At 45.6% G+C, this 72089-nt stretch overlaps 1 protein-coding gene and 1 long non-coding RNA gene across 4 annotated transcripts; both read right to left on the bottom strand.

Annotated features, from left to right (window-relative positions):
* Positions 1-22365: 22365 nt before the first annotated feature.
* Positions 22366-27485, bottom strand: LOC138917950 (uncharacterized). Its single transcript, XR_011426645.1, has 6 exons — positions 27443-27485; positions 25126-25342; positions 24561-24739; positions 23435-23765; positions 22827-23052; positions 22366-22643 (listed from the first exon to the last, which is right to left on the bottom strand). It is a non-coding gene; the product is annotated as an uncharacterized lncRNA (long non-coding RNA).
* A 103-nt stretch (positions 27486-27588) lies between these two features.
* On the bottom strand, positions 27589-35586 carry FAM110C (family with sequence similarity 110 member C). Of its 3 annotated transcripts, none has more exons than XR_002800361.2 (2): positions 34414-35586; positions 27589-30421 (listed from the first exon to the last, which is right to left on the bottom strand). XR_002800361.2 is itself a non-coding variant. In XM_070236838.1 (2 exons), exon 1 carries the CDS (start codon positions 35444-35446, stop codon positions 34496-34498), a length of 951 nt encoding a protein of 316 aa, XP_070092939.1. In that variant the 5' UTR covers positions 35447-35586; the 3' UTR covers positions 27589-30421; positions 34469-34495. The 3 variants fall into 3 exon arrangements, 2 of the variants coding, with proteins under 2 accessions (XP_070092939.1, XP_023475407.1); XM_070236838.1 differs by having other exon boundaries at positions 34469-35586; XM_023619639.2 differs by lacking the exon at positions 27589-30421 and adding an exon at positions 31408-32327 and having other exon boundaries at positions 34469-35586.
* Between the last annotated feature and the right edge of the window lie 36503 nt (positions 35587-72089).

Raw genomic sequence — 72089 nt, 5'->3', positions numbered from 1 at the left:
AGGTCACAGCTCCTGTGGGACGCCCACTCCACAGATTTCTCTCTGAGTTAGAGTCCTGGCGATGGAGCTGGCTCTGGCCCAGGGGACGCTCCAGCGTTTCACTCACCTGGGGTTCTGCATCATCCCCAGTCGTCCCTGACTCTCTGTTCTTACACCTTTGCCAGCAGTGGCTTTATCAATAATCCTCTGTCAGCACTCTGAATCATACTTTAGCACCATTTTCCTAATTTTACAAGTGAGAAAGCTGAGGCAGGACAAATTTAAGAAACTCCTCAGAGGTCACTCAGGTGGAGTGTGCCCAGACACAAGTGCGAATTTGTCTTAGTCGAAAGCCAGTGCTTGTGCCTCCACACAGAGGCTTCTATGCTGGAGGAGGTCCTGGGCCGCATCGGTTCAGATAAGAAATCCTAAAAATGCACAGGAAGGAGTGATAGCTGGAGGCCGCTGTCTGGGGTGGGTGGGAACCTGCACTGGTTTGTGGTGGTCGTAGCTCTGAGTCTTCCTCCAGGCACTCTCTGATCTGTTTTTCAATCTCCTGATGGCTGGGCGTGGCCACCGACTTTCTTTGGCAGCGGAAGCGAGGAAGAAATGACATGTGAGTATTCCAGGAGAAACCCCCAGGAGCCACGGTGTGAGTCATCGTTCTCTTCTTCATTCCACAGCACTTGGGGGGTTGCTGATGGCACTCACTCAGTATGCATCTGAGTTTAGATGACGGAACAGAGCTAGTCGTAGAGGCCCCTCCAGCCCACCCGACCCATGAGGAGCGTGGGATGAGGGAGAAGCTTCTCTGAACCGCTGAGCTTTGGGGCTTGTCTGTGAACACAGCATAGGCGAGCCCACCTGACGGACACAGGCTGAAGCAGGGTGGAAACTGGATCTGGAGGAGATGGGTGAAGAGAAGTCCAGGCAGAGGGAAAAGGTGAGTCTTGTCTCAGAGATGACAGTGCACATGCTGTGTTATTGGGGTGGAAGTGGAACAAATAAGGACTATCACATGAGAGTAATGAGAAACTAGACTGAAAGACAGCTCCAATTTGGATCATGGGGACAAATGTCTGGCTGAGCATTTGGGGCTGTGACGGTTGAGCAAAGCCATTGAAGACCCTAAGAAGAGGTATGAGGGTGTCTAATCCGCCAGTTTTGCATCCAAGGATGGGTGGAGATCTGGGCAGAGGCCCTGTTGTGGGAGACCTCCGAAGGAAAAAACAGCCATTTCTTCCAACAACGCACAGGAGACTCTCCTCCAGCTGTGACCTAGGGGCAGAGCTGCTCTGCTGTCATTCTCTCCTCAGTGTTTTAGGAAAACGTCTGTCACTCTTCACAGACCTGAAATTATTAAGTGGTCCCTGTAATTCCCTCCGTAGGGGGACGAGTCTGATGACTAGGGGATCTGAGGCAACAGCAGCGCATGGGCATGTGTGCTCAGCGGCAAATGATTCATACTCGCTGGAGCTTGTTAAGTATGGATCCTCTGCAACATTGGTTGACATGTAGGGTGTGACCTGCTTGCCTGCTCCCTTTGTGCCCCTCTCGGAACCCTTGGGGGTGACGAGTCAGAGGGATGCCAGCTGAAGCGCAGCAAAGGAAAGATTCACTGAAAACCCACTGCCTTGAGAGGACAGTTTGGCTGGGAGGTGCGAGCACGTGTCCGGGGGGAGGTGTGCACCTTCACTGTGGGGGCTCGGGGAGGTGCCGGGGCAGAAAAGGTCACACTGGAGAATTTCCACTCAGGACCTAGAGGAGGAGCAGAGGTGGCACCAGCCCCTGAAATCAAAGCTGATGTTGGAGAAGACAGAACTGAAGACAGAAAGTAAAGCTGAGCCTCAGGCGACAGCCAGTCTGACACTGGTCAGGGGAACAGACGGACATGGACATTTGCACATTTCTTCACTAGACATATGCCAAAATTCAGAATAAACTGATTCCCAGTAAGAAATGTTAAATAATAATAAAAAGCAGAGGGCTCTACAGCAGGAGCCGAAGCCCGTCTCTCAAGCAGGTTTTGGTTTGAAGGAACGTCTCTGACTTTACCTCATCGTCAGGTGTTTTGTGTACATGAGAAAAGGAAGCAGAAGGGTTTCACAGGCTTAGGTTGTGAAAAGTTTCCGGATCCTCTAAGAAGTCTGGGATTCTACTGCTGGGAAAAGAAGTTTGTTGAGAAAAACTGAGTTGGAGGAGGCTGTCATCGGAGTGAACCAGAACTTGCTTCAAACTCCGCTTACGGCGCATCCTGCAGCGTGCAGACTTGGGAACCATTCGAGAGTGAGCAGATTCCTACCTTCCCGGACTCGACAGAAGGAGAGCAGGCCAGCTTCCTCCCTCAGAACCCCACTGACGTCTACCACACCCAACCTTACATGAGAGACTGCTTACTCGTTTTCAAGAACTTAGCTTTTAAAAATTAACGCTGTCATATTGCTTTGCCTTCAGGAAAAAAGAACTTAGTTGCTTAAGGAATCTAAGAATGATTAAGGCGTGGTTTGGGAAACAAAATTTAATTTTAAGTAACACCAGAGACACAACACTAAGACGAAAGAGAAACATTTTATGTTTTAACTCAAAAGTTTAAATAAAATTATAGAAACTTATTTTCAAAGGAAAGCAAAAGCTGCCGCATATGACGGTTGCTGTAAAATAAAGATGTGCTGCAAACAGGGGCATCTGGGCAGAGCTCCGTTAGAGCTACATTTGTTCCTCTCTGACGGAAGTTAAAACAAGAAACTCACAATACCACCTTTCATTGTGCAGGAGACGGGCAGAAGGAGGCAGGGGTCGTCCGGGCTCAGGCCGAGGGAGCGGCTTTGTGTGTTGCTGTGCGAGGTGAGGCTGCTGCGAGAGAAGAGCCGCGACAACAGCTCCTGTGTGCACCTCGCTTCTGCAGAAAGAATACAAAGTTTCAGATGTTGCATTTTTAACTGATAGTTTATTACAAATTTCTACTTTGAAAAAAAAACAGAAAACTTGCAGTTTTTGAAGCGACAAAGGCAGTTGTGTCCAAAAAGCAGGGAAGAGGAAAAAAAAACAAAACTGTGGGAAGAGTTGAAACACTGGGGGGACTTGCAGCACGTCCCCCATCACTACCAAAAACAGGAGGGAAAACTACGATTACAAAGCGCTATTATGTGTGATTTGCGCCCGGGGAGAAATCGTGGTAGAATCACGAGCTGCTGAAACCCCTCTTAGACCCTCGATGCTGAAGTTGTCCAGTTAGAAGACACCATTTTCCAAGTTTCCATCTTCGGTCTCCCTTGTTTAGTAAAGGCGGTTTCAGAGACTCAGAAGTGCTCAGCTGCATGGTTTCCCAAACCCTGTTTCCGTTTTCTTGAGTTCGGCTGGTTACAAACTGGTTTTGCTGTTGCAGAATGTGTCAGTCACACATCTCTTAGGCAGAGAAGCGCTAGGTGCGAACAGGCACGGGCTTTAGGACTTTCCTTTGCTCCAGCACCACTCTCTGCCCGCCAGTGGGCCCCAGGTTCCCACCGAGGCTCCGCGCCTCGTGCCGTTCCATGCGCCGGGTGTGACGAGAACAAGAGCGCTCTTGCCCTTTCTGACACTTGTGTTCTCTCTAATTCCTCTCGTACGAGTTGTTCTGATTGTGTTTCACAGTGTTGTCCTTCCTCAGGTGCTGGGTGATCACGTCTCTGTGCTCGCCTGCAAATTAACTACCTGGGGCCAGGACCACTTCCAGCAGGGACGCTAGAGGCCAGTGGGAACTTACCTCACAATTGTCGGCTTCCTCCTGCTTCCTCAAGTTGTCTCTTCCTTGTTTTCTAACACAAATATACATTTTGTCTATCTATCTATCTTCTTTTTTCCTCTCATTCTAAGGGCTTGGTCAGGCATCATAGATTCCAGGGTGTATTCAGCCTCCCACTTTAAAGCAGAAGGCCTCGCACCAGCTCTCCATAGTGTACAAACCTAATCTTTCTGAAATGAGGTGTGACAAGCTGCCAAGCGTGGGCCGAGTGTGACACCGCGGGTGTTTGTAGACAAAGTTTTATGGGAACACAGCCACACACGTTGGTTACACGCTCTCAGCAGCTGCTTTCAAGCTACAATGCAAGAGTCAAGTAGCTGTGAGAGAGACCACATGGCTCGAAACACATAAAATATTTGCTATTTAGCACTTTACAGAAAATCTGTGCTGACTCCTGTTCTAAAGGATGAACGTTATCACGTCACCCCTTTGTTCAGGATGCTCCCCAGTACCTTCTGGGCAGAATCAAATTCTTGACCACAGTAGCAGAGTCCTCCACGTTTGGCCCTACTCCACAGCCAGCCTCGTCTATTCCAGCCCCTCTCGTCACGTCCTTCCAGCGACACTGTGGAATAGCAGCTCCCCAGAGGTGCTGTCATCTCTGGCTCATGCTGGGCACTGCGCTCGGCCTCCAAAGAGCTTCCTGTTCTGTGACAGATTCTGTCTTCACTCTTGAAGGTGCAGCCCCTGTGTCCCCACTCAGAGAGGTCTGTCCGCCCCTGTCCCCAGTGTCTCCCGGCGCCGCAGGGCACTCACTGTGCTTCTGTGAGCCTGTGCTTCTGGGTGTCCAGACCTGACGGCATCCGAAGGAGGCGGCATCACAGGTGCGGTCTGTGCACAGACATATCAGGGTCGTGTGGTGACCGGGGGAGTGAGCTGGTGTGTCACAGCATTTCAGCTCCGGGTTTCTGCCTGCCACTCTGAAGCATGTGAAGTCTAAGATCAACATGATGGTTTTCCTTAGAAAGAACATGAATGGCTTACACAGGCTCTTGAACACATGATGTTTCCACCGTTTGTTTCTGTGCTCAGTGGTTGTTCAGATCTGGCTCTGAACCGTGACTCTGCCCGCAGCTGTGGGGTCCTGGAGGAGGGGTGACTCAGTGCCACAGCTGACTCCCCTCACCAGTGACACCCTTCCTCACACTGTTGGCAGCTGCATTTCGTGAAAAACTAACATAAAGCATGAGCTCTCTGGAACCGGGCACACAGTGGGTCCCTGTTAACTGTCAGCTCTGTTGATAAGGTTAGACTGAAGGGAGCTTTCAGAATTAATGACAATATCGCTGGAGCGAAGGCTGCAGAAGAGAAAATGCTGTGGCTGCTCCAGGCAGGAAGGGCCATTTCATGGGCAACTTCAGCAGGAGGCTCCGCCCTGACGAGCCGAGAAGCGCTGCCTGTGGACGCCGAGGTCACTGAAGAGAAACGTGTTCCAGTGGCCTTTAAAGTTACTTCCATCATGATTTCCACAGGCTCTGACACCTGGAAGCTCTGAGGAAAGCGGTCTCTGAGGGGTGGAGAACACTGACTCGCATGCTTGGATCCAGGCTGGAAAGCCGAGCGCCTGCTGTGTGTGGGATTTAAGAGCACCGCCCACCTCCTGAAGTCCCGCAAACTCATCTCTCCAGAGCGACCCAGGCAGCGGTCCTGCCCACCCACGGGGACACAAGAATTTTGCCCACTTAAGCGAGGGTTTTGCCACAATGCAGAATGACATTATTTACCTAAGTGCCACTTTTGAGAATACTGGTTCACATGGTTGATTTTCAGATTTTTCCTCAAATTATCAGGGTCATAGCCAATGTCAGTGGCACCTAAGATGAGAGGGTATTTTTAAAAGAATCTTTTCAAGAGGGAAAAACAGACATTTCAAACTTTAATGTCTCCTGTCACACACCAGTAAATGAGAGATGAACGCCCACCCCCTTGCAGCCCGCATCGCAGCCAGTAACCAAGGCCTCACGCCTGAAGATGACCTCGCCTCGCTTTTAGACCTGGCGCTTGCAGGCTGGCTGTGGACAACAGGCAGCACAGCAACGCCCTTGTCTCTGTGCTCCTGCCACACGGGTGAGGTCAAAGCCTGGAGCTGCATGGATGGCATGGTGCTCGAATGCAGACGGCAATGGTAGACCTGGGTTCTGCGCCACCCCCATTTTTGCATTATCAAATGGATGTAGCACAGCTGCCTCAAATGTGGATATTAGGAGGGTGTCTCTTTCTGGATGAGCACTTTGACACTCATGAGCTTATTTACAATAATTCTTGCATCTGCCAACAACCTTGGTGCAGAGATTAGAAACCTGCTAGTATTTCTTCTGACACTTTGACTCCATGACAATACATTCAAGCATTGTTTCTGAAAAATCACCAATTGCATAGTCAACACCACAAAGAACTTTGGTTTCCTTTGTTTGTGGGCTTTGGAAGATAGTGGGTCTGCCCGCCTGAGGCAGGTGGTTCTGCAGTCACAGCACATGTGGGTCTCAGGCTGATAGAAGCCCAGGCTGCTCACTGCCTGCCCCACTGCCCATTCACACGATGCAGACCCACAGCTGGAGCATCTCCAAGCTCCCGTCCAGGAGCTGGCCCTGTGGAAGCTGCACTGTTGAGGCGGTAAGCAGCTGTGGCTAATCCTTGTAGGTTCCTCTAGGTGGAATTGGTGGTTTGGTCCTACAGCACTGTTTCCATTTGGCATGTTTATTAGCGCAGGGGTGACTGGCCTGCGGGCTGCTGTGCTCGCCCTGTGCACCCCCAGGGAGGACTCGGCTATCACAGACACAGGAAGGCAAATGCCATTCCCATTTGTCTGTGCATTCTTTGACCATCAGCCCAGGTGACCATGAAAAAAAGTCTATTATTAGAATAAAATCTCACGAGATAATGAGGAATTAGAATAATCTTCTTCCTAGTCGAGTTTGCACCAGGCTCTGAACCTGCTGGGCGGACACACTCGTGCTCGCCCTCGAGGATGTGCTGAATCCCAGGAGCTGCTGTTGGTACTGAGAGTCAGGCAGGGCGGCTCAGCCTAGAGCCAGGCTGGAGGTGACACACCGGTGACCCCCCATCTGTGTGTCTGCACCACCTCCCTGTGCTGGCACTGAGAAGGCCTCAAGAAATTAAATAAAAACAAAACAAAAAAAGTGTCTCCACTACTCTTAAAGATACTGTGTTATCTAATTTTTTAACTGAATTAAATGCATAAACTCCCTGTTCATCTGGGCAAGAGGCAGGAAAAATTAGCAAACACTTCAAACAAAAATAAAATATTTTGCCAAGGGAAAAATTTCTTCGATGTGTTACTTTGATTTTTTTTTTATTTTAAAGTAGTGAAATTGAGAAGGCTGTGTCTCTGAATGAGTTCTTTAGGAAAAGTATTTCTCCATCTTGGAAAAAAAAAGTCAATATATCTTCTGCTATAGATAAAAGTTAGTCAACTAATGACAGTAAATGGAAGATTTAGAAGGCCTCATCCTGGGGCTGGCCCCGTGGCCAAGTGGTTAAGTTTGCGCACTCCGCTGCAGGTGGCCCAGTGTTCCGTTGGTTCGAATCCTGGGCGCCGACAGGGCACTGCTCGTCAAACCATGCTGAGGCAGCCTCCCACATGCCAGAACTAGAAGGACCCACAACGAAGAATATGCAACTATGTACCGGGGGGCTTTGGGGAGAAAAAGGAAAAAAAAATAAAATAAAATAAAAATAGAAGGCCTCATCCCATGATATCCGCAGTGAATCACAGACCCAGCACCGCAGGCAGGACCACTGGCCCCGCATCCGGAGAAGCACGTGGACAGTCTCTCGTCCAGTTCACACAACAACATCCAGCCCAGCCTGGGAGGCTCCGCTCTGCAGGATGAGCAGGGAGATGCCAGGTGGTCATGGGGGATGAACGGCGAGTTGCCTCTCTCTGAGGAGCAGGACGGGGGACACAGACGGGCCGGTCCAGGCCGGGGCTCCCTGCCTTCAGGGTCTGAGGGACTCACCTCGCTTGTGGCTACTTTCGGCCCATGGAAGCCTGACCCCGGTAAGCTCCCCCGAGGCTGAGCCAGGTGGCCTTGCGTGTCCTCTCTCGAAAGCTTCATGGTGTCTCCTCTCCATGCACCCCCCCTTAGAAGGGAACGTTTCCCACGGGGAGCACGTGTGCAGCAGACAGGGGCGCCCAGGCTGACAGAGAGGAAAGGCCTCCTCTCTGCTGGGCACATGGTCCCCAAGCAAAGCACGCCACAGAATTCCAACCAGAACCCTCTGGAGGACCCACTCAGGGCTCCTTAGCTCCAGCGCCAGCTCCCAGAGCTCTGCATCCACCCTACCTGAGCCCACAGGTCTCAGCATATGAAGGGCAAAGGCCAAATTTAAGACAGACAGCTGCATCGACTCTGAGGGAAGTGAGCTGTAAGAGTGGATCAGCTGTTGCAAGCGATTGTGTCTGAACTGTGAGAACATTGCTGGTTTCTCTGTTTAGCAGCCTGACCAGAGAGGAGGAGGCTTGGGAATCGAAGGGCCCGGCAGCCGCAGATTCCAGCTCCAGGGCCCTCACACCCCCTCCTCTGCTCCGCGGCTGGTGGGGAGCAACATGGTCCCGCGGGCTCACTGCGGGTGCCTCTCAGCTCCTGGACTCTCAGCCTTGACGTCTCTAGACACTGTCGCTGTGACCTCTTACAGTTGAAAAAGGGACTTTGATATACATGAAGAGTTATAAAAGAAAAAACAATTTCACCAATAGGGTTTTGATAACTATCTTTTCTGTCTTTCCAACCACACAGAGAAATTTTAGATTATACTGTATATAAAATGTTGAATCCTCTCTTTTTTTCACTCAGTATTAGGTCACGAACGTTTTACATGGCATTAAATAGATCAGCAGTTGTACATTGTACGTCAGCAATTTCCATCAACCATTTCCCCTTTATCAGTCTAATAATACTTTCACTGTGTTATTATTCTTATTTATAAGTCATTCAGTCACTTAGGACCTTGTTGAACTCTTGATTACAAGTCATTCTATTTTACCTGAATTGGTCGTAGTTATGTGCTTCTACGTTTACCCCAAACAGAATAAGAAAAAGGCGGAAGCATACGGACTTTGAGGCTAGACGGCGCCGAGATCTCACACAGAGAGCAAGACAAAGCTGTGTCCGCAGTCTTGCTGCACAGCTCTCAGGAGAAACCATGGGGCACGCTCAGCAGAGAGTCTGCATGGTGAGGACGGCCGGGTCCCTTCCTGCCTCTGGGACAGACTGTGGGACGCCCCTGAGATCCCGTTCACAGGGTCTCACATATGCCATGTGAGGATTGTGTCTTGAGCAAATACATACTTGTTGATTAGGAATTATTTCCCATACTCTTTTCTTTGTTTTATATGTTCACAAATATATTTTTTTAAAAGATACAATAATGAAGCAAAAACTGAATTCAAGGGGGATATATTCATTCTCTCTGAAGTTTATATCCCAAAATCCAGATTGTGAAAGCAATGAAATGTTTTAAGGTCCAACACTTGCCATTACAACTCCTACTCATTAGGGTGGGCTAGAGGAGAGATGGAAGATGAAGGCACAGGGCCCCGGGTAGATGCACATTATTTGTTTTCTCTAAAGATTCTTTTCCAGTCCGGCTTTCCTTCTCCCGTGAGGCTGCTCTGTCCTTTCAGCTGAGCTTTGAATCACTCTCATCTGCTTTGCTTCCTGGTCTGAATCCCTGGGACCTGCACTTGGAAGGGGCACCGCCCTGGGCTGGAAAGAGTGCCTGGGCTCAGCGTGCTTCCCGCCGTGTGTCCTCCTCTGTGTCAGGTTGCAAACATTCAGGCCCATGATGGAGCTGAAGGAAAATAAAAAAGATGTGTTTCTAAGAAGTCTTCAACTTTTGAGCAGGTCCCTCCTCCTGTGCAGATGACAGACTGACGATGCAGCCGCAGTCAGTGGGCACGGGCTTCAGATGTGGGAGGGTCTGCAGGCACGGGGGCCCCGTTGAGGGGCTGGGGACCAGTGAGGGGTGGGCTCTCACTCCCAGCCCCTGGACGGGCACTGTACCACGTTTATCTGCTCTCTAAAGCAGGATACTCTTTGAGAAGGATATAAACTACTCAGTCCTATTCCCTGTTTGACAAATGAAATACACTGAAGTCCAGAGTGGCTCATTGATGGGGTCAAAGTCATACAGCCCTCAGTCCCCTTTCATCTACGAAAGTCAAAGGCAGTAAAAACTTGTGGTGACAGAATCTGGATGTAACACTCTTGGCTCCCATCCTCCATCACACAGTCCTCATTTGTTGGGGAGGGGTTAGGACGGGACTGGCTCTTGATTACCTGGGGTGTAATTCAGTTGTAAATAGTGTAATTTTAGTATCTTTACTTTTGAGCTTTTTGTGGTGGTAATGACCAAGAGCAGAGTATTCTCCATGGATCTTGCAATAAGACCCCATATTTCACACAACTGCATTTCTCAGTTGCTACTTATTGCGTTAAGGTGGCGTTTTACTTTAGTAGCAGGGATATTTGAACAGGTAAGAGTTCCAGTTTCAGATCAGAGTCAAAAGTGAAAATGAAAGGAACACTGGCCCAGGTGGAAGGAGGTGTGGGCTGTGTACTCGTCCTTGACTCTGCTGGGTAACCATCAACTCTGGCCTCCCTTGGCCCAGCCACAGGGCACAGACACAAGCAAGAGGCGGCTGCTGGCTCATTCCCCTTCCCTGAACTTTAGTTCCCCGAAGCCCTGACAAACACCATTTTCTCAGTTAGGTGCATTTTTAGTAATAAAATAAGTGTTGTACTACCATTTATTGAGTACTTATTTTATTTTGTTTTTGTTGACATATAACATTGTGTAAGTTTAAGGTGTACAATGTAACGATTTTATATGTGTATGTATTTTGAAATGATTATCTCAATAAGTTTACTTAACATCCATCACCTCACATAGTTATAATTTCTTTCTCTTGTGACAAGAATTTTTAGGATTTACTCTCTTAGCAACTTTCAAATATACAACCCAGTACACTAACTGTAGTCACCATGCTGTACATTACATCTCAGGACTTATCTATCTTACACTGGAAGTTTGTACTTTTGATCACCTTCAGCCATTTCTCCCAGCCCCCACCCCTACCCCGGCAACCGCCAATCTGTTCTCTGTTTCTATGAGTTCAGCTTTGTTAGATTCAACATATAAGTGAGATCATATAGTATTTGTCTTTCTCTAACTTATTTCATTTAGCATAATGATCTCAAGATTCATTCATGTTGTTACAAATGGCAGGATTTCCTTCTTTTCTATAGCTTGATAATATTCTTTTATGTATATATATCACATTTCCTCCATCCATTTGTCTGTTGATGGAGACTTAGGCTGCTTTCATATCTTGACTACTGTGAATAATGCCTCAATGAACACAGGGTGCAGATATCTCTCCTAGGTAGGGATTTCATTTCCTTCAGATAAAAACCAGTAGCGAGATTGCTGAAACTGGCTAGGACTGCTAGTACTATGTTGAATAGGAGTAGTAACAGTGGGCACCTTTGTCTTGTTCCTGATCTTAAAGGAAAACTTCTCAGCTTGATGTTATGATGTTAGCTGTGGGATTGTCATATACAGCCTTTATTATGTTGAGGTATATTCCTTCTATACTCAACTTTTTGAGTTTTTATCATGAACAGATGTTAAATTTCATCATGTGCTCTCTGCATCTATTGAGATGATCGTAGATTTTTATCTTTCATTCTATTAATGTGATGTGTCTCACTTAGTGATTTGTGTGTGTCGAACCATCTTTGCATCCCAAGGATGAATCCCACTGGTTCATGGTGCATGATTATTTTAATGTGCTGTTGAATTTGGTTTGCTAGTATTTTGTCATGAATTTTTGCACCTATATTCATCAGAGATATTTGCACATATTTTTTTTTTCTTGTAGTGTCCTTGTTTGGCTTTGGTATCAAGGTGATGCCCTTCTCCTCAATTTTTTCAAAGTGTTTGAGAAGGATTGGTGTCGATTCTTCTTTAAATGTTTGGGGAAGCTCAACAGTGAAGGCATCTGGTCCTGGGTTTTTCTCTGGTGACGTCTGACTACTGATTCAATCTCCTTACTCATTACTGATCTGTTCAGATTTTCTACATCTTCACAATTCAGTCTCAGTAGGTTGTACGTTTCTAGAAATTTACCAACGTTTTATAGGTTGTCCAATTCGTTGGCATATAGTTGTTCATTGTAGTCTCTTAGATGCTTTGTACTTCTGTGTAATGCCATCAGTTGTAATGGCTCCTCTTTCGGTTATAATTTTGTTTGTTTATATCCTTTCCCTCTTTTTCTTGGTGAATCTAGCTAAAGGTTTGTCAATTTTGTTTATCTTTTCAAAGAACCATCTCTTAGTTTTGTATCGACGCTTTTTAGATGCTAGCACTGTGCTAAGTGTTTTATACTTATGAGAATATTGTATATACTCTCCCTTATAACACTCCTATGTATTTGTATGCCCATTTTTGGCCTGAGGAAGTGGTGTGTTGGAGAGATGAAGCAATTTAGTGACAGCACATAGTTAATCGCAGAGGGGACTTGGGTTTGAATCTGGGTCTGTGTGATTCAAGCGCTCATGTCTATAACCACAGTGTTTTTTTATCACCTGCAGAACCTAGATTCTAATCCAGATTTACCAAACCAGAATCTCTGGTGGCAGGCGCTGGAATATGCATTTTAACAAATTCATGGGTAATTGTGATGTGCACTGAAGTGTGAGAATGCGTGGCTAGTCCTATCTCTGTGCCTGCATGTGTCCATCCGACTTGAGTACCTCCTTCCTCTGCTGGGGGCTCCTTCAAAGACCTATAGGTTCTTCTTGGTGATGCGCCACCTCTCTCCCTCATGGATCACCTGTTAGTGGGACTCACGTTCTCCTGTTTCTTAGGAAATAACCTAAAAATGGTAACTTTGAAGGGATCCCATCATCCAGCAGATCCTGAGAAAAGACAAAGCTTTTGATGCTGTGCATATCCAAGAACGCCTTTATTCTATTCTCACACTGGATTGATGGTTTGGCTGGGTTTAGAAAAGTAGAAATTCTCTCTTAGAAATTGAGGCCAAGTTCTATTTCCTTACTGCACCTAGAATTGCTGTTGAAAACTTCCATGCAGTTCTGACTCTTGATTCTTCATAGGCGACCTTTTATTCTGCCTCAAGGGAAGCTTTTCAGATCTTTATCCCTGATATTCTCGAATTTCACAGTAATGTACTTTACTATGGAACTCCTTTGAAGTTCATTTTGAGGAGCACTCAGTAGATCTTTGTAATCTGTAAATTAATAAACTTCATTTATTGGAAATATTCTTGACTTTAAATTGAGATGTAATTCACATACCATACAATTCAGTTGTATTGCTCAGTTAAAGCGTGTGATTTAGTGGCATTTACTACATTCACAAGTTTGTACAACTGTAAGCACTTTTTAGTTCCAGAACATTTTAATCACCTTATAAAGACTCTGAACCCATTAGCAGTCACTTCCCATTCCTTCCTCCCCCCGTCCATGGCAACCACCTGTACGCTATCTATCTCTACAGATTTGCCTATTCTGGACATTTCTATAAATAGAATCATACACACGTGGGCTTTTGTGTCTGTCTTTTTTCCCTTGGAATAATGTTTTCACGGTTCACCTGTATTATAGCATGGATCAATACTTCATTCCTTTTTATGGCTGAATAATATTCCATTGTATAGATAAAGCACATTTAACTTATCCATTCATCAGTTAATAGATATTTGGGTTGTTTCTACTCCATGGAAGTGAGAGGTACTAATCCCGCAATTCTACCCAGAGATCGGTAAATTAAGGAGTAATAGGGCCACTTGACCTCTTTGAAGTCTGAAAGCCCTTTATTTCCAATTGGCAACCTTCACACATGGCCCCTGAGGCACCATTGCCAATTGCATTTTATTCCTTCATTATTTTACCTGGCTCCCATTAATTACTTGGATCTAGTCTGGGCTTGTTACAGCCCACTTCAAAGTGGGTGATTTGCAACAACCTGAGCATGGCTCTCCCAATTAGAGATACATTCTTTTCCAAAGCTCACAGAACATGCAAAAAGCTACAGGAAAACCTTGGTGCTCAGGGACGAGGAGTGCACAGGCTGGGTGGAGGAAGGACACCTCTTTCACACTGAGTCGGCAGTTTTACTGAGGGTGTGATGACACCTCTCCCAGAGAGTCAGCGAAGAGCCATCTCCCGCTCTGAGCATTTATTTATCTCTCCTTCACCTTCTGCCAATGGAACATGGGGACAACATGGGGACAGGGGTGTGGAGGGAGGAAAGTTAGGAGAAGTTTGCACCCGGTGTTTATTGAACATCTACTCGAGGTGACCCAGCATAAGGTGGTTGTTGCTGAGATGATGAATAATCTTGCAACTGGCCCAGTGGGAGAAAGCAACCCAACCCAGAAGCTGGGACCCTGGAAGATTCTTTCTGAACCAGTCTATTCCACAACCATGCCTCATTTCATGTCTCTGTTCAGAGCACACTTGCCCTCAGTGCATGCATGCACAAGCATGCTCACACACACTTGCACACCTAAACACACTTGCTCACACACACATACACCTTGCTCCTTAACAGGTTTCAGTCAGATCAGTGCTAGCGTCAGTTGAGATAATTGTTGGATCTTGGGCCACTTCACACACTGGCTTCTGATGGAAATAAGTTGTTGCTCTCTGCATGTGCTGGAGGGTCCCATGCTTATCAGCCTTTGGAAAGTCATTCTCTCAAATGCAGCTTTTCTTTCTTGAAAACGACTTCTCATTTATCCTTTTGGACTTGGAAGCAGTACATGATTGCTCTGGGCACCCACAGCCTGGAGAGAGAAGGCCTAGGTCCAAACACTGTTCTGTGGATCTGCAGCCATGTGACCACAGCCCAGCTGCTTCATCTCAGCCAGCTCCCGTTTCCTCACTTGCTACTGGTGATCATAGTCATGGTAGCCTATCACAGAGTTGTGTGAGGCACCATGAAGGATCAAAGAACACTGTGTGCCTCTAGCTCTGGCAGCATCAAATGGCAGCTACTGTCACCTTGTCAGCCAGGACGTCTCCTTGTGCCATTAACTGGGCTGACTGCTCAAGAGCATTGCCTTTGCAATCTCTGCCTCAGAGTTTCCTCCACAAAATATCTTCATGGCAAAGCTTGCGAGTTGTAGCTCAGAAAACAAGACATCGAAGTGCAGTCCAGGGATGAGCAGTCCTATTGCAGTAAATGGGATAGAATGGAGCTCACTGCTCAGGAACACACAAGGGATGGACGTCTGCCAGCCATGAGGGAACTCACTGCTCAGGAAAATACCAAGGATGGATGCCCACCAGCCATGACGGAGCTCACTGCTCAGGAAAACTCAAGGAATGGACTCCCACCAGCCTAGTCCAGAATCAGCTAAATGGACTGAATGTGACAAGAGAGAAAGCTTGTTCCTTGGCAGTCTTTAATGATGATGCAGTATGTTCAGGCCATTTGTATAGCAGGACTGGACTTAACTCAGGCTTGCTCTAACTGTCTGTTTCTCCATAAACGTCTCTCTTCGACAAATCGGAGCTGATTCCTGACCCTGAGAACGCTTTGTATAAACGTATATCCTAGGAGAACTAGAGATCTTTCTCAAATTTCAGTGATGGTTATACTTTTCAGACTTTCCTATTCTGCAAACTGAGATACTTAACTATAATTGTGATCTGAGGAGCACTAAGTGTGGGTAAAAGGCATGATGATGAGGTCTTCTGGATGGTAATCAATTCAGGGATATGAACTGGAGCATCCACATGTCTGAGGAAAACACAAGACTGTCCTCATCTGCATGGAAACACACTTCAGAGCAAAAAGGAGGAGAAACTTAATAACAAAGTAACACTGCTGATGCACACTGGCCCAGTCACAAAGGGGAGAAGTGGTTCACGGAAGCAGTTAATCCCTTGTGCTTTTAACAAAAGGAATAGACAGAAATCTGGAGTGTAGACAACGATGATTAATCATTTCCCAAATACTTGATGACACAAGTCTTGTTTTGAGCTGTCCTTGCATTAAATAAGGATCTTGGCCTTGGGAAAGGTTGTTTCCGAGCTCTTCAGTTGCACTAACCCATCCCTCTAAGCGAGGTTCACACCCCCGTCACAGGGCCCCAGGCTGGAAGCTTCTCCGGGTCACCTTCACTGGGGAGTACACACTGCGGGTGCTTTGGGTGCACACAGCACAGAGAATTAGTCTGACATTTGAAAGGTGCCCAAAATATACCAAATAGACTTCAGTGAGTGAGAAAAGATGAAACTGAAGGAGAACCAGAAATTTTATAAGCTCACGGGAAGACACATTAGGAATTTTTTGAGTAACTTCTGGAAGACCCCACCAAGGTCTGACGTTGGGACATTTTCCTTTCTTTATCTCAAGGCAGGGAAGAGAGAATGCCATATCTTTTGCTAATAGATACAAAATAACACAAGAAATTGGCATTCCTGGGTGGAAAAAATTCAGTAATATTTCTAAATAATTGCTGATGATTTTTTTAAAAAATAACTAGCAACAGCTGTCAAGGAAGTGATTTAGTTTCTTTTTTCACCACTCAGCTTTTTTTTTTTTTTTTGAGGAAGACTGCCCCTGAGCTAACATCCATGCCCATCTTCCTCTACTTTATGCCGGACACCTGCTACAGCTTGGCGCGTGAAGCGGTGCGTAGGTTCCGCACCCAGGATCCGGACTGGCAAATCCAGGCCACCGAAGCAGAACGTGCGAACTTAACCGCAGGCCACCAGGCTGGCCCTTTACGGCTTAGCTTTTTACTTGCATTTTATACATCTTTGTCCAAGTGCTGCTGCTAACAGGGGCATGAAGGAGGAGCTCCAGAGCTCCAGATAAGCATGTTATTAACATGATGGTGTGATTTCAGGAAGGACATTGAAGGGAGGGAGAGGAACTCGGAACACTGTGAACTCTTATTATGAAATTAATTTTAGGGCCTGGCCCAGTGGCCGAGTGGTTAAGTTCGAGTGCTCTGCTTCAGAAGTTTGGGGTTTCGCTGGTTCGGATCCTGGGCGAGGACCTAGCTCACCAGTCCGTGTTGAGGTGGCATCCCACATGCCACAACCAGAAGGACCCACAACTAGAATATACAACTATGTGCTGGGGAGCTTTGGGGGGAAGAAGGAAAATAAATAAGAAAGAAGATTGGCAACAGATGTTAGCTCAGGTGCCAAGCTTTAGAAAAAAAGAAAGAAATTAGTTTTAAAAATCAGAGTGACCCAAGTCTGAGAAAGTTTTTCTTCCTATAAACTATGGCATGTTTTGGATGTTTTGGGGTGTGCCACCCCATGATGAATCTAATCGCTTCCTTGCTCATCTAGTAGCCTGTTTTCTAAGCCTGGTTCTCTCTTTTAGGATCCCTTTCATAAGTGTTTGGAACATAAACTGGACCATGACTCCACAGATTGAAGTTTACCAAATTTAAAATTAACCTAAAAGATTGTTAATGATTTTCTTGTATTAGTATTTACTTTAGAATCTTACATTTATGACAAAATAATATTAACTTGATTATTGTGTGTTGTAGCTGAGTTCTTTGAGTTTGCAGAATTGTGTTTTTGATGCTTCTTCGAATAATGGTAAAATGCGATCTTGAAATAGAAAATGTATTTGAAATAACAGTCCACAAATAAACAAAGAGTGTTTTCTCACATATGCTTAGTTTCTTTCTAAGAATAATGAGTGTTAAATCAAAGAATCAAAAACAAACCAGAACAACCGACCTTCCCACTGAGGTGAGAGCAAGCCATGAATGCTGGCCTGGCACGCGGCCTGGCTCAGGACAGGAGCTCTGTTGCACCGGTGGGTTTCTGTGTCTGAAATAAATGTTGCGCCATGGTGACAACAACAGCGTATGTATTGTTATTGAAGTGAGAGAGCACGAACGTATCCCAATTTCAACTAGCCCTTTGGGGGCAGGAGGAGTGAGCAGGAGCCCACCAAAGCAACGGCAAGAGGCCACATCTGTACAGGAGGTGGGCAGGGAGGTGCCGGTAGTGATCATGTGCTACTCAGCTGACCAGGTGACCCGAAGGCTGCTATGTCCATCCTACTGTTCCAGTTTACCCTGACAATGAGCCTTAGGGGGCCCCCATGGCTCAATTTTAACCGTGTTACAGCGTGTGCCTCTCTCTGCGCGTGCCACATGGGTGGTGATAAAAACGATCTGAAGGAAAGCGAGCTTTGCTTTCTCCCAACAGCAGGCAGTCCTTCCTCTTCTCTAATTTTAACCATGAAAATAATATATAATACACTGGTGGGAAAAAGAATCCATTACAGCCATTATTTAATATCCTATATGTCCAAACCCAATGGTATTCTTAAGAGCTCCCCTCTGAACTCACAGAGGATAACACCACGATTCCCTAAAGGGTGAAGCATGAGACCTGGGTCCGGGAAGTGGCCTTGAGAGCTGCGGCTCTGTGTTCTGTCCTCCACCTGAAGCCACACATGGCCCTGGCCTCCAGCATCCTCGGCCAGCCCAGCTGGCAGCGTCCACCTGAGTAGATGACGCCTCAGCCCCACTGCCTCCTTGGACTGGACTCCAGCTTTGTTCCTGGGCATAGCCACCTGAACTCCTTTTGCCCCTGACCAGGCGGCCAAAGGCTAGTGCCCAACCATGGTCTCCCACACGTCCAGCTTGTCAGTGCACCAGGCCTTCACTTCCATGGAAGGCCCTTCCATTAGCAGACTTGCCTGCCTACAGGCTGGATAATGTCTCTGTATGCCTCCCAGTAGGTGCTTCTGTTCTGAATGTTATTGGCCAATACTTTTTATTCCCAAAGATGATTAGTCCTGTCATGACCTGCTGAGCAGAGTAACGGCCAGAACATCGTAGGGAAGGTGGAGTCCGGGAGGAGAGCTCTTAGCCGCCCCCCTGAACAGAGTTTCAGATCAGAGGGTACCCTCCTTCCCCATGAGGCTCAGGTGCCCACAGGGCTGGGACAGCTCCCTCCTCACCTGCATACTTCAGCTGACACAATGAGCTGTGTGATCACCAAAGGCCAATAGTTTGTCCTCGTGTCTGTTTATGCCGGCTGTGTTATTGTTATTTCCAAGAAAACTTATTTAAGAGTTTTGCAAACATGAGATCAAGGTGAGATGCTGGGCAAATTGCTGATGAAGGAAAAGAGGGTGAGTAACACTTACCAACGGGGAGGAATGGAATATGCACCCACATTGCTGTGCCAGTATCTTTAATGTCTTGTTCCACGTTACAGACCTAAAACTGGAATTCATAGATGAGGCATCATGGGTGCAGTATACCCAAGAAAGAAAATGGAAAACTCAAAGAGGACTTACATGAAAATATTAGTAAATAAATGTACATTTTATAACTCAAATTAAAATAATATAGTTTAAAATGTATATTATTTTACTGTATGTATGGATCTTTTCCTACGATTCTCTGTTTAAAATATATTTTAAATGACTGGATAGTTTCTCATAGGAAGGTGTCTGCTGAGCTGAAAGCCGTGAGGAAGGAGGAAGACATGGCCTCTGCTATGAGAAGACGGAGACCAGACACAGCGGCCGGCTACTTCCACATACCGGTCGGCTTACCCTGGCCTCATTCTCTCACGCACCACCTCTCTCCTCCGAGCACACCTTGTCCCCAGCTCTCCATTTCTCATTCATTCTCAACCATTCCTGTTTGGTTTCCCAGCAAAACAATAAAAGTCTTTCTAAAAATACCCAGTGGGCACTACCTGGTCAAACTTGGTACTTTCAGTCCTAATTTTACTAAGCACATTTGAAATAATCACCCCTCCCTACCAAAGAACAGAATGAAACAGAACACCTGTCCTCTTGGTTTCCTGCCTGCCTTCTGATCTCTCCCGCCTCTTCTCTGCTGGTTCCTCCTCCACCAGGTGTGTCAACCCCGCTCTCTTTGAGTCTCAGGACTGTGCTCTCTTCTCTCTCTCTCTCTCTGCCCCATTTCCCTACAGATCTTGCCAATTCCCAGGCCTCTCCTATGCAATCTGGACTCCTTTAGGATCCTGCTGACTTGGCATCTCTTGGATGTCTTGCAGGAACATCAAACTTTCATGCCAAAATGCGACCTTCTTAGCTCTTCTCCAATTTGTTTTTCATCCAACAATTAGAATTACCTTTTGAAAATATAAACATAACTCAATGGTGTCTTCTAATTTCTTAAAATCTTAATCGATTTACCATTGCATTTAAGATACAAAATCTGTGCTCCTTACTGTGTCCTAAGACTCTATAACACATAAACTGACTCTAGCCTATTTTTTTGCAACCATCTTTTTCTCCAATCTCCCTATCACTCCCTGTGTTTTGGTTATAGTAGACACTTTCCATGTTTTAACACATCAAATTCTTTTATCACAAGGTTTTCATATATGCTGTTCTCTCTGCCTGGATGTCTTTACTCAACTATTTTTCTCTCTCATCATTATCATATTGAGAGAGAGGTGTGTGGTCCAGGGAAGGTTATTTCACAATGGAAGAGACTTGGACACATGCTCCTGGGAATCAACGCCTGTGGAGAAAGAGGCTCAGATGCTGATAACGGGGTGATTGACGGACTGAGGCGCTGCAGGAGGCAGGAGAGGTTGGATGAGGGCACAGGTGGAGAGCTAACCTTGCATGAGAGCCAGACCATACTTCTACTTTGTCAGAAGGGAAGAAGGAATGAATGGGTGTGGGGAAGACTGTTCCAAGGATGCAAAGGTGAGTAAGACCATTCACAATCCACGCTGAGACACAGCCTTGGGAGAACCACAGGGATCCAGCGAGTTATACATTAACCAGGAACTAGTTGTCTGTAAATATTACCTGCATTTTTTTTTGGACAATCCCCACTTCTGTTTTCTTGTGATAGTTACAGCATTTTGTTTCCCTGGACACTAACGATAAGTTGTTTGGTTATGAAATTTAAGGTTTTCATTAAGTTACTGAAAGAATTCTAAATAATAGAATTATTTAGAACAAGATGGTTCCAATCACAGAAAGAACAGGGAGAGGACGCTATGAAAGGCACTGGGTGTGGATAGTGTGGAGGTGTGGGCGGCGGTTACTGCCTCTCTCTGGGGGTAACTGTGTGAAAGCCACTTCCTGCTCGGGGCCTCAGTTTCCTCATCTGTAAATTGAGGGATGTGGACAGGTGATCTTGAAGGCCCTTCTGTCACCTCATTGATTCTCTGTGACCTGTGAGAGTCTGCCCAGTACACCTTGAGTAGAAAAAAACAGACTGACTGCTACTAACTTTTTTTAATACCAAGATTTTTTTAATCCAGGTTCGTGCTTAAGGAGCATCTTCTTTTCAAATTTCCCAGTTCCCTTCACCATCCCTCCCCGGCTCTGCTTCCTAAGCAGATGCTGACCTTGTTTCTCAACACAATGAAATAAAAAGGCAGCTCCGACTGCTGACTGTCATCCTGCTAGAGGCAGAGGAAGAGCAGCGTCGGAATCAGCTTTGTGTCCTTGGATAACTTAACTGTATCTTCCGACTTTCAGTTTTCATCACCTACAGAACGTGGGTAACGAAAACTATTCCATAAAATCTTGTGAACACGGCATCCATCCTTCCTCGCCTCCTTCCTGAATTTAAATCGGTGCTTTAGCCCTTTACCCCCAGACGTATAACAGAGAGCAGTCAGTGCACGAAAAACTCCTCTCTTAGGCATAAATAACGTGTTCACTCGCTCACAGTCCTGGAGATTCTGAATCCAACCTTGAAATTGGACTGGATTTAGCACAATCGTGATGTCCAGCTAGAGGCCTGTAGTGCTGCATTCTGCCTCTGCCTGAGAGTTCTGTCCAGGCGGGAGGCAGACCTCACCAAGTAGGGGTCTTTCCAGCAAGCCAGGTAATGGAAGGTGACTTTGAAATCTTGTGGCTAATTAGTAACAATGTCTTTGAACAGGTTTTATGCTCAAGTGTCTAATTTACTGTAAACAGAAAAAGGCTGTCTGACCAGAAATGGAGAGATGTTTGAGGAGGATGAACCGTTCGCCTGACTATGAAGTGTTGGACTTTATACTGTACATTCTCATGCAATATCACGCATTTTATGACATTTATTTCTAGAAACTCTAAATATAAATAGCGAGCTATTATGAAGAACTAGAAAAACAAAACAAACCAAAATTAGCTAAGCATGCTAGAATTTTGGTTGCAGAAACTTGGACAGAATCAGAAGACTGGAAGCTACAACTGGGAATCACGCGGAAGGTCAATCCTCTCTTCCGAGTCTGTCTGAAGACAGATATAACCATGTCTACTCGCCCTACGCCACAGGCCAGCAGCTTTTCATGAGACAGCAATGTACGTGAATACCTTCAAACATGCCCTGCAAACATGCAGGATAATCTGCACTTAAAATAACTATGCATAGGTTCTCCTTCCACTAAGAGTGAAAAGCTGTTGGTATGTCTGACACACAAGCTGCTGTGTGCACGTGTGACCAGACAGAGCGGTCAAGGGAGCAATCGTGTCAAAATGTACAGTCATATCAGAATGGAACACGCGTGCACGTGCATGCACACACACGCACACACACCGCAACAACATATGAAAGGTTTTATGCAAAAGGATGAATTTGAGCATTTAATTCGGGCTCTCACTCGACTGGACAAAGTAATGGAGAATCTCATGAGGAGGATGCAGGGGTTTTAGACAGAAAGCTTTAGGGAAACGCAACAGTCAAGACGCGAAGCAGAGACCTCCACTCAGCTCTTCGACAGCTCCTTAGGGAGTCCCCACACATCCCGTGAAGCTGATGGACGCTTTCACTCCTCCACTGAACCGCGTTCAGTTACATCACTAAACGGCGAGTGATGTTGAACAGGTAACGGACGCTCGACTTCCTCCTCTGCAAACAGAAGCAGTGGCAACACTTGCCCTGACTGCCTCAAAGATCAAATGAGAAACTGGATACGAGAGCCTTGTCAATTTGAAGCCCTCGATAAGTAAAGGCCTTGCTGCTCTGCTATTAATATCCATTCACAGCTTCTGCATGTTTAAGCAGACGATCAGGAAGCCCCATAATACTTACCCAAAATTCAGAGTGGAGCTGTGGTGCTTTCTCTTGCTCAGAAAACATGTCCTCTATTTGGAAATTCTAACCCACCCTCATTTCACTAAACCGCGGTGGTGAAGGGACCTTGTAGACCTGCTGGAACAGTCACTACTGGCTCTCCGCTGAAAGCAGTTCCTACGCAGGCGAGAGACAAGCCGAACACAACGCTGATCAGCAAATCCCTGTCCCAGAACTGCAAATGCTGGAGAGCTCCAGAAAAGGAGAAAACATGAACCGTGATCAGAAGTGATGGCAACTTGAAAATATAAACTGGTTCTCAAATGTTTTAGACAGATTAACTGATAGATATATACCAAATCATTAAGGGACTAACGCGACTAGAATAGAAAGCCATCACGGATTGGGTGCCTCCCAAGGGCTAAGTGCCCGTCAGTTCACTCTCCACCCTCCACTCACCAGTCACCTTTGAGGCGACAGAACCTGGGAGATGTTTACCTATTCCTGGCCACGAGCTCCTGAGCACACTGGCCCTGAGCACCAGGCAGCTCTGTGCTCCTAAGACCCTTGGCTTCCGCCAGCCTGTTTCCAGGATCACCCACTGTGCTGCGTGTGCAGACACTTACACTCTCTCAGATGTGGTTCCCTCTCTGTTGCAGTGGCAATTTTGTTAGAAAACGTTCTTCCTCGAGAAGGATCTGTAGCTCTCTGACGGGGCTCCTGACCTCAAGGACCACTGTGGGGTCACTACACTGACCGCAGAAGTACATCCTGTGACCAGGACCAGCATTAGTGAGCAACCCTGCATGACGCTGGCCGAGGGGGTGCCACGACTTCCTGCCCCCTTCAAGCCAGGGCTGTTCCCTGGGCCCAGAGCCAAGAGGAGAAGCTGAGTCATCTTCCTTCTGCCTCGGCCTGTGGGGAAAGTGTTGACACTGGCTCAGCTTTTCTTCCTACCTGTAAAAGAGTAATATTTGTGCAGCCTTGAAATGCACTCAAGTGGCTGTCAGCAGATATTTTGAATGTGCATATCTTGGCCTTTTCTTCTACTATTGCTGAAAAAACCCACAAACTCAAAGATGTGCCAAATTTTCCAGTACTTCAGGGTAAACTTAAAGGAGTTCCTCTTCTTTTTACAACTGTGGCCCCTCCCCCCTCACCTAAAGGTCAACAGTGAGCGGCAGCAGCAATCACGGTCTGCCAGACGCCTCTGAGGTGACCTAGACGCCCTCCAACTCCCATCAGCCTTGGAATCCACAACGCACGTGAGGCGGCTGCACAGGGATTCGCAGCTCGGCCGGCACCCCAGTCAGCAGCTGGCTTCAGCGTGGCCAGGCCTGTGCCAAGCCCTTCTGGTTCAGCCTGTTCTCTTTCCCTCTGATTCTCTCTTTACTCCTATCTTTAAAACACGTGTCATCTTGTAGAAAATTATTAACATAAACCAAACCAAGAGCGCATCTCCTGAACGGGAACGTGTGCACGCTGCTGTGAGGTTTCTTGTGCGAGATGCTCCTGAGGCAGCCCTGCCTTGCCTGAGTCACTCAGAGGACAGTAACTGGGGCATTCAGGTAATTCGAGTGTGGTGCCTCGTGTGGGAATCTTGCTTAGCTTTTGACCTGCTGAATCAGTGCACACCCTTGGGAAGTCACAAAATCCTTCAAACCTTCTGGCTGGCATTTACCTCTTAAAAACCAGCCTGGTGGGGGGAGTGGGGCTGCTGTCACCACTGGGCAGATCCGGGTTCAAACTCACTTCTTCAACACACTAGGTCTCTGATCCAGGCGGGAACTAATCTCTCACACCTCAGCCGCCTCCTGTGTAAAATGCTGTTCCTCGTGGACTGGCAGGAGGGTTGAGTGAAGAACCAGCGGAAAGCATGCAGTGCTGTTCCTGCTGCTGAGGGCGTGGGAAGTGCTAGCGTCTCCCCTGACCTGTGGGGACAAGTCAGGTCCTCCGAGGTGCATGTTTCCTTCCTGTGGGAAACACTTCTGCCCCTCCTCAACCCTGACCAAGTGATCTTCCCCAGTGGGCAGGAAGCACCCTAAACCACCCAAATTTAGGACAAGAGTGAAAATGCAAAACCAAGCACTTGAAATCCTCGTGTGCTCACAGTCGTTTTGACATTTATTTCCTCAGAGTGGAAATTAACGTGAAATCGAGAATTTGGCATCTGGGTGTGTTAAGCAAGACTGCCTCTCTTAGGGTGTCAGCCTCCCTAGTCGCTGGGAACTGAAGGTTTTCCCAGGACAGGGGACTCAGGGGTAACACCAGGAAAGTCCCCAGCAAGCAGGTACTTAACCTCCTAATGTCCACTTACTCGAAGCAGGACTCAGGACGAGCCTGGGGCGGATGAGGCAGCTCTGCTTTCCGGCCTCTGTGCACCTGGGCCTCGAGGGCCTCCTGGGAGTTGGGAGGGCAGAACCACGTGATTTCTAATGTTACTTTCCGTCTCAAGTCTGTGGTTCTGGCTGAGACGGTCTCTGCCCACCTCAGCAGATGCGCACAGGGACATCTTCTCTTTGCACCTCACACGCCTGCAAGGGAAACGGTGTGAGAGCCCTCTGGGAGCTTGGACACACCCGCTTCTTCACTGTGGATGCTGCAGTCCTGACCTGCCAAGCAGCTCAGAGAGGAACATGGTCCTCAAGTCCTGATAACATCAGCCCGGCTCGCCGGCTGTTTACCTCCAGGGGCGCGTCCTAGAGACACTCAGAGGTGACTGCGAGAAAACACCACCCCTTCTAGAAAGCTGGCCTGTGAGTCACAGCTTACTTCCTACATGGACGCTTTTTATTCTCTCCTTGTGTTTGAAAAGCAGACTTCCTCTAAAAGCCCAGGGAAGGCACACGTCTCTTACCAACAACCTTCTGACTGGATGCAGACCAAGTCCTGAGGCCCCATTTGTAATATGTTGTGATTTTTTAATTCAGTTTAGACTTCAAAGCTTTAATCTGCTGGGGTGAATGACCTCCAAGGAGTAAAATAAACCTCTCAGTGAAAAAATACACCATTTATAATCTGCTCGTTTTCCTTCCCTGTTTCTTGGTTCTTTTCATATGATTTGAACTTTGGGTTTTTTTCATGGTTCACACAGATTGGCCACCAAACAGAAACCATAGACCAGAAGATTTATGAAATTCTTAAATTAATTCTTAGCTCCACTCACTACTATTTCCTTACTCTGCTTTATTTCTTCCCTCCCTCCATCCCTTCCTTCCATCTATGTATTATCCATCTATGTCATCTATCTGCTTGTCTATCATCATCTATCATCTATCTATCCATCTATCCACCCACCCACCCACCCATCCATCTTCTATCTATCTACCTATCCATCCATACATACATACATCCGTGCACCATTACTGATTAGCTGACCCTCCTTCTAGAATGCAAGCCCATCGTGGCAGGGAGCTTGGGTACCCCCAGTGCCTAGTGCAGTATTTGGCTCCTCAATAAATGCATGAGGGTGAACTCTGCTTGTTGTCATCAGCGGGTTGTCCTTGATTACAGTCACTATTGCTCAGGAGCACAATTATTTCAATACCACCCAGTGGACAGCAGGATATGGGTTTAGTTAATACAGTAATTTCCTGTCTGGCACTTGTAACTGACAGTCTTACTCGAGCTCAAAACTGAGTATCCCACAGGCCAGCCTGAGGCCAAGATCCAGGTCTTTCTGTATCTGTTCCTGTGGTTCAGGTTCTCACTGTCTAAGGAAATGAATATTCTATTTTGACTTAAAGATGTGCAGTTATTAATGATTTAATACATCCTCCCCTTCAGAAAGGATTCAAATTTTAATGACAATTTTCAAGGAGATGGCATGAAGATGAAAATCAACTGCAGAATTTGCGGCACCTGCTACTTCTACAACCAGAGTTATAAGCTCCTTGAGAACTTCATTTCCTTCTTGTTCAATATTTCCAACATGGAACATTTAAACATTATATAAATCTACTTATTTCATCACTGAAAACACAAGCAAAGTTTAAACACCTAGCCACTGTGCATCACTTTATTGCTTCTGTTTTACTGAATTTTCAAAAAGAGTAACTGAAAGCTAAGAACTGAAGTTGACCTGATGGAAGAAAAAGCACCTGCCCTCGACTCAGTGATGAAAGCCACACAGTACGACATCCAGACTGTTTCCAAGTTACGATAAGAGAGTTTCTATGGTACCCAGAGGACTTGTCCATTGTCTTCAAGGGAATATAGAATGATTTATCTATTCTCCTCAAGAAGGCCCATCTTGGATGCTTGCACTGGTTTGGGCACAAGCCACGGCAGGACTAGAGAAGAAAGTCTGGCTCAGCCAGTGCGGTGATTTAGACGAGACGTCCTGCTCCCTCCTCCCACCTCCACCCCCATCAGAGACGGCAGCAAACTTGAAATACCTGGAGTTTGCCTCCACAAATGGGAGGCTCACGTGAAAGGTGACAAACCATGCTTTCATTTTGATCTCTGTGCCCATTTTCCAACAATGATATTAATAAAACATAGAGAAAAAAATCTTTTTAAGCAAAAACCTGATGAAACAATTAAAGAAAAACAATGTGCTAAATATTCAAAACCGTTTTTACTGCATTCCATCTCCAGGGAGCACTGGGGACTTGAGAGACCACAGGACTCACCTGGGTCAGGTCCTGGAATGCTCTCCTCGTTTCTACTGAGGGTCTGATGATCGGCAGTAGGAAGAAAGGGAGAAAACAAAACATGTGAGTGACTGCAGTGGGCACACTCTTGCTTCAACTTTTTTCACATCATACAAATTCATAAATTAGTATTAACAAATGATAAAAATGCTTTATTTCTTTAGTACAGAATACACAATATTGCACTCCAGCTGTAAGCACTGGGTAGAGAAAACTATATTTAGAAACTGCCGTAACCACTGTCTGGGCCTGATGTTTTACGGCGTCACCAACGATAACCACGGCAAGGTCGCACGAACTTTCAACCACTGAAAAGGGCAAAGTTTAAAGCAGCTTTCCTTCTAGTCCAGTGTCACGGACAGCGGTTTAAAGACCATACACACATGTATATAATGAGGAAACTTCCAGTTACATAAACACCCTGCAGTCTGAGGCATTGCAAATCTGTACCATATGTTAGTGGAATAGATACTGTCAAGCTATTTTCCCTGGGTTATCAATAATTTTTCTTTCCACTGCATTTAATCACGTTATTTTATGTTCGGCTCTTTCATAAACAAAACCATTTTGCAGTAGTAACTACTGCTCATCCTCGTGAAAAGCAGTTGCGAACTTTGTCATTCAGATTGAGCTACAAAGTTTGGTTTTCCCAGGGTCACTAGGCAATTTGGGGTAACTCAGGGTCAGGAGAGGACTTGTGCGTCCAACCACACACTGGGGCCCTGATGCTGAGGCGAGAATCTGAATCGAGGGGAGGGAGAGCATCTGGGGACACCCCATTCCTGTTCTTCACACCCGCCTCTGACACTGACTTCCAGCATTCGCTCCTCCTGAACTCTCTCCTCTCTCGGTACGTCCACTGACGTGCACACCCTTCTGGCAGAGCTTGGTGCTTTTCAGCAGCAACCAATATGTTTTTATATTTTTCATCTGCTGTATGGATGGCAAGTCTGCACCATTTTGATCTAAGATAAATCTGACCTAGGTTTCAGTTCATCCTATTCTGACAGTAGAAAAGCACAAAACAATTTCACTTAAAGCATTCACACAGAAACTTAATGCAACAACTGCAAATAAGGGAACTGGGTATATGAAAAGATCCTTTAAAAAAAAAGTCTCATCTTTGACAATATCTTTTTAAAGTAAGTGCAATCCAGTGAACAGCAAAATAGCAGCATTTTTAGAGGGACAACTGGAGAAAAATCCTGAAAGCGGGGAATATGCTGTCTTTAAATAGAGTCTACATTGAGAAAAGTACATTTGTCTGCCAACAGAGCCTCCAAAATTTGTATCTGGGGCTAATCTGAAAACAAATCACTATGGCATCGAATGCTTCATAGAGCAGAGGACACTTACAGCCAAAAGTTGAAAATTCAATTAAACAACATATACAAAATGACAGCCAATGAGAAAATGATTCAAAATTATACAATAAAAACTGAAACCATATGAAGTGAAGGAAAACTATTTGAAGATCAATAACTGTGTAAAAATAAATATTTAAGTAACTCAAAGACCTACTGTCACAGTAAAAGTTACAAAAATAGAATACATTATTAAACAAATACATGAATATATCAAAATGGATTGATTTATAAAATATTTACCATTGAAAAACTCATTTCCCTCCCCTCCATATTCTTTAATAATTTTGTTCTTGAAAGGATGTATTTTGATAAAATATGGTAGACTTTGAAAGAGGTGACTGGGTGAAAATTTACTTTGAGTGCCATCACTGACATAAAATTTCTCTCAGAAGGTTCTGAGTCTGAAACCTGTGGCCTCCGGGTGTCACGAGAGCCCGTTCTGAATAAGTAGCTCCTCACCAACAAGATTCTGATCTTCATGATGCCCGGCCACCCAGAGACTGCCCCTTGTCTCAAAAAGACCCTTTGCAGAGAAGGGTGAACTATTGCCAGTTTGAGATGACTGTGTGATACATGGAGGTGGGAACCAGACCAAAGGGCAGGCGTGTTCTGTTTCATGCGTCCACATTCTGTATAAACCGACGTTTTCTTCTCCTTCTGGAAGCTGGGAACAAGAGAACTGTGGAGGCACACTCTAAATGGTGCTGCAAAAGAGGAATTCTGCTATTGATCTAATGAAAGGAAGCTCCAAGATTCTTCCGCCAATTCTCAAGAAATAGTCCAGGTCTGAGAAAAGGTATTTTAGCAGTATTTCAACTCTAACTTATTTTGGAATGTACTTCCATATGTCTACAACCCAGCGGGAGTAGCATTAATAGAATGACCTTGTAGCCCTCAAGCAACTTTAAAAGTGCTTTCTGACTCATCAGGCAAGATGACCAGCCACCCAGTTTGGGAGCTCTCTGTGGTTTAAGGCCCAGGGATGCCGAGCAAAGCAGGTCTGTGTTGAGGGTCCAAGTGTAAGTGTGTGTTTACTCTTTGTTAGCCATAGTATTTAAGTAGAAGGGACCTTCTTGTGATTATGGCACTTTGATTTCAACAGTGCCAATCTGTCCAAGATGAATGAAAGCAGTGAATACCATGGTGTTCACGCTTGGTTGTCATGATCGTTGGTTTTTTCTCTTTTTAAAATCAATGTGATATCACTTAAATGCATCATGGTACCTCTTTGTCAGAAAGCCAGTCAAAAAGATGCCCCTGAAAATGTTTCCAAGCAGCTCTCCTCTCTTCTGCTGCCCCCTGGAAGGATAGGTCCACCTGAGCAAGAAAACATCTCCAGAGCCTCAGCCGTGTCCTAACAGTTGTAACTCAGCTAATTTCCAAGTTCTTTGTTCCCATCTTCTCCACGGCATTTCAACCCTTCTGAAATTACTTACGTTTCTTCAATGGGGTGCTTTATTCTTAGGAAAACAACAACCATGTGGTCACTTGTGTGCACTAGACAAAGCCTGTGGCAGTGAGGATGGCCTTGGGGTTCCAAATCATCCACGACACTCTTCAAGGAGCCCCCATTATTGGGAAGGCTTGCTTCCTGGGGAGTAAGAAAAAGTAGTGACTCAACACCAGTCTAGACGAAGTTACAAAGCCACACATCATCCTACAAAGTCTGGCCCCTGCAGTCTTTAGTTTTGTGATATTTTCCCCATTTAAAACATCTCCTTGTTGCATTTTACATTTTGAAACAAAGTAGCCTTAGGAAAGACAGCTATCATCTGGTTTCTTTGGCAGAACAAATATCCATCGCCATGCAGGCCTTTTTCTGGACTTTGGAAATTTCTGGGTGCCTCCAACTACTCATAGGAGTAAAGAGGCTCTTTCTGAATGTTGGTAAGTCCAGTGCCAACTATCAGAGCTGGACAACAAAAGAGAAAACAACGCCAGCAATCTAAATGAATATTCAATGGCAGATTCCCCCTTCTCAGACACAAACCCCTCTAAAAGGCCCTGAACTGGCCTGAAGGCAGAGGGGGTGGCCCTAGGGCTACTGGAACCACTTGTTCACCTAACACGGGGAGCTTCGCAGCTGGTCAGACAAGAAGGTGCGGAAACGCATTTGCTCCATCCCCCTCGGCATCTCCGCACATGATGAGACTAGTTCTATCCCACCAGCTTCAGGGGGCTGGTTGCCACAGGCGCTCCTCTGATGTCAAAGAGAGATGTGCGGAGAGCTGTGGAATATCTCATTTTTGTCTTTCTTTTGCTTGAGGAAGATTAGCCCCGACTTAACATCTGTGCCATCGTTCCTCTATTTCATATGCAGGATGCCACCACAGCATGGCTTGATGAGTGGTGTGTAGGTCGGCACCCAGGGATCTGAACCCACAAGCCTGGGCCGCAGAAGCAGAGGGCACTGAACTTAACCACTATGCCACCAGCCGGCCCCTGATATTTTTGCCTTGAAATTGAACAATGTTTATCCCTAGTTAATCCAAAGGAAAAACTACCATTCTTTGATAACAATATTAAAATCAGTAACACATACGCCATGCAAAAGACAGAAAACCAGAGAGAACTAAATCTCGGTAGGCCTGCCATTTTATTGAATTGAAGGACAGGAAGATGACTAAATACCAGTGGATGGAAGAGTAATTTTCATGAATTACAGGCTGGGAAACGGCAACCACAACGACCCGAGTGTGTCTACCACTCAGGGGTCCCAGTGGGATTTGCACAGAGTCCATGAGTCACTCTCCAGCTCTGATATTCTCAACTGTGAAAATATTTTTACTCCATGGGGTAATAAATTTATGAACTTTCTATTTAATTCTGGGTGGAATATTTTCATTTTAAGTTATAATGTCTCTATCTACCAAGGGGACAAAAACTTCCATATGAAATATATTTTTCTTTTTCGCTTAGAAAGCATATCTTTGTTCATCTCCAATTTTCTGAATTTTTCGTGAAATCCTAAAATGAATCTATATGGATTCCAACACAAAAGTCCTGAGAAACTAGAGAAAGTGGCAGTCTGCATTCTTGCTTCCACCGCTTCCCTATGTTATGGAATTAGCCTCATACAAGTGACCCTGTGAGGAAGGTCAGCGCCTTCCGGTCCAGCCGCCAGACGAGCCTCACAGAGGAAGGCGGAATCTGCGTCTGAGTCTCGCTCTCTGCTGGCTCCTCCGCAGAGAAGACGCGGTGTCTGGAGGCGGCAAACTGAGGGGCCGTGGTCACAAGCAGACATCCCCCGGGCCCAGTGAGTGGAGAAAGCCCAGGAGAATCATTTCCTCCTCACAGTCCTCCAAAGGCCAGGCTGTGGGTCCCCTGGGGTGACGTTTCCAAGCACCGAGCCGTGTTTGTCTCTGGGGGAGTAAATCTGTGACGTAAATCTCACAGTGCGGTGATGCTGATGACGCACAGAACACGGGGCGGGCTCTCTGTGACGTCGTCTCCCTTCTTTGAGCGAGTGCTCAGAAGACAGGTGACTCAGTCCGCCACTGGAACAAACAGGATTGAGACAGAGGGAGGCAGAGGATGAGGAATTCGAACCTCTGTTCTCCAGCACAGATTCGCCCTGGGGCTTCCCGAACCTCCTGTCACGGCCCCTCTTGCCTCAACCACTTCTCACCACAAAAGTGAAAGTTCCCGCAAGCTGATGGAACTGCTTACATTGTTCAAAGGCTCAAACCTAAGAGGGCCTCAGACGGGTTAACTCCACATACCGAACCCTAAAACCCTTCTCGGGTCCCTGCGTGGAAAGTGGACTGGGATTGGGGCTGAGTCTGGGTCTGGAGGGACCAGACAGCAATGCTCATATTTTCAGCTGTCAGGGTTTATTTTGGTCTGTTGGTGCACCATCTTGTTTCCTCAGCACCATCACCAACTCTACCTCTGTGCGCAAACACAGTGCACTCTGGCGACCCCCAGGGATCTTATTTGTAAGTTTACTTTTTACTCCAATAGACAGCGGCTTTTTATTTTCCTTTTCTGGGTTCCAATCACAGAACACAAATATACAAATTATTACCTATGCAGAATTGTAAAGTAGAGAGGTTGGAAACCATCTGTCCATCTGCCTTCATTTGCGGACCACAGAGACCCAAGCCTACAGTACAGGAGAAACTCCTAACAGAAGACAGGCCTCCTAATTCCCACTGAGTGCTCTGTCCACCAGACCACATCCCCGGGGGCCATGCCGAGCCCTGCACCTTTCCCCCTCCACACCCAGGGGTCCAGGTGGCTTCCTGGGAACACCTTGCCAGCATTCACCCATCTCATTCCCAAAAGACCATCTGTGAAAGATGTAGTTAATGTTTTTTGTTTTTAATTTTGACTGTCTATATACATTCTTTGGGGACTTAGGCTAATGGAAAATGCAATAATCTTCAATAAATTAGAAGGAAGAACCCAAGTAATAAACCTTCTGACTTCAAGAGAAACAATGAAATCCTCACTCCTGGTTAACTTCCCTGGCGGCTCAGGGAAGGCAGGCTTCTGCTGAGGCCTCAGGCACAGGTGAGCTGCAGACAGACATGTCTTGTGGCCCCTCCCCTCCACTCTAGAGACTGAGACTGTGAGTTCAACACGTTTACCTCAAGGCAGACAAAGTCCTTCCATCATATGGATTTTCAAAAAATCTACAGCAAGTCGTCATTGAAGGGTAGGAGAAAGAAAGATGCTGCAAGGTTTAAATTCTTGGTTCTCAAAGAAAACCCTGAAAAGGGATCTTCTCCTCCCATCACTATCCCCCGAAGCGCCCACTGTGCCTGTAAGGAAGAGCAGAGGTGCCAGCGAGGAGACCCATTCCTCAGTTCCTCAGGAAAAAGGAACCTGAGATCAACCCCGCGCTCCTGGTGCCCACGGGGAAGAAATGTACCTCCTGTCTCACCAGCAGAGGCAAAGACAGAACCACAGCCACGGAGGACTTCAAGACACCAGTAACAGTCCAGACCAGCACCCTGTTAACAAGCTGAAGCTCCTTGTGATCTAAGCTGCCCGAGGGACTCTCCCTAGAAAGCTCTCGAAACAATTCAAACAAAACTTAGCAAAGAGAGATCTTTGCAGCTAAAGGAACATCACCCTGCTGACAAGATCCGCAGACAAGCTCGCCCTCTCCTGCCACTTGGTAAATGTGCAGGAACGTCCAGGGACTGCACAGAGACTTCCTTTCCGAGGGGGGCAGATGGCAGCCCGACCCTGGGGCTAGAGGCTGAGCAGCAGCTCTGATCGAACCTCGGGAGCCCACCTCTCAATTCACAGGGGACTAGGGCTCTCAGGCTATTTTCAGTGCAAGAAGTAATAGCAGAGGTGTAAAACTGCCTTCTCGCTCAGCATTCTGTAATTCCTATTTCTTCTCTTTTGACAACAAGAACCAACTGGGACGGCGTTAACGTTCAGAATTACTTCTCCAGGCAGTCAGAAGGAGCACACTCAAAAGAAAGCACGCTGGACCTGCGGGGACCTGGATTCGCAGCACTTCTGCTCTTCAGCAGCGGCCACTCTAACGCACGAGCCTCTGCGTCTCGATCTGTAGGGTCCCTGCAGTTTGGGAGGCCTGGATCCACCCAACTCGGCCACACTCACCCAGCCTCACAGACACGCACGCACAGCCTCCCCTCCCAGGGTGCCGCACGCACACCTCGGGGCTGGGGCTCCGGGCCCGCAGTCACGCCGGGCCCTGCAGCGCCTGGCCGGAGGCCTCCTTGGCCTTCCTACAGGTGTAGAGCCACTTGATGATGCGGGCATTCCTCTCGACCACCGAGGTGGTGCTGGGCACCTGCTCCGTCAGCTCCTCCTCCTGCAGCCCCTCGTCGCCGCTGCTGTGCCGGGAGAAGCCGCTGTCGGAGGTGGCGACGCTCACGCTGCGGACCTTGAGCGCGACGTGGTCCGACGCCGCGGAGAAGTTCTCCCGCCCCAGCGCCTCCACCACCTCGGGATCCAGGCCGCAGTAGCGGAAGAAGGTGTCAGACTCGGCCCTGGACGCAGAGTAGCGGGAGCTGAGGTCCGACTGCGAGCGTTGCAGCGCCCCGCGCCTCAGCCCCGGAAGCCCCGCACCCCGCGCCCCGGCCGGGACTCCGGGGGGCGCCCCGACGGGCGTGGCGGGGGCCCGGGCCGCGGGGGCCTCCACGGGGCTGGGCTTGGTCCGGGCGGCCTCCTCGGCCCTGGCCCTGCCCTCTTCTGCCCCCTGGGACGTCTCGGGAGGCACCGGCGTCTTGTCCCTGCCCGGCCCCTGGAAGAGCTTCCTCACCAGCCCCCCTCGGGAGCTGTCGGCGCCTGGCGCACGGACGAACTCGCATTTCTGCCGGTAGATGACCAGCGAGTCAGGCCGCAACGGCTTCCGCGCAATGGCTCTGCGCGCCACCGGACCGGGAACGCGGGCCGGGGCCCGAGGGTCGCCCACCTGCCCTCCGCTCGCCCCGGAGCTGCCGCCCTCGGAAGCGGGGCGCGGGCCGACCCCGGGCAGGCCCCGCACGTACTTGGCGCGGTCGGCGGCCAGCCTCTCCACGGCGCTCCTGCGCGCCGGTCCCGCCGCGTCGTCTGGGGCCCGGGGTGCCTTGGGGTCCCGGGGCAGGAGCCGCTGGCTGGCGGGCGCGTCCAGGGCTGGAAGAGCGCGCATCCTCGGGGCTCGGCGGGGTCGGGGGCTCGGCGTCCCTCGGAAACGCGCTCCTGCTGCGGCCCGCGGCCGTCCCCGAGCCAATTCCAAAGTCCGCGCAGGGCGAGGAGCAGCGCCTCAGCCCCTGCCGGCCTAGGTCCAGAGTCTGGACGAACCCGAGTCTGCCCCGATTGGCGAATCGCCCCAGTGCCCGCCCCGCCGGCTCCTCCCCGCCTGCCCTGGCCCCCTCCCCCGCGCGCTCGCCCAGCGCCGCCCCCGCCCCTCACCTCCGGCCCGGAGCCCCCGCCCCGCCCGCACCTCGAGCCCACGCGGCTAATCGCCGGGAAGGCCGCGGGCGACCGGCACCGAGAGGGCTGCGCGCCGGGCCCACGCCGTGCCCAGGGCAGACGAGCGGGAAGGCACCCAGTGCTTTCAGCTCTAGGTATCAGCCGCCTGCTCCCTGCCCGGGTAGTGCCTTGGGTCACCGCTGGACGCTGGCATTTCCGGAGTGGGGGAAGGGCAGAGGGAATGGGCTCCCCCACCCCCAGGCAGGTGTCTCACGTCCTTTGAATTCTTGAAGTGACGTCAGCGTGTTTGGAAAGTTTTGACTTTGTATAATTTCCTGAGTCTCTACCTGAGCACATACTCTTGTTATCGGGAAGGACAGGATAGAAAAGGAAAGAAAACGCATTGCAGGATAGGGACAGTGTGTGCTGCGTGGAGAGAACCCGGGAACCCGGCAGGGACCCGGATCGGTTCCAGACTCCGGCACTGCCGGCCGCGGGACTGACCAAACCGGAGCACCGGGTGCTGGGACTCCCGGGACAGCTGGTGGCGGGAGCGAGGTTCAGCGGATTTGGAACAAATAATGCCCAGAATCACTGCTGTTTTTACTGTCACCAAGGCAACCCGGAAACCACGAGTTTGCCAGGGCGGTGGATCAGGCCAGGAATGCAAAACGCGTAAGAGAAAATACTTCCAAAATTCCATTCTTTCCAAAAGTTGGACAAAGGACTAAAAATATCTGCCAGACGAGTGAAATGTCCACGTTGTCTCACGTTAAGGCGAGCTCCCAGATATGCTGACCTTCCGCAGTCGTGGTTAAGTGCCCTCCTACGCGCGAGCGCAACACAGCGGCCAGGAGGGTGCGTTAGGTCCGGGTGGAATTTTGTTTCCAAAAGAGGGTCTTGGGTGCCAGCGGGCACCAAAAGGGGCTGGTGGTGAGTCAGCAGGTGCAGCAGCTGAGTGAACTCAGCCAGGGATTGGCACACCCGCGCCAGATTACCACCAACCACCGATGATCAGAGAACCACCTCAGGGTTGTGCCACGTGGATCTTTAGACCTTTGGTCCCAACCCCACAGTCAGATAGAAGCACAAGAAACCAGGTCTCCTGAGAGCCAGACTAGCCAGGTAAGTCATGATCTCTTAGGTGAAGGGGAGAGGGGCGGGGAGGGAGAGAACTCCTGGGTTGGACAGATTGTTTCCCATTAACAGGATACTACTGGTGAAGGGGGCCTGGTGGGGGCCCATGTCCAGCCTTTTCTCTGCTCAAGCAGCCTGGTATCTTGTCAGTCAGAGGGAAAACAGTTTTTAAAATTCTGCTCCTGATGGGCGCTTCTTCATGTGTGACTGTAGCAGTTCTGAGAGGATTGGGGCCTCTGGAATCCGTCTGAGTGTGAGTCCACTGTTTATTAGCAATGTTCCTTTGGACAGATAATAAACCTCTCAGGGTCTTTGTTTTGTCATTTGTAAAAATTGCCATTTTTATAGCTTAGAACACTCATTGCTTCATAGTGAGCAACAAAGAAACGTTAATCTGAAAGACCTCGGCTGAATCTCTGCTCTGCCTTCTGCAGAGGCTGCGAGGTTGGACCTCCTGTCCTCTCTGATTGCTCATGTCTAAATTAGAGATCCTTATATCCGCCTGTTAAAGTTTTTGTTAAGTTAATGAGATTATGTGTATAAAGACCTTAATACTATATCTGGTACAGAGCAAATTTTCAATAAATTTTAAATTTATTGTTTTGACACGGATGCTTATGAGTTAATCAACTGTTTATCACATTTTAAATGGTTTGTGAATTCACATATGAGTATTGAACATATTAAGAATAAAAGTAAAACTACTATAAATAAAGTATTGAAGACTTGTTGCTATTAGACAAAACTAATTCTATTTATATCCCTAATTTTCCATCTATTAAGCAGATAATTTACTTGAAAAATGAAACTGGAATAGTAAGAGAGACAAGAAAATAAATTGTTCTCATTACTTATCAGATAACTTAAACTTTGAGCCTAATTTCCTTCCTGGCGTCACCTCAAAAGATTTGATCAGAGCAGGAAAAAATGCTTATGGACCCAATGATCCAGAAACTCTACTCCTAGGAATTTATCCTAAGGACAAAGAAGAGATATGTGCACAGTATGAGGCTATCCATTGCAGACAAACAATTGAAGTCAACCTACATTCAACAACAGGAGGGAAGCTAGAAAATGTATGATATACCCATGGGATGGATTATTATGTAACCATTTACAACCATGCTTTCACACAATATTTTATGGAGTGGGAAATGATCATGATGTATGTGAAATTTTAAAAATAACACAAATATAGTAGCAATCTTGGATAAATTGCCAGGAAAACAATACCTCAAAAGATTAAATCATGAAAAAATAGACAACCTGAACAGACTCATAACTAGTAGGGACATTGAATCAGTGATCAAATATCTCCTAACAGAGAAAAGCCCTGGACATGGTCATTTCAGTGACCAGACAGTTAAAGAATAATGAATATCAATCCTTCTCAACCTTTTTCAAAAGTTGAAGAGCAAGGAGCACTTCTTAATTCATTCTATGAAGCCTGCATTACCCTGATACCAAAGTCAGACAAAGATACCACAGGAAAAGAAAACTACAGATCAATATCTTTTAAAAACATTGATGCAAAAATCCTCAACAAAATACTAGCAAAGAGAATTTAGCAGCATGGTGAAAAGATCATACACCACAACAAAGTGGGATTTATTGCTGGAATGCAAAGATGATTCAACATATGAAAATCAACCAACGTAATATGCCACATCAACAGAACGAAGGAAGAGAAACACATGATCATCTCAATTGATGCAGAAAAAGCACTTGACAAAATTCAACAACACCCTTTCATGATAAAAACCCTCAACAAACTAGGAATAGAGGGAACATCTCAATATAATAAAAGCCATATATGAAAAACCTATAGTGAACATTATACTCAATGGTGAGAGACTGAAAGCATTTCCTCTAAGATCAGGAACAAGGCAAGAGTGCCCACTTTTACCACTTGTATTCAACATGGTACTAGAAGTTCTAGCCAGAGCAATTAGACAAGAAAAAGAAATAAAAGTCATCCAAATTGGAAAGGAAGAAGTAAAATTTTCCTTGTTTGCAGATGATATGACCTCATATAGAGAAAACACTAAACATTCCACAAAAAAGTTAGAATGAAAAATTAGGGGGCAGCCCTGTGGCCAAGTGGTCAAGTTCACATGCTCTGCTCAGATGACCCAGGGTTTTGCCAGTTTGGATCCTGGGTGCAGACCTAGCAGCACTTATCAAGCCATGCTGAGACAGTGTCCCACATAGCAGAACTAAAAGGACCTACAACTGGAATATACAACTATGTACTGGGGGCTTTGGGGAGAGAAGAAAAAAAAACAGATTGGCAACAGATGTTAGCTCAGAGTCAATTAAAAAAAAATAGTTCACCTCCTTTAAAAAAAAAATTAATTCAGCCAAGTAGGAGGATACAAAGTCAACACACAAAAATCAATTGCATTTTTATACACTAACAATGAACAATCTGAAAAGAAAATTATAGAATCAATTGCATTTACAATAGCAGCAAAAAGAGTAAAGTACTTAGGAATTAACTTAAACAAGGAGGTAAAAGACTTGTACAATGAAAACTACAAAACATTGATGAAAGAAATTAAAGAAAATGTAAGTAAATGGAAACACATCCCTTGTTCATGTATCGGAAGACTCAATCTTCTTAAAATGTCAGTAGTACCTAAAACAATCTACAGATTCAATGTAGTCTCTATCAAAATCCTAATGACCTTTCTGCAGAAATAGAAAAACCTATCCTAAAATTCATGTGGAATCTCAAGGGACCCCAAACAGCCATAACAATCTTAAAAAAAAGAACAAAACTGGAGGACTCACACCTCTGATTTCAAAACTTACTCCGAAGCTGTAATAAACAAAGCAGTGTGGTATTGCATAAAGACAGATGTATAGACAATGGAATAGAGCAGAGAGCCCAGAATAAACTCTCATATATATGGTGACATGATTTTTGACAGGGTGCCAAGACCATTCAATTGGCAAGGGACAGTCTTTTCAACAAATGGTGCTGAGACAACTAATATCTACATGAAGAAGAATGAAGTTAGCCTTTATCTAACACAATATACAACAACTAACTCAAAATCGATCGAGGACCTAAAATGTAAGACCCAAAAGCTTCACAATATTGGATTTGGCAATGATTCCATGGACATGACACCAATGGCACAGGTAACAAAATAAACAAATTGGACTTCATGAAAATTTAAAAATCAAAATACACTATCCACAGAGAAAAATGGCAACCCATAGAATGGGAGAAAATATTTGCTAGTCATATGTCTGATAATGGGTTACTATCCAGAATGTATAGAGAACTCCTAAAACAACAACACAAAAACAAAAAATTCAATTCAAAAATGGGCAAAGGGCTTGAATACACATTTCTCAAAAGAAGATAATACGAATGGCCAATAAGCACATGAAAAACTGCTCAAAATCAGTAATCATTAGGGAAATGCAAATTAAAACTACAATGAAATACACCTCACATCCATTAAGATGACTACTATAAAAAAAAGTAGAAAACAAGTGCTGGTGAAGATTTGGAGAAGCTGGTGGGAATTTTGCACTGTTAGTGGGAATATAAAATGTAAGCTGCTCTGGAAAGCAATATGGTGGTTCATAAAAAATTAAAAATAGAATCATCATATCATCCAGCAATTCCACTTTTAGTTATAGGCCCCAAAGAATTGAAAGCAAGGTCTGGAAGAGATCATTGTACACCTATATTCATAGCAACATTATTCACCATAGCTAAAATGTGGAAGCAACCCAAGTGTTTATCCACAGACGAATAGATAAGCAAAATGTGCTATATAAATTCAATGCAATATTATTCAGTCTTAAAAATGAAGAAAATTCTGCAATGTGCTACAACATGGATGAACCTGGAGAACATTATGCTAAGAAAAATAAGTCATAAAAAGACAAATAGTGTCAGATTCCACTTACATGAGGTATTTAGAGTAGTCAAAATTATAAAGACAGAAAGTAGAATGGTTGTCATCAGGAACTGGTGGAGGGGAGCACGGGGAGTTATTGTTTAATGGATGGAGTTTCAGTTTTACAAGATGGAAAGAGTAATGGGGATGGATGGTGATGGCTGCGCAGCAACGTGAATGTATTTAGTACCACTGAACTGTATACTTAAAAATGGTGAGGATGGTAATTGTTATGTGCATTTTACCACAACAAAAAAAAAGTGAAAAAAGCAAAAACTGTGGTACAACAATGCTGTGGAATATTACTCAGCAGTAAGGAATGAACTACTGATACATCCAACTGGGATGAATCTACAGGGAATTATGCTGAGTGTAAAAAGCTCATCCAAAAGGTTTATATACCATATGATTTCATTCACACAGCATTCTCAAAATGACAAAATTATAGAAGCAGAGAATAGATTAGTGGTGCCAGGACTTTGGGACAGAACTAGGGGAGAAGTGGATCTAACTATAAAGGGCAGCATGAGACATCACTGTGGTGGTGGAAATGTTCTGTGTCTTGACTGTGTCAATGTCAATATTCTGGTTATGGTATTTTACTGTAGTCTGCAAGTGGGGGAAGTTGGGGGAAACTGAGTGAAGGATATGCTGAATCTCTCTGTGTTATTTCTTACAACTGCATGTGAGTCTATCTTTTTTATCTAAAAATATGTTTAATAATTAAAAAATAAAAATAGTAATATAAATGAGTGAATAACTGCATAGGTGTGTCAGTCATATTTACTGCAGTTCCTCAGCCTCTGAGTACATTGTAGAGCATAATAATTATTTATTGGCACTTACTATATGCAGAACACTGTGCTAGCTACCAAAGAGACAGTAATGAACAATGATAATTAAAAAATAAGTATAAGCCATACTTCAATTTATGCATCTCCTTTAAATTGAGTAAATATTAGTTTTTTTCTGGCTTAATGATCAAAGTGTTTGTTGGGTTAGTTTTCTGATATGAATATTATGCTTGTGGGTTTAAAAAAAAATGAGTTATATGCACATTTATTTGTAAATAACCACGATTACTTTGAAACACATCACTTAATTATCTTTGGATCAGATATGTAAACAGAAACACATTTCACTCGTGCTCATTCACCTTTCCTATGACAGACTCTGGCTGTAACACATACTCACATAATACTTGTAAAGCATTTGTGTGTTAAAAATAGCACTGTACTATTTTAATAAATTTCTTAATAGAAAGTTATATATCTTTTTTAAAGTTTATTTATTATTTGAATCAATTTTGGTAACATATCCCCTCCCCCCATTTTATAAGTCAATGAGAAGATGGAGATTCCATTCTTGAATTTATCAGTCATTTAAAACTCTGCAGAATGATAATGATCCAAAGTATTTTTATTCTTAGCTATTTTATGCAATATTTATTGCCTATTGACAGTAAAGTATTGAAATTCCTATGGGGAATATTCTTAAATTTGAAGTTAACTAAAGTGAAAAAATTATGAATGAATAAGACGCTTTATAAGTGAATGTGTAAAGTACTGATGTGCTAATGCTTTGTATACATGATGGTCCCAATAAAAATTTAGGGATCCTTCTACCTTCTTAATACATATAGACACACATGAGTGTGTGAATGTGTGTATAATACAGTTATTATAAAATTATAGTAATAAATAGAGTATGATAGTGTTGCAGAGATAGACAGATAAGTTGAAAAATAGCCTCAAAGTAGATATAATGTAGGGAACATTTAAAATCAGTGGGTAAAATGTAAATGTTCATAATAATAGTCTGAGAACAATTGTATTTCTGAGTGGAAAAATATTGTATCTCTTTCTCTCAACAAACACAAAGGTAAATTGATGGATTAAAGACCTAAATGTAAAAAACCATAACTTCACAGCAAAAAGATATTTTAAAAACTTTTCAAGATATTTCTAAAATAAGACATAGATCATAATAAAAAAAAAATCTTTTCAGACATTTAACTACATTACGATGTAAAAGATTTATGTATCACAAAAGAATATGAAATAAAAAAACAAGCCACAGACTGGGAGAAGACATGTACAATACATCTAATTGATAGATGTTGGAACTCAGTTTACATCAAGAAGCTCCACTAGGCAATTAGGGAGCACAAAAAACCAGATAGTCATTTATCAGAGGATATGAACAGGCAGTTCATGGAAGAGAAAATATGAATAGCTGACAAACGCATAGAAAGATGAAACTCGTAATAATCAGAAATTACAGATAATGAGGAAATATTTCAGACCTGTAAGACTGGCAAAACTAAAAAATATCTGGCAATATTATTGATTAGAGATAAAGAAATGGAAACACACTGCCAGTTGGAGAGTCGTTGTACAGTACCTAGTAAATCTGAAGATGAAAATACTCTGCTGCTTAGCAATTCCAGTTTGAATATATTACCTAATTATGTACATGTGCATAAGGAAAACATGACATGTATACCCATTGAATCATGATGTCTAATGGAAAAAAGAAAGGCAACAACTGAAATGTCTGTTGGTCGGGCAATGTAATGATAAATTTTGATTGTTTATACAATTAATGCATTAAAGCAGCTACCGCAAATGAACTTTATTTATACGTATTGACTTGAATAAATCTAGAAAACAATGCTGAGTAAAAAGTAAATTAGAATATTACGTACATTTTGATATCTAAATAAATTTAAAAGGATGGGAAATGATGTTATTTTGCATATGCAACTATGAAGAATAATATAAAAATATGGTATGGAAATGTGCCAAATTTACCAGAGAAGTTTCCTCTGGGGAGGGGGAGAAAGGAACAAGGGCTTCAGCTATAGCTGCAATGTCTTGTTTTAGGAAAAAAATAATTAAAACAAATATAAAAAACGTAATCTCTCTCTCACTCTTTCTTGTTCTCAGAATAAGCCTTTAGTATGAAATGCCCGAGTATCATTTACTAGTTTCCTTTCTTTCTTTAGTTGCAGTTGATAGTGGTGGTGATATAGGCAATTCAAGTGTCTAAGGAATCTGTTGGACTGTAACCGTTACTGTGAATGTGGGTCGTTGTAGCTGCGGTGGACGTTTTAGATAGAATCTCAGCATGAGAAGGTCGGAGGGTGGAAATTTCCTGCCATGAGAAACATCAGAGACAGAGGTTTTGCCTTGAAATAGCTGGAACATTTGGGGACAGCAAGTTGGCTACAGTAACATGTAAAATGAAAACATTATTGATGAGACTTGAAAGATTAACTGAGTCAATATCAGGGAGGGTCTGGGACGTCATGAGTAGAGTCTGTGTGTGATTACATAAGCAAAAGAGTGAGAAACCGAGCGATACCACTGTACTGATAGTTACATCCTGACACAGCAGGGTGATGCAGGGTGGCCTGAAGTAGGCCAGTGTTGAAAGACAGAAGGCTGATTGGAGAGCACGATAATTCTTATGGGTGTAGCTGAGATAGTGGCAGCAGTAGTAGATGTGATGGTTAAAGTCATGTGTCAGCTGTGCTGGGCCACAGTGCCCTGACATATGGTCACACGTTATTCTGGATGTTTCTGTGAGGGCACTTTGGACGAGATTAGCATTTACTCAGTGGACTCTGAGTAAAGCAGATTGCTCTCCATACATGGGTGGGCCTCATCCAATCAGTGGGAGGCCTGAAGAGAACAAAGCCTGACCTCTCCCAAGCAAGAAGGAATTCCGCCGGCAGACGGCCTTTGGACTTGAACTGCAGCATTCACTCTTCTTGGATCTCCAGTCTGACAACTTATCCTGAAGGTTTTGCACTTACCAGCCTCCATTATCACAGAAGCCAATTCCCGAAAACAAATGTTTCTCTCTTCTATACACACCCTATTGATTCTGTTTCTCTGGAGAACCCTGACGAATACAGTGGGACAAGAAATGGGAGACTGGATAGAAAATATATTGGGATTACTAAATCTGCATAGGCCGGCAATTGCTTGGATATGAAAGTAAAGAGGAAGAAAATAAGTTGACAGGTTCTAGTCTATGTGACTTGGAGAATGGACCTACTTCAAATTAGAAACTCAATATCAAGGGATAGATATATGGGAGAAGAGAATTAACTCAGTTTGGGACATTTTAGTTTAGGTTTTAGTGGTCCATTCAAACGGAAACAGTCATCAACCAGATGTAATTGCAGACACAAAGCTTAACAGAGATGTCTGAGCAAGTGACAGGATACAGGAGCCAGCTGAATAGAAGTAACATCTGAAACCATGGCAATGAAAAGTAAACCAGGCAGCCTAAAGAGTTTCGAAAAAGAAAGAGAGAGAGAATGAGAGAGATTCTCAATATAGCCTACCGTGTGCGTGTGTGTGTGTGCATGTTGGACGGGGGTTCTGGAACCTTAAGAGCCTAGTCTAGGGGATGGATCAGGAGAGAGTTTACTTGGTGTGGCCTCCAGGAAGAAGAGAATTTCAAGGAGGAGAGGTGATCAGCTGTGAAGACCACCACAGAGGGATGGGGATCAGTGGCCTCTGGAGGTCCTGCAGCACTGCAGTTTCAGTTGAGTGACAGGTACAGATGCCGGCTTTGTCAGTCACGTCTAGTCATTCTGACTCTGAGACACCCTGTGCACAGCAGAGTGGAAGCCTGCCCAGGCTTTTTGCCCCGTCCTCTCGCCTTCTGATCCTGTATCAGATGATGCTCCACTGCTATTCATAGGGCTTTCATGGCCAATTTTTGGAAGTGGGTGGCCAGGTCCTTCTCCCTGGTCTGTCTAGTCTGTAAGATCTGCTGAAACCTGTCCACCACGGGTGACCCTGCTGGTATTTGAAGTCCTAGTGGCATGGCTCTCAGCATCACAGCCACACACAGCTGCCACACTATGACAACCGACAGATGGGCAATGTGGTTCCCTGACCAGAAACAAACCGGGGTCCACTAGGTTAGATGGCAGAATGTTAACCACTAGACCCCCAGGGCTGGCTTATGCTGAGTTAATAAGAGAACAGGTGGTGAAGAAGTGAAGGATACAAGTAGGGTCATTTTCAAAGTGGGAAATCTGGTGGTGGGAAAAAGTAGAAGGACATTAACCAGGAAAGATGGTGAAAGAAAGACTCGACTTTGGTTGGTGAGAGGTGAACATCTGGTAAACGTAAGAAGAACCAGAACTGAATAAACCTGTGAAGAGGGGACGCGGGATTGGCTAAAGTGCTAGAGGAGGTGCCACACCTGAGCCAGGACAGGAACTCAGAGAAGACAGGAACAAAGGGCGAGTTCAGCCATCTTCCAACAACAGGAAGCAAATCATACAACACCCCTCCCCACCTCAGCGCTCCCTCCACAGTCCCTCCTGTCGGGGGTTTGACAGACGCCATAGGAAGAAACTTCAGGTAGGGTATTTAAAAACAAAAAAGTTACTGAGTTCTGGTTTCTCTTTAAGACAAGAAATACCTGATAATACTCTGGAAAATATATTTAACTAAGTTAAGGTTAAACTACATTTTGCAGCAAAAGAGTGAATCAGGTCATTTTCTAAACGCAGTAAGTTAGTGAATTAAGAAAAAAAAAAGAAACCCTGAAAACTTAGATGAAATCCAACTATTGAAACTTCATTAGTTTATGTTGGAAGAAACCCACAGGCGAAATCATAGATGGTATCTGATCTTATCATCTTAATTTGGTCACAATAACTCTGGCCAAAGATCTTAGGAAATTCTTTTATAGGTGAAACTTATCAAATTTCCAGGCAGTATTCTTGTCTTTTTTTCATTTTTTTCTTCCTCTGTTATTTAAGAAGAATGAACCTTGAATATAAAGTGTCCATGCATCATTTACTAAATTTTTTCCTCTTTTAACTGAAGTTGATTTTGATGGTGATAAGAGCAGCTCAAATATTTAGAGAAATTTGCTGGATTGTAACTGTTAGTGTGAAGCTGCCCACAGCCAGGAAGGTGAGCATCCTCCACTGTGGGACATAAACGCCTGGTCAGACGCTCTTCAGGAGAAGTAACCAGCAGACACTAGAAACTGAGTCATGAATGACACTGTACAGACCAGCTCTCTCTGCTGCCCTCCCATGGCCAGACTGTGGCTTTAAAATTGAGCATCTTGCGGCCGGCCTGGTGGTGCAGCAGTTAAGTGTGCACTGCACGTTGTGCTTTGGTGGCCCGGGGTTCGCCAGTTTGGATCCTGGGTGTAGACATGGCACCACCTGGCAAAAAGTCATGCTGTGGTAGGCATCCCACATATAAAAAAGTAGAGGAAGATGGGCATGGATGTTAGCTCAGGGCCAATCTTCCTCAGCAAAAAGAGGAGGATTGGCAGTAGTTAGCTCAGGGCTAATCTTGCTCAAAAAAAAAAAAAAAAAAATTGAGCATCTTCAGCCAACTGTGTAAGTTGCATTAAAGTTCATTCTAACAGATAGAATGTCAGATAAAAATTACAGAAGATGCCTTCCCATAGTCAAAAGACCGTCAATGCCAGAAACTGATCAAATATTTCACGAAGATTATAATGATGATTATAAAGATGACACCTATTTGGCAGAGATGGTTTAATATCTGCCCAGTAGGAGAGACTAGAAGTTATTTGCATATCTCTTTATTACTTTTAAACTTTATTTTTTCTCATTCTAAATGTAAAACAGAAAAGTAAAAAAAAAACAAAACAAAACTGCCCATGGTTCCTGCTCTGCAAAAATTTACAGGACAGGAGGACACAGAGCCTACTGGTCCCAAACGACTGCCTGGTTTAGCCTGAGCCCTTTCAAGGAGGCGCTGCTTCCAGGCTGTGTGGATGGTAAGGTGCTGCCCTGCGGCTCCCCCTCCTGGGAGGCCTCCGCTTCCTGCGCACCTGCGCTCACTCTATCCGTCCATCCTTCCTCCGCTCTGAAACTGCCCAGCAGCCTACTGATGGGAAACTCCATAGGGGCTCACAGTCCCCCTGTCACTGTCAGGTGTATTGTTATTAAAACTTTACGCAATGTTTTTTCCAAACACATTTTGTAGGTTCCTCAGGACCAGAACCTTTACTTTTCGATACTTGAATCTCTAACAACTAGCAGAGTATTTGTGTTCAGTAGGCAAGCAAAGAAGTCTGTCAGTTGATTTTCATTCGTATTTTCTTGGTCAATTATTGACATCTCTATTTTTCAGTTACTTGTTTAAGTAAACACATAAAAATGCATCATTCAGATTTTGATTATAACAACATGTTTTTGTGTTTTATTTTCACTCCATAATCATAAGTTTAATTACAATAAGCTTTTTGTTTATAAAACTTGACATCTGTTTCCACATACAGATAATAGCAAATCCCTGAATCTAATATGAAACCTAAATTATAAAGTTTAACTTTCAAAATTATTAAATTCCAATCTTTGATGAGAAGGTTCTTTGCCTTCTTTTATTAAAGCTGAGGAATTTGGAAGATGGCATTATTACTAATTGCTTTGTTTTGCTCTAATTATGATAATACAAAGCTATGAAATTATAGTTATGCTAATGAAGAATGGATTCAGGATTTATTACCGTAAATTGCATAAACATTAAAATAATTTTTTCAAACTGATTTTGTGAAACAAAATATAAATTATTTTCTCTATCAAAAATCCACTTTGGGGACAGGCCCGGTGGCGCAGTGGTTAAGTTCTCACACTACACTTCAGCGGCCCAGGGTTTGCCAGTTTGGATCTCGGGTGCGGACATGGCACCACTTGTCAAGCCATGTTGTGGCAGGCGTCCCACATATAAATGAGAGGACAATGGGCATGGATGTTAGCTTAGGGCTAGTCTTCCTCAGAAAAGAAAATTCACTTTCATTTTCAATAGAATCATTGCACAAAAGTGCTTCTTACTCTTCCTACTAATCCGTGTTGGGGCAGGCCGACTGTAAGGCGCAGAAGATCTGACTACTGTGGGGCCACAGGTCTTCGCCTGTCACGGTCCCAGTGTCTGCCTGTTATTCTGACATAATTATTAATACTGCCCCTTTACTTTAAACAATATCTTAATTTGGATGATAACCTACATGGTCACTCTAGCTATACGGCCAGTTCTAACCAATTGCGTGTCTTTATGGAGGTTAACTAACTTTCTGAGCTGACTTTCCCACTTTTAAAATGAGGAGGTTCAGCTAAGCCATGGCTTAGGTCTGCTCAGCCCCATCCTGGCCACTGAAGGAAGCACGGGTGGGTTTCAAGGGTGATGTTTCTACAGCTTTCTAGTTTTCAAGAAAACAAACTTCTTCACTAAACAAATTCACAGGAAGGCTTCCTTAAAACAGTTGCTTAAAACAAAAATCCAAACTCGGCTCTGTGATCAGACTCTGGGATGCTGCTATTTGCTGAGCTGCGTGTGACTCATTCCTCTTGTAATGGCTTGTCAAGCGTGTCAGAGCCAACAGTCAACTCGGTCCTACACAGGCCTTCAGCTTAAACAAACTATACCTCTTCTGTGCACAGAATCTGAGAAGGAGGTAGACAGATGTGGAAAAGCAGGAAGAAACGACACGGCCCAACAGCAGACGGTGAAGGAGCAAGTACAGACCCACCACAGCTGGAGGAGGGGCAGGCGAGGCCGCAGGGCTGGGCATGAGGAGGACCGAGGCCGTGCTGAGAATAACTGAGAGCACCTGCGAGAGACGGCACAGCCTTTGTCACGTTGTGAGGTCCGCACGCGGGATGACGTGAAGCAGACCTGGCGACACACATGGTTCCCCTTCCTCTGTCCGCTTGGCAGCAGCCTCTTTCAGGGCGGCCAGGACCACTGTCCTGTCTTGGATGCTGTTCCTTCCAGACAGCAAGTCTCTGTGTGTGCCCTGCGCCGTGGGGCCCTGCCCCAGCAAGCCGCTCTGCACTCTCACTCTGGTCTCAGGGTTTTTGTCAGGAATTACAGAGAGTTCTTCAATTTTGCTAAGGTGTTTTCTCAAGATGCAATCACTCTGTACAAATTCTTTTTCTATTGGTTTCCATCCAGTTTGCTCTGAAACTTGCTGGATGCCTGCTCTGATTGCAGAGGTTAGTGCTCCTTATCTAGTAAATCTGACTAGGTAGAAGGGGGTGCTGGGCCAGTGGGGGACACAGAGAGGCCTCCCATGGGCGGCAAGCGTGGAGAGAGGGCCTTGAAGGACAGGCAGGATGAGGTTTGAAATGCGAGGAAATAGGGCTTATCAAACAATACTAGTTAGCAGAGTGACAAAATAACTGGATTCTGAATAAATTAGAGTAGTCTAATTTTCTTGGGCCCTAAATCAAAGTTCTATTTAGGAAGGGACTTTGAGTAACCCCCTGACTCCAGGAGAAGGGTGCTGCTTCACAAACCCTCTTCCATAATGATGAGCCCCTGCTCCTGTGTCTCTTCCTGTGGGCTCCTCTCTGTTAGTCGTTCTGTGAACCACGCAGCCCCCTTCTTCTGCACACTCACTGGTCCTCTGTTCTCTGTCTTGTGATCACTCTGAGGCATCTTTGCATTTCGTCAGAAAACAGGAAACAAAGGGAAGGGAGACTTCCTGGTCGAAGGAGGCAGGTCAGTCACAGTTCCGGAAGCAGAAAACGCCAGGTGGTGAGGAAGTGAGGACTTGGGGGGTGTCTGGGCCAAGAGGGAAGGGCAGGGCGGTGCTCACCTAACCCCAGCCAGGCAGCGAGACCCCACACACCTTCCAGGGCCCCAGCAGCTCCAGGGTTGCAATGTTGCCCCCCCCACTACCCACTGAGCACTGGAGGAAGCACAGAGAGACGCCTCAGGAATATTGTGGAGAGCCAGCCAAAATGATAGAGTGACACAACTGTTCCTTCTTTCAGGAACCCAGTGTGTTTAATCTTGAGTTTAATAATTCAAGTAGTGACATTTTAACCTGAGTGAAAGAAAACATTGGTGTCCAATTACGGTCACATGTTTATAATTCTTGCTATAAAGCTTTATAGGCATTGTGTGGATGTTAATCTTCAATAAATATGATTTTACGTAATCAGTTGGCAGTTCACACATTACCTGAACTTGTTCTGAGAGGGCGGATGAGGTTTGTGGGGCCCAAAGACCTGTATCAAACCTATTTATTTTGTCTTTTGTGCCAAGAAATGAAGGGCCAACAGGGGGGCAGGCAGTGGCTCAAGTATTTGTCCTGGGTGACCAGATGACGGGCCACCCTCTCTGATACAGTGGAAGTTCAACAGTGTCCCACTGAGGGCGTTACATCCTCCTCTGAATTGAAAGGACTGAGAGGTTCCCAACACCGACGACTAAGAACTGGATACTAATTAAACAGGAAGGTCAATAATAAATTACCACGCAAAGAGATACTTTAAGAGATAATTGCAAAGTTTAATAGTTTATTTTATACTTTTAGAAGGATGCTTATTGATTTTGAGATCGTTTTTTCTTCAAGATCTAGACATTGATAGAGCATGGAGAAATAGCTGTGTGGACGTGTTTGTGCTAATACAGCTGTTCTGATTATGAACCAACTCAGGGCTGGGAACGGGCGTTGGTTGTAAAGCCAGGAGGTCTGGCTCAAGACTGGCTGTCACCTGCTAGTTCTATAGCCTGAAGAAAGTTAACACTGCTGGTCAGCTCTGTATGGGATGGTTGCTCCTTCGTCCTGGTTGGAAAGGGAATGTGAGGGCAGCATGTGAAGAGTCTGATACGATCAGTGATCTTCTTCCTCTAATGAATTCCTTCCCATTTACCCACAAATATCCTCTTTCCCTCAATTCTGAACCATGGGGGTCTCTAAACTAGAAAGTGTGTTTGAAGGCAGCTGACAGGGTGTGGGCACCATTTCCCGGCAACTTTAGAGGCTCAGGGCAGAGCTCTGCCTCCGGAGGAGCTTAGGGGAGGTCTGCAGGAACCTCGCCAAAGCAGTCAATTTGATATTCCAGTCGAGCAGACTGGTACTGACTTTTATCCTTAAAACTCCATCTCCTGTGCTCCAGCGGTGCCCTTTGGCTCCTGTGATGGGGAGCCTGCATCCATGTATTGTGAAAGAGCCACATCAATCAATTACTAGCACCATATGCTAGTTTGTCATAAGACAAGGTAAAAGAACGCACGTGGAGAATCCTCTATCAACTGACAAACGGCGAGCAGTAGGACATACTGGAGCATGTGAGGAAGCCATGTGGTGTAAAACTAATTCAGCCTGACCTTGTTGGGTTTTTTTTCCAAAAGGGCCTAACGAAGCAGTTGAGCATGCTTTGTATATCCGCTTTAAACATTTGCTGTGTCCCAAAGACAAGAACAAATGGCCTTAAGATAAAGATGCAACTTCCTCCACATTGGCATTTCCTTAAGGATAAGCATCTCTCCCTAGGCTAGGAACTGACTACTGTGCTCACCTGTGACCACTCAGCTCCAGACAACAGACCTGCCACTCTGCTGTGTGCACCGAGACAGCAGACCTACTACCTGCTGTGTCCATCCATCGCTGTGCCAACAGAGCAGTCTCACGGCTACTGTAAAAGGGACATTTCAATTCTATGTGAAACAACCTCTTTCAAGGCATATAACCACACTGTACACCCCACTTCTTTGGTGCCCTTCCTTCCTTTGGGAAAGAAGGCCCAGGGCTAAGCTAGTCCTCAGACCTGGTTCATAATGAACTCACCCCAATTTTCATTTATAGATTGGTTATAGATTATTTTCATTGACACAACCCCTTTAATTTCTAGGAACGCTGGAAGTCCACATCGTGGTGAGTCATCTGCACTCAGGGCACGATCCCTCAGTTCTCTCTGATCCTGTGCCCTTTGCCCTGTGGCTCTGTAATTCCTCTCTTCAAGGTCAGAGGCCCCTTCCTGCCCTTTCAAGGTCAGCTGGACATGTGACTCACAGCAGCCCTGAAAGGAGCAGGTCCCAGGAGCGCCTGCATGTCCTGCAGTCCCTTCTCAAGAGGGACCTGGGGCAGCGTGGAGAGCTTTAGTTTTGTTTTTTCTTTGGTGGGGGGGGCGGTTGAGGAAGATTAGCCCTGAGCGAACATCTGCTGCCAATCCTCCTCTTTTTGCTGAGGAGGACTGGCCCTGAGGTAACATCCATGCCCATTCTTCCTCTACATTATATGTGGGACACCTGCCACAGCATGGCATGCTATGCAGTGCCATGTCTGCACCCAGGATCTGAACCGGGGAACAGCTCTGCCACCCGGCCAGCCCCTGTTATTTTTTTTAATATTCCTATTATAATTCTAATGTTACTAAAAAGAGAGTAGACTATAAATGTGTGCATATATATGTATAGAGAGATTACATTTATCATCTATGACATATATGGAGATTATATATAAATACAAAACGCCCAGCACATGTATAAACACACAAGAGGCTGTTCTGGCCTCCAGCGGCAAGCCCCCGGGAGTACCACATCCTAAATCCGCTGTCTGAGCCCCAAGGTCAGCCCAGCACCACAGCTGTGGGCCCATCGAGCACCCCAGGTTTCTCTGTTGCGTTTTTCAGTTCACCTGACGAGGCGGCTCCCACGGAGCGAAGGAACGTCATCCAGCAGCTCTGCTCTTTTCTGTCACGACTCGGCCTCTCTCCACTGGCCCTGCCAGGAGCGCCAGGACCTAACCCTAACCCTAACCCTAACCCTCGCGGACCCGTCCACGTCTCCGGCTGAGGGCAGCTCCCCTGCACCCGGGTGTCAGGTCCGCCTGAGGAGCCCGCGCCAGCGCGCAGCCTGCAGACACAGGGACCGGCCACTCCGTCAGGGCGCCGTTTCCGCCTCTGTGGAGCTCAAAGCCTGACTCGTGATGGACCTCAGCAGACCTTACTGCCCTTCTCCTCCCAAGCAACCTCCGAATCTTTCAAAATCAAGAACAGCGGAGCGAATCGGCTTCTGGCCCTGTCCCCGACCGTGCGGCGCGGGGCTGGCCCGTCGCTGGCAGCCGCTCCTGGTCCTCAGTGCCCCACCCGTGAACAGAGAACTCTCCGCTGGATGATCCTTAAAGTGATTTTGATTTTAAAAAGCTTCAGTTTAAATAAACACTCTCCTGTTTCAGAAGGAGAGAGGAGGGTGCCTGGTGGGCGGTGAGCTTGCTTCCTCCAGGGAGCGAAGGGGCCGCGGGGGCGGGTGGTCCACGCGGGCCGCGCTGCGCTCTCACCTCGGACACGCGGCCTCGCTCGGCGCTCTGACTCCTGCGGAGCGGGACCCACAGGCGCAGGGAGCGTGGGCTACGCCGCGGCTTCGGCGCCAGACTGTTTTGAGTCCTGGCTCCACCACTTACTAACCCTTCCTCTCCAGCACTCATGTGCAAATAAGAAGCAGGGAATCAGAATAAGAAGCAGGAATAAGAAAGGACGCGCCTCCTAGGGATGTGGTCAGAGTTGCTGAAGGACCCTGCAGAGCCTGAGGGGTGTGCCTGCGGGCGCCCATTGCTCTGTAACCCCGCACGTGGCTACTGTCTGACCCAGAAGAGAAGGCGGAAGCTCACAGGGCTCAGAGGCTGTACAGCCTCACGCAGCGGGAAGGCATCAGGGGCAGAACCTGTGAGCTTCCGCCCGGTAGGGTTTAGCGGTACATCTAGAATAAACGCATTTTCGGGGAGGGTTTATGCAAACTTCAGGCGTGCGTTTGAAGTTACTCCGCCACCAGGGAGGAGAATTGGATGTGTATGCTTTTAACAAAATTGCTCACCGTCAAACAGGAGCAGCATGGGCCTCTCGCTAAGGCGGCGGCGCAGGTTTTACTCACTCCCGTGGTGAGGCGAGAGTCCGGAATAGAATGACTCCTGTCCAACTAGACAAAAGTGACTAAGGATTTTAAAGAGAGAGCAAAGAGGAAACAAAAGTGGTTTGTGGGGACGTGGAACATTACAGAAGGGGTGAGTGGAAATTACTGAAAACTGCTAGCAATGTGTGCTGGGCAAAAGCACATTTGTGGTGTGGCAGCATTGCGTTTACTTGAACAAAGACGCGGCATGGGAACTGGGGTCAGCTTTAGGGACCTGGCCTCAGCACAGGCCAGGCTGAAGTGAGTTCATGGCCCTTAGCACAGTGTTGGGGCAAGTTCTCTGTCCATGTGCAAGTTCACAGTTCATATTATAAACATCAGAAAATATGAATGCATGGTCGTGTCATTTCCTATCGTTGCTGTAACAAATTACCACCAACTTCTAGCTTAAAACCACACAAATGTACTAATTTATACTTCTGGAGGTCAGAAGTCTGAAATGGGTCTGGAGGACTGCACTGCTTCTGGAGGCTCCAGGCAGGTGCTTCCAGTGGGTTTTTCTGGCGTCCACGTTCTTTGGCTTGCAGCCCCTTCCTCCATCATCACAGCCAGTCGAATGGCATCTTCTGTCTTCTCCAACCCCTGCTCTGTCCTCACATATTCTCTCTGACTTTGATGTCTCACCGCCCCCACCTCTCCATACAGACCCATGTGATTAGATTGGGCCTACCTAATAATCCAGGATATTCTCCCCATCCCAAGAGCCTTAATTTAATCACAGCTGCAAAGGCCCTTTTGCCGTGTGAGGTGACATGTCCACAGTCTTGGGGATTAGGAGGAGGACGTTTCTGGGAGGCTTCTCTTCTGCCTACCACAATGGTTAGGAAAGAAAATGAGTGGTGACAAGTAGTTCTCAAGTGCAACTCTGTATAGACGATGCCTTCATCTCAGGGTCAGGATCTCTATCTTAACCTCGAGCATCTGGGATTGAGTCAAGGTGCTGTTCCTGGCAGACTTTCTGGCTCCTACGTACGATAGAGACAATTTTAAGAGTGTATCTGAAACTACTGCACAGGTTGCCTCTCCTGACAGTGGGCACGCTGTGGAAGGACGCATAGGACTCAGAAGGGCTGTGGTCTAAAGTTGTCCCATGATGGACCATTTGAGGATAATTATCCTCTAGTCTATTTCAGATTCTTTATGTTTTTATATTCGTAAGGTTCCATGTGATTAGACCAGTGATACAGTAGCCATCTGTTGTCCCAAAAATGCTCAAATAACCTCAAAACCCTGTGCCCTACAATGATCATCGTCTCTGTACCCTCTTCTCCGGCCCAGGTGTTGAAGAACAGCTCAGAAGTCTGTGCTCGGCTTCAGACTGGAGGCTGCTCTGCCCTCTGCTGGGCTTGCTCCCTGGCGTAGGGGTCAGCTGTCTGGGCTTGTCTTTCACGGCTGGGCTGGGGTAACCGCTGTCCTCGTGTGGGTCTCACGTGGACGTGCCTCTCCCATCCCTGGATCAGGTCCACCTGGGCGTGTTCTCGTGACTGCAGAGCAGCCAGTGAGGCAGCAGGACCTGACAGGGTGGCGCGGACCTGCTTGCTGCAGTCGGCTGATAATCTCTTGGCCAAAGGGAGTCCCACGACCAGCTGGGCTTGAAGGGGCAGGAAGGGGCCTCTCCCCTTGAGGAGAGGAATTGCAGAGCCACAGGACAAAGGGCACAGGAACAAAGAGAATCGAGGGATGGTGCCCTGAGTGCAGCTGACCTGCCACAGGATGCTCACTTCCAATTTTCCTAGAAATTAAAGGGGTTGATAAAGTCTCCACGTGCGTTATTTCACCTCAACTTTTGACAAACTAGAGCACAGTCCTAATAATGGATCGACACGGCTCTTTCACAATACATTTAATGTTGTTAAGGGGTATTGTCTGTGCGAGAATGTCAGCTCTGGCCTCGGTGACCATGCCATGCATTTTCCCTTCACACAATCTCAGTTACAAAGCCACTTATGAAGCGGAAAAAGCAGCAGATTCCCCAGGGCCTAAGTGGTGTATGCATGTGAGCGTGAATGTGCATGACTGTGAAGGGCCAGACTGAACAGCCTCAGGGCTCCATCAGAGAAAGGACTGGGGTACAAGTCTCTTCTGTGTCAAGCTCTGAGCAGTCTGGTTGGCTGCCCCCCAGGAAGAAAAAGACTTACCTGGAAAAGGACATGCTGGCACACGGGGTTTACTCACAGCACGGGCAACCTTGAAGTTCCCGGCCCTCCAGGGAAGCGAGGCCGGTCTGAGCACACTTTTGTCCTACAGATGCCGAGGAGAGTCTTGGTGGACTCAGGCTTGGTGGGGTTGGGCTCTGGGTCACCAGGCCTTTGTTCTGGACGAGTCTGAAGTCTAAAGAGCTGAGTCTGAAGAGCTGGCATTGATTAGAGACTCACTGCTGGACCCTGGAAACTTAGAGGCTGTCGGACTGTCCAGGCGGAAGGTGGGGTGAGAGAGGTGGTGGGTTTTGTGATCTCTGGGGCTTCCAGTCTTTGCTCTTAGCAACAAGTGCTCGTCACGTGCCAGCAAACAACACGACAATAACGTTGCCAATTTTCAAGATTCTTTTTACCAGAATTCAAATTTCTTTTTTTTTTAAAGATTGGCACTTGAGCTAACAACTGTTGCCAATCTTCCTTTTTTTTTTTTCTGCTTTATCTGCCCAATCCCCCCCGTACATAGTTGTATATCTTAGCTGCAGGTCCTTCTAGTTGTGGTGTGTGGGATCCCACTTCAACGTGGCCTGATGAGTGGTGCCATGTCTGCACCTAGGATCCAAACCAGCAAAACCCTGGGCCGCTGCAGCAGAGCACGAACTTAACCACTCAGCCTTGGGGCCGGCCCCTCAAATTTCTTTAAACATTTAAAAGTCTCCCCTTGGGGATATATTTCAGGTGGCAAACCCAGGACAAGCAGCTCAAGGAAACTTCCGTGGTCAATTAACTGTATCACACTTCATATTTAACTCCTGCCAACACAATGCCAATCATCACAGCAACACAATTTCCTAAACCTGGAAAAATAAAAATGAGGAAATTATCACCAGGGAAAACTTACCAAAGAAAACTGGCTGAGTGTACGCTGGCTCACTGAAGGGCTTTTACAGCTTTGCTGTAGAAAAGTGAGTCAAGGTGAGGATGGCAATTGAAGCCAATTTCTCCAGAAAAATGTTCACCTATCCTGGGTGGTTTGAAGCCGGAGAGCAGAGCAGTGAGAGATGGAAGCAGAGCAAAGACAGTCACCGGTCCACTGGGAGATAAAACCAAAGCCAAATATTCTAGCATACGTGGGCCGTTGTATGTATTTTGTGAAAGGAGTGAGTCACTGCCCCATCTCTGATGGGATACAGTCACACACAAGCTTGGGAAATGTCTTAATTCCCTGTGGAAGGCAGAATAAGAGCAGATCAATGGTGACTCAGTGAGAAAACGACCTTCCAGGATCTGCGGAAATTCTCTTTACCATCTTAGCTTGAATTTAATCATTTCTATAAGCAGGTGGATCAGGTTCCTCTCATCTCCTCCCTCCACCTGCCCAACTTTCTCAAAACTTGGTTGAGAATGGGACTATGTGTGTGTGTGATTGCTTGAAACAGCATTCCATAGAGCAGTGGTTTTGGCATAAGCTATTGGACAACCTGTGTCCCAGACAAAAGGCTCATTGCTACAGCTGCATTGAATCCAGCCTTGAGGCCCGGAGGACATATTGGAATCTGGAACTAGTCCTGGCTAGTAATAAAGAGTTTTTGCTTTAGAGTCCTGAGCCAGAAGTGGGTGCTAGCAGAATATATGGAGTTTCAGTGAAATATCTCTCACCATTAATAGTGAAATCCTGCGTGAACACATCCAGCAGGGGATGAACACACTGAGGTGACAGATTTAAACATCAACACACTGTGTCGGTTCTAACTCATACCTAATTTCCCCCATCTTGGGATGACTTTCCACATTTGACACTTGTTCCCCATCGGTTTGCTTCCAGAGGCTCTGTCTCCCCTTTTCCCACAGACACTCTTGGCTACGGGTCTCTGCCTGGCTGCCCTTTTCCTGGCCATCTCAGTGTCCGTGTGGCTGTTGATTATGGTGCCACCATGACCTCAGCATCAAACAATACGGCCTCAGCTAAACAGAGAAACAGAAACACTGGAAAACTCTCTGGACATCCCTTGAAAACTTTGCTGAGCAAAGGAAGAAAAGATAACTAGTCGGCAAAAACGGACCACAGCTTTGTGCCGTTTGGGGCTCTGGTCGTGGAGAATCCCTTTAGCACACAAATTCTGATCAATCCAAAGCAGATCTGATCAAGCCCCAAAGGCTGACTGTTGGTATTTCCATCTCATATGAGTTTAAACTGCATGCCAGCTTCCTACAGATCCACCACGGAAAGACCTTCAGCAGCTTTCTGGTTGGCAAGCTGTCAGCATAATATTGTTTCTTTTTCTGCTAGGTTTTAGAATAGAAATCATGTCAGTCATGAAGAATAAAATGCTCTTTAGTTGCATCTCGAAATAGCCATGATTCCGAGTGAAAATGTATCATTTAGGGATCTTTAATAAGATTGTATCTGTAATGAGGTGATTATATAATATCATCTGAAAAATGGAAAGTCAGTATCTTCTGGTAGATTTGGTTTACGTTCCTCTTTAACTCCCCATTTTGAGTAAATGAGTCAATAGTAATCTCCCCCTTCCCCCCCTCCAAAAAGAATAAAATAAACAAAACACAAAGACAGTGGGGAAAGGGCCAAATGGAGGGTTTGAGGGTCAGAGACAGGAGTTCAAAACCCAGTTCCATCAAATCAGTAAATGTGAAACCTTGGGCAAGGCATGCGGCCTTTCTTAGACTTATTCTCCCAATTAGTAAAATGGATGTAACACCATCTACCCATTGTGTTTGGAGAAACACAGGATTCTTCCTTCATCTCTGAGCTCCCTCAGCAGTTTGGATGTTGGGCCACCTCAGCCTGACACCAACCCTTCGACTGCCTTGGAGACGTTCCTCACTCACTTCTGAGTCTCTGACATCAGGGAGCCCAGTTCCATGAGGCAGCAACATGTAAAGGCCAGAGCAAGGGATCCAGAGCCACACAGGCTGGTTTAACCACTGCCTCTGAGACTTTCTAGCTGAGGGTACCTAGGATGCTACTTTACCTGCCTCTGCTTTAGCCACATGGGGACAGACATGTAGCTGATAGGCTGTTGAGAGGATTAACTGGGTTAACGGTTGTAGAAGACAGCACTTAGCACACCACCTGGCTCCTAATAGGTGCTGTATCCTTGTTTAGGTATATACAATTGTTATATATCCTTGTTTATATATATCCTTGTTTATATATATACTTGCTATGTGTTCTCGCTTATATATACATACTTGTTACATGTATACTTGTTATATATCCTTGTTATATTTATACTTATGTATCCTTGTTTATATATATTCTTGTTATATATATACTTGTTATATTCCTTATTTATATATATTTGTTATATATCTTTGTTTATATATATATATTGTTATATATCCTTGTATATATATATACTTGTTATAGATCCTTGTTTATATATGTACTTGTTATATATGCTTGTTTATATATATACTTGTTATATACACTTGTTTCATAAATGAAGGAGCTTATTCTCATGCCCCCATAACCAGGTCTCTTGAAAGGCCCACCCTAGCTGCTTCTCTACGGCTCCATCTCCTTTCTCTGTACTTCTAATCTTGATAACAGTCAACTGGTAGTCGATGGTCATCCTCTCAGGTATGGAATTTTCTCTATTGTATCAGTTGAGGAGGGAATACTGGCTGTGACAATTGAAAAAAGCAAAATTCCAGGGGCTTACATAAATTACATAACAGAGGTCACATTTCTCACTTGCGTGGGGCAGGGATGGGTGGGTGGACAGCTCTCCACCAGAGATTTGTGCTCCTCTTCGATAGTACAAATATTTTGCTGAGAAGCTGCTACCCATGAGGGACTACACTGGCCATCCCATCTTGCATGGGTAAACCCATCCAACGGAGTCCCAGCCAATGGAATATGGACAAAATGATGTGTACGATGTGTGTGGGCTTCCAGGGCCAGCCCATAAAAGCATCCCCATTGATCCTCCACTCTGGCCTTGACTCCGTGGGCTTCTGGGTGTTGAAGGAGCTGACTGCAGTGGGTCTTAAAAGCCACACGTGGATGACAGCCGACTCTCCTTCAGGCTGGGTCCCTGCAAGTTGGCCTGACACCAAGTCTCTGCCACTGGTAGGAATACTCATTCTTGACTGTTCCTCCAAGCCAAGAACCAACATAAGTCCTCAGTGTCTCTGTCTCTGATTGAAACACATGTGTGCTCATGTCCTTTCACCCCATTCATTTGAATGAATTTGGTAGTCTGAGTTCAAAGGCATTTGACCAGAGAAAACAGACCAGAATGTTTGTGTTGATGTAAACTGTCACTACCTTTTGCAATATTGGTCTATTGCACCTCTTTTTTATCCCCCACTATGTTAATGACTAAACATGAGACTTGTGTTTCCAGGATTTAAAAATATTATCATTATTGATATTTGTGATTGATCTTACCCAGTAAATTTTCTGAAGGGAATATTTTATTCCTGGGCTAAGAAATATATTTCTGTATCCAAAGCAGAATTTTAAAAAAGAATTTTTATCACAAAATATTACACACGTGAGAAAGTGAACAACACGTAAGTGTATATTTGAATGAATTATCACATGAACAATGATATGACAGCCAGTCAGATCAAGAAATGAATCGTCAGCGTCTCTGTGACTTGTCCTGACCTTAATGTCCTCCTCCAGCCAAATGCCACCAGAACACAAGTTGGATCCATTACTCATCAAGGAGAGAACACACCATGGGAACTGTGGGGCTTCTCAGCAAGAGGGTATCAGAAAGAACCTGTTCCAGGATCTGGCTTGTCTTCGGCAATTTAGGGAGTTTCAGGAAACAGGGCTTTGCTCTGGGTAGGAGCTCTGAGGAGGCAGGTAATTTGATGAGTAGGTGCCTCGATAAATCTTGGTGGGAGGCACGAGGGCTGGACTGGGGTGGACTGGACAAGACGATCCAGGACTCTCTGTCTTTGTCCCCCACAATGTTGAAGCTCCACAGCAGGGCACAGGTGAGCTCCTGGGTGTGAGGGCGGCATTTCCCGCTCAGACGCCTTTCTGTGTCGCGTTCCTGAGCATGAGGACAGACGAGGAGCTAGTGTGTCACTTGAAGTGTGTTCCGTGACGCTGGGAACTGAGGGATTGGACTACTCTGCTGGACAGTATGAGTACGTTCTTTGACCTCACATTCAAATTGAGATATTTTTCTTCTCTAAGTCAACATTAAAACAATTATTCCATTTTCCTAAATTTTTTAATTAACTCCAGAAGCAAGTATTAAAGGTTGAAGAAAACAATCAGATGGACTATCACACACTCCCCAGGATATTTGTCTTCATTTTCTTAATGAGTCTTTGTCCGTGACTTTGAGAGGCCTGTCTGCAGCTTGGCGTGTGGCTGCGTTGTAGTCATTCACCTTTCCATGCTAAGTGTGTATAGTCTGTGAAGATGGAAAGAGAAATGATTTGTAACATACAATTTCAGTACTAAGCTAATTTTCAGCAGGAACTCTGCTTCAAAACCATATAAAACATATTTTCTTTATTTGACAGTTTTGGTAGCTAATCTATAACCCCATGACTGAGAGACTTGCATATTCTCCTTGCTTGGCTGTAACCTGCTGTGGAACATTGGGTTTGATCTCCACCCGTAACGTGGGCATAAGAGGGTTTCCAGCAATAAATGAGATGATGCCAGAGAACGTGCATTGGGTTTTTCATAAATTACTTCCTTTTTCACAAAGTTTTTCTAACTTATATTTCCAAATTGTATCTGCACCATAGTCTTGTGTACCAGTCATTACTTTAACTAAGATGAGAATATTCAGCTATAAAGTGATTGAGCACTTTGCCCAATTTTATTTAGTTTGTGTTAAAGCTGGGAACGAAACTTCTCCTTCTCCTTTTTTTAAGATAAACATTTATATTCTTAACACTCTTCTACTGAATTTTTACAGCATGACTGCTCAAGGCTCTTCTCCTAAAGGAAATTATGCTAAATCTTTCTTAAGAATCTCATTTGTATGCAGGCAAAGCAGTACAATGCAAAGCTAAGGGAAACAAAGGCACAGGTCCCCAGCAGCATTAAGGCTCTGGCTTTCAGTCCAGGAGTTGTTGCTGGGATTGTGACTGAGCAGATCTTCTCAGCTCAGTTGACTGTTTCCTGGCGCCTGCTTCCCAGTCAGCACAGGCCATAGTTAGTAATTACTAAACACTCTGCCAGCTTTCCCAGCGCTTCCGAGGAGCAGGGCCACCTGTTCTCCTGTTAATAGTTATTAGTATTTTGGAGCAGTCTGAGGAAATCTGAAATGAAAAATCATGAGGCACTAATCAAAACAAGAGGAAAATATGCATGCATTCCAACCACTACCTTCAGAACATACTCATTGTCTGCAGACCCTCTGAGCTTGCTTCCAGCACAAATGCAAAGCAGTGCATTTTCATTTCTTCCTATTTTATCTAAAGACAGGTGTTCTTGTGGATATTATACAGTTAGGGAGAACAAGACAAAATAACAGAAAACAGCAGATACACGACACCTCTAATTCAAGAACAGAGACACAGAATTATTGCCTAGGGTGAAAGTAACTGATGTTTCTTGACTTAAAAATTAATGACTCTAGAAAGAGCACTGGGTCTTAAGGCAAAGATCTGGGACTGAGACCCAGCCTGCAGTTACCAGATGAGACTTTGGGCTGATTATTCAACTCCCTAAAGTGCTCGTTTCTCATCTATAAATGGTGACTTCAACATCTGTTATACCAACTCCAGGGTGGTTGTGAGGATCAACTCTTATAAACTTTGTACAAGGGTTGACACCCTTTTATTTTTCTTTTTCTTGCCTCTTACCAAATTAGTAATAAACTTTATCTGTAAAATGTAATGGTTAAATTTAAAAATTGCACAGAATATTTTCCTAACTCTAAACTTGAGAAAATGTATGACCTTTCCCATTCTCTGAGCACATCACTCACCTCATAAGATCACATGAAACCCTACAACCACCAGCTGTGGGGAAACTATTCTGTTTGGGGCCCTTCACATGCATTGTCCTTGTCTGCGTCTTCCTTTTTTTGACTGAGCTATGGACCCTTTCCCTGGGAAACACACACACACTTTTTCAGTTAAGAACACTTGTTAAGTATTTACACAATATTATCAAGTATTGTCGAGGCTAATGGTTAAGTTCACAAACAGAATCAGCTGGAGGCAGGGAATATACCAAAAGCAAAGTACAGGTGGGAGAGTCATGTCAAAGGACCAGACAAAACGATCTTGAGAAAGTCTCAGGCTGCCAAAGCCAGAGGCAGGCAGGGTGAAATTGTTTCTGGGAAACCAAAATCAACAGGAAGACATCCCAGAGTAGCAGCTGTGTGAGTACCGGGGTTCAGAGAGCCCAGATCTGAGAAAGATCAGGAAAATCCATGTCTGGGCCGCGGCCGCTTGGTCAATGGCAGCATATGTCCTTTAACTTCAGCCTCTTGTTCACAAGCTGCTACACGAAGGAGGCAGGGCCTCGGGCCACGTTGAGGAAATGAACGAGCAGAGTCAGAGAATGTCAAAAAGCTGTGCTCATCTGTGGAAGATTTTCAAGTTGGGAGGATCCTGAAATGCAAGGCTACTTGTTATGAGAGAGCCACGAAGCAGGAAACTGTAAACATAACTGCAGTGAAATCTTCTGGAACCTGGACTGTCTTAAACCACAAAACAGCAATTAACATTCTTCATCTGATACCAAAGCAATTTGAAAGTTCTTATGTTGTTAAATGCTGGTGACATCTGTTGCCTTTTAGAAAAGGCAGGCACATGTATATATCGTTAAAAATATTTTTTATCTTAACCCCTTTTATTAGTGATAATAACAGTTTCTTCAGGAGGCCAAGTGATTTATTTTATATTTTTGTTAATTATAGAGCAGGAAGCTTAAATTCTTCAGGTTATTCCCACATGTACAGAATGAAGACATCTCTACAAACATCACATTTTCAGAGACAAAAATCTACATTGTATGAAAAAGAAGAATTTGAAAACATTTACAAGGTCTGGCTTCAGAGTACTCATTAAACCTGCACATGTATTAGGGTATTCTCTATTCGAAAATAAAATCCCCAATAGATTGCTCAGTAAAACCACTGTATTCATTGGGAAAGGTTTGCCTATATATAGTGTTGGACCAAAAAATTCAGTTAAATAAAACAAACATTATTTTACTCTCACATTCAAGAATCTCAGCCTTTTCTTGTCATTTATGACCTTGTTTTTTAAAAAAGCCGCTCTACACTCTTACCATTTAGTGTTGTCACTGATTTTTCTTTGTTTTGTTTTTAATTTCAGCCTGGTTCTGGGTTTCATGCCACATGGAATACCTATAACATTTGTAGATTTTTCCCATAAACTTGTTTTGTTAAAACAGCAACATTAAGGCGGAAAGACATTAGAGACTGCTGGCTATTAATATCAGAGTAAAGATATTTTTATTATACAGCACCAATCACCTGTTATAAGGCCCTCAAGGAGGTAGGGTCCAGGGTCCAAAGAATCCTTTCTTATGAAGATCAGGATGTGGAAAATAGAGAAGGGAGGAATCAAGTAAACCCAGAAAGACCTGAGAATTAGGAGACCGAAGGGCAATGGCAAGATGTTCCCATCTCCTCTCCTGGAGGGACAGGCTCATCCCTTCCTGGCTCGCGTCTGGTGGAAAACATCAGCACCTTCCCAACATCTGTTCTGTACTTCTGCTCCTTCTTGTTCCTATCGCCTAGAAATAGTTGTCTCTGCATTTTTGACCAGAAGAGTATGTAGATATCTTGCATCTTCTGAGCCAGAAGTCAGGACATGTGTCTTGCAAGCACTACTGCTTTCTTATGGGGACGGGGGAGCAATTTCTTTGAAATGAGGAATACCTTAGAGTACCCGAAATGTTCGTGCCCATGAGACCCTTCAAGATGCCTCTAGGCTCCATTCCAGCCTTTACAACAGTTCCTCCTCCCCTCTCACACCCCATCCTCCACACTAACATACACGCACACAAAACCAGTGGCCAGCGCTCGAAGAGCAGTGCTGCATCATACTGCCTGGAATGCCCTCCCTAAATCCTAGTCTCCTTTCAGGAGTCAGCTCAAGGGACATCTTCTCTGTGAAAGCTACCCTGATTTTTCCCGGACCAACAATATGTCTCCTTCACTTTTGTTTCAATTTTGGCTTAAAAACATTAATTACAGGGCCCAGCCCTGTGGCCAAGTGGTGAAACTTCTGCATGCTCCATTTTGGTGGCCCAGGTTTGCAGGTTCAGATCCCAGGCGTGAACCTACTCTACTCATCAGCCATGCTGTGGAGGTGTCCCACATGTGAAAACACAGAAGATGATTGGCACAGTTGTTAGCTCAGGACTAATCTTCATCAGCAAAAAACAAAAAATGCTAAAAAAAAACACTAAAAAAATTTTAATTATAACACTTTTAACCTATGTTTCAACTACTTTACATCTCAAAGACTTTGAGACTTTTCAATTATGTCTCTTCGGCATAGAGTGGGCATTTACTGAATGAATGAATGATAGAACTAATGAATGCAACTTTATGTGTGGCATTCAGTTGACATTTAATTTTCTCAATACAAAGGATATGTGATTAGGAAAAGAAAGGGCAATCATGACACAGTAACAAATGGGGCTTGATGGAGTCATGACGGGAAACTCACTAGTTTCTCCAGGGCTATGGCAGAGGAACTGGAGACCAGAAAAGAAAGCAGACCAACGCTTCTCAATATCTAATGCACATACAAATCACCTGGGGAATCTTAAAATGTAGACTCTGGCCCAGTAAATCTGAGATTCTACATTTTTAACAAACCCACAGGTGATGATGCTGCTGGTGGTCCAAGGACTACACTTTGAGCAGAAGAAGCATAAATGAGGAATGTGGGCAGGGAAAATGGCAGAGGATGACACTGCTTAAATAGTGTTACGGTTGCAGCAGCCCAGGTTACTCCACTGAATTGATTTCTTATTTACACTTCTTAGGTCACAGAAGATTGCTTGAAATGCGTTCATAACATTTAATTGGTTTCATTATCTCACCACACAGCATGGTAACAAGCCACAGTAGTCACTGCCATCATTAGAACAAGCAGCTGGACATGAAGCTGCTTGGGAACACAAGCTACGACCCTCTGTTAGCTACAAGAGCATCTCCAAACCCCATGTTAAATACGCAGTCAACATCCTTGTTAATCCCATGATTCAGATATTGTTGTCCCTACTTTACAGATTAGGACACTGAAGTTCAGAGAGACGAAGCAATTTGCACAAGATTGCACAGCTAGTAAAACAGAGCTAGAATTCAAAATCATCTCATCAATGTACTCAAGTGGTTTCCCATTGTATTTGGAATAGAGTTCAGAGTCGTTATCTTAGCCTTAGGGTTTATATTAGAGAGGTCTATGAGAGAAGCAGAAATGCTGTGAGTGATATAAGGTAAGAGAATTACGATAGCGTGTGGTGTTACACAACTGTGCGTATTGGTGTCTATGTAAGCTGATGTCTCAGCATCTAGTGTCCAGTCTAAGTCACTTTATGGGTCAGCAAACCAGAATGTTGGCGAGGAAAGCTGGATATGGGTGAGAGCAAGGACAAATTGAATCCGCACAACAAATTATAATGTGAGGATGTCTCTTACCACATCTAACTTTGGTGCCATCAAAAAGGATGCACATTTGGCCCGAGTCTCAGAGAGGCTGAGGAGATCCTCAAGGTGAGCAAAAGGATCCGTGACAGGCGCTTGAGATGCCGCACTGCCTGGTGCCCTGCACAGACTTCAGAGCATCGAAACAGGGCTGCTGCTTCTCCTGCATTTTCCACTTTAGCACAAGCCTTGAGCTACAGAAGGAAGGGAATTCTGGGAAACACAGTTTTAGCTTAGCTGTACTGACACAATCAGAGCTACCACAACCCACATTTTCAACTTCATATCTACACAACTCTCTCAATCATCCATAACTTCCAAATGAGGACCATAGCACATCCGTGGTCAAACTATCCCTTCCACAACCAAAAGCACGGGAACGCTTTCCCCAGCAGAGGATACAAAGCCCCTTATCCATCTGCAGGTGACATTGACTGGTCTTCTTACTGAATCGTACTCTCTCTTTGACGTCTTTTAACTTAAATACCGAGATGTACAGTAAGAAAAAAATGGTTAATATATGCACAAATGTAGTCATATCAAAATAAGGAACAACACTTGGTCTTGATCACTCGGGGAGACACATTCTGCATCCTGGAGGACGTTATCCCAGCCCTGAAGTTACCACACAGTTGGTACCATTGCTGTCCTTAACAGGCTGGGCTGTCATTCCATCAGGTGAGCTGTTCCAGTTTATGGGGAACATGGTGAGACCAGTGAATTCCATGAGCATGGGCCTTCTGTCACTTCATTTGCTAAAAATGAGTTCCTTAATCCTGTGTGGAATATTGTGATGGTGAATAAGGCATACCATAAATCCCCACATGGTGGTTTGGCAAAAGCATTGTTGGCAGAGAAGGAAAATACGTATCTGTGTTAAATATCTATTCCACTGAGATGAAGCTCCGTTCCTCCTGTGATGGAAGTGTTCTGATAGAACCAATCTACCAGGCCAGCCCTGGTGGCCTAGTGGTTAAGTTCAGCTCACTCTGCTACAGTGGCCCCGGTTCAGTTCCCGGGCTTGGACCTACACCCTTTGTCTGCCAGTGTCCATGCTGTGATGGCAGCTCACATACAGAAAAGAGGAAGATTGGCAACAGATGTTAGCTCTGGGCAAATCTTCCTCCGTGAAAAAAAAAAATCAATCTACCACCATGTGCTGACCAGCCCCTGGGAACTGTATGACAGCGGGGGCCAGACCTTGAATTCTGTGATGCTGGCGCTAACCCTTTCAATCTTGCAGGAATTTGGTAATTCTTTGGCTCACTATTCTCCTTGTGGGGCAGTAGTTAGCCTTTCCTAACAGCCCTCATTTCAAGGGCCAGGAAACCAACATGGGAACCTGCTATTGCTAAGTGCATCTATTCTGAGTGTGCATTCCAAAACTGGGGAATAGCCACAGGGTGTCGTTGATGGCACGACGGGACCACTGTGAGCTGAATCTGAGCCCAACTCCATTGACCAGCAGACTCCCGTAATTTCTGTGCTGACTAGGGGAGCGCAGCAGCATTTTGTGTCTCTAGGGCTTAGTTCAGTTCACGGACAGTTTCCAGTGACACCTGAAAAGTCTGGTTATTTCCCCTTCCCCAAACCACAGTCACTATGTAAATGGCCACAAATCCCTCTGGGGAATATTTACAGTATACATTTTTAGCTGTGCAACAGGGTCCTTTCTCAAGGGATCTAGTTTTTCCTTCTTTCAAGGGCTCTGGTTCTGTGAACTGGCTCAAATCGGGGAATTTCTTGAGAGTCTGTGACTCTCTACTGTGGTAACTCAAGTCAGACTTCCGTTCACCAGACCTAGAGCTTTTTTTTTTGGGGGGGGGGGCGAGAAAGATTGGCCCTGATCCAACACCTGTTGCCAATCTTCCTCTTTTTGCTTGAGAAAGATTGTTGCTGAGGTAACATCTGTGCCCATCTTTCTCTATTTTATGTGGGATGCTGCCACAGTGTGTCTTCAGGGGCAGTGCTAGGTCCCTGCCTGGGATCCAAACTTGCCAACCCCAGGTCTCCAAAGCAGAGCATGTGAACTTAACTACTACGCCATGTCGACGAAAATAATCCATATCCAATCTATAAATGAAAATTTGGGTGAGTTTATTCTGAGCTTAAATCTGAGGATTATAACCTGGGAGAGTCTTTCCACAAAGGAACAGAGCACTCCAAAGAGGTGGGGGTGTATACAGGGTCGTTATATACCCTCAAAGAGGATGTTTCACATATGATTGGAATGTCCCTTTTACAATAGTCGCGAGACTACTCTGTTGGCACAGCGATTGATGGAAATAGCAGGTAGGTCTTCTGTCTCGGTGAACACAGCAGGGTGGCAGTCTGTTGTCTCCAGCTGGGTGGTCACAGGTGAGCTGGGAGGTGAGTGCAGCAATCAGTTCCTAGCCTAAGGAAAAATGCTAATGTGGGGGCGGGGGGGGGGGGGGTGGAGGGGGGAAGTTGCATCTTTATCTCAAGGGCCTTTGTTCTGGCCATAGGAAATGTCTAAGCAGATACACAATGCGTGCTCAATAGCCAGTCAGGCCCTTTTGGAGGAAAAAAAATGTCAGGCCGAATTAGGTTTATACCAAATGGCTTCCTCATATACTCCAATATATCCTATTGCTTGCCATTTTTATTTGTCAGCCACGACACCAGCCCCCAGACCTAGAGCTTTTCTGCTTATACAAAGAAAGTCAGAGTTTAGTAGCCTGTCAATGTTTCTGAGTTCTAGGGTCACCAGGATGAACTGGCCATCACCAAAGATCTCAGCAGGTCCGCCTCTTACAATTACACCTTTGGCTCTACTGTCTATTACAGTAACTACGCCAACTACACTCATCTTGTCTTTGACGATTAAGTGCCAACAGTTGGTCCCTGCCACCCTGGGACCCCAGCATACTCAATGAATTCAAGAAGCCCAGTTTGATGGCAAAGGTTCCCACTGTCATTTCCTGCCTACAAAGAAGAGCCACAACAGAGCTCCTGGAGAATGTGAGGCTCCCCTCACAAATGTATTTCTCACAGAGTTGGTGAAGGGAGTGTCCTTTGGACCATCCTGGGAGATCCTCTGAGAATGTGGGACAGCAGATCTTACATGATGCATCCCTCTGTCCTTGGATACCTTCTTCTGCAATATACCAAGGATGTGCTGGCATTTCAGCTTCCTTTGATGTGGACCATCTTTGCTCCAGGTTTCAGTCACCAATCAAGAATATTGATAGAGCCACTTCCACACAGAGAGCTAACACACTGAATGCAGGATTTCTGCTTAGGGAGCAAATATCAGTGCATTCGTCCTGATCCAACTTTTTTTTTTCCACTTTGATTCCATGCTCTTCTTCCCCAAGTTGTGGTTAATAAATATTAGCAAAATCATGAATTGTTTTGGTGTGCATCATATCACCTTGCAAATCATACTTTTTGTCTTCAGGGCCAGCTAGGACTTGACTCCAGTTATGGGTCTAGAAGCAGTGAGAGATGGTGGGGGCAGGTGTTTATAAAAGTCATCGGCCTCTTGCAGGACAAGTACCTCAGGGGAGGATCATTACAGGTTCTTCAGGCAAGAGGAGATTGATCTTCTCAGACAAGGCAGGAAAGGCAGATTCCACTGGTGGAGTTGAGGTTAGGTCCTCGGCTCCATCAGGACCTTCCCAAGGGCCCCATCCCAGTTGTGTTTGCCTCTCCTTCCCAGCCAAGCCCCTGTCTCTAACATAAGAGACCCTGCGAGATGAAGGGTCCAGTTTCTACTGTAATGCAGCCACCCTCAGGGTTAGACTTTTGTTTGGTTTTCGGGAATTTCAGCCCTGCAGCCACAGGAGACAAAGGCTTCTTTTAGGGCAGTTGTAGACGGTCATAGAGGCTCTCAGGTCCCTTCTCCGCCCTTTGCTAGAAATTTAAAGCCCCAAGCTCATAATTTTCTTTTCCCAAGAACTGCAGTGCATTTAGAACTAGTCAACTCTATTATATTTTCTGTTTTTACTAAAATATTCCAAGACGCAAAATACTTAGACTCTCAGAGCCTTGCTTTCTACAGCACTACAGGCTATTAAAGGGGATAATTTAATAACTATTCTACCCCCGTATGCCACAGACTACCAGTGACCTTGCCACTGGACACAGGGTCATTGATGCCTTTACACCTAATTAGATAAGAGAACCCATTCCAGATAACCCGGAGCCGATTCAGAACACCCATGCTCTGGAACCACTGGGGGAACCAATTCCACGGCAACCAGTGTTTGACTGGAGAGGCAGAGCTGCTACGAGTGACACGTGACAAGGGATTTGTGACACAGCAATGGCTGCTAGTGGAGCAGGATCTGCTAGTGCTAAGCCTGAGGTCACTCTCGGTCAGCAGGCCTGGCCATCAGGGAGGAAGCTGGATGTGGATGAGACAAGGATGAGCTGGAACCCAGGAGGACACCAGGAAGCTGCTTCTGTTCTCACCGCCTTCAACTCAATGCTGTGCTGACCTAGGGAGGAGCTCTTGCCTCTTCCCTCAGAGTTGAACATGAACCCCACGCAAAACCTGGTGAAGCAGAAGGAGGAGATGTGTAGGAGCTGCCCGCGGATGTGGCCCAAACCAGTCACGTGGGTGAGCAGACCTGCAGCAGTGATGAGAGCTGCACGGCCCAACACCAGCACCGACCTTCAGAAGGTTAACAACAAAATTGGTTGCTGCTTTACACCCGCCATCCAGCTCCCATACACAAGGTCTCTTGCGGCCAAAGCTAACCAGAAAAGAAGAGAATTCAGGGAAACATGGTTCCAGCCTGGCCCAACAGACAGCGCATGGAATGCCACAGCAGTCCGGCCCTTGTCCTGCTTTCC

Source organism: Equus caballus, chromosome 15 (assembly GCF_041296265.1).
Source record: "Equus caballus isolate H_3958 breed thoroughbred chromosome 15, TB-T2T, whole genome shotgun sequence".
Classification (NCBI taxonomy): Eukaryota; Metazoa; Chordata; class Mammalia; order Perissodactyla; family Equidae; genus Equus; species Equus caballus.
This window is presented reverse-complemented; position numbering and strand designations above follow the sequence as displayed.

Bases quoted from the DNA above. Each gene is read 5' to 3' on its own strand.
- FAM110C (XM_070236838.1), bottom strand. From the start codon at position 35,446: ATGCGCGCTCTTCCAGCCCTGGACGCGCCCGCCAGCCAGCGGCTCCTG.